Source organism: Theropithecus gelada, chromosome 17 (assembly GCF_003255815.1).
Source record: "Theropithecus gelada isolate Dixy chromosome 17, Tgel_1.0, whole genome shotgun sequence".
NCBI lineage: Eukaryota > Metazoa > Chordata > Mammalia > Primates > Cercopithecidae > Theropithecus > Theropithecus gelada.
In genome coordinates, this window is record NC_037685.1 from 18,288,372 (window position 1) to 18,360,460 (window position 72,089).

Here is a 72,089-nt window from a genome sequence, read left to right on the forward strand (position 1 = left end):
CAGGAATGGCTAATTTATGGTGAGCAGAGTAGTTCTTTTTCAATGTAATGACATAAGATCACCAGAATTTACAGGAAGAAAAGAATGGGAGAAAGGGTAGGTGTTATAGAAGTAAGGGTGTCAATGATGACAGGAAAGGAACCAAAAGAGCAAAGTAAAGAATGCTGCAGGTAGCTGAACTCCAATCCCTCATGAGACTTAAGGCCAACAGGCATGGCCCACATGGGGTGTAATGGTTAGGACTGTCTCAGAGACCAGCCAAGTAAAACATCAAGACCCAAAAGTAGATCTTTCTATTTCAGTGAAATGGGTCTCTTTATCAGGCAAGCATCACACTGATTAATCTGTACGCTCAAATCATGCCCTCTAAGTAGGTTTTTGAGGAACATTCAGTGTCCCTAAGGTCAATAAAGAGTCTGTCCCTTTAAAGCTACTACTTTTTGATATTTAGAGTAAAAACAGATTTACTAAAACTTGGCTAAAGTCAAGAAGACCTGGGAAATTATTGCTCTTATTACAGCTGCTGCTAGCATTTGATAGTCACTGCTAGCACTAGAAGCAGACCCATCTTTCCCTTCACTTTGTAGACTCAGCCTGAACTCTTGATACTATGCACCTGTAAGTTATTTCAAAAAGTATTATCTAGTACTTCTCTTGGGTCTAGCAACTCTGCTGGGAATACATAGAATGGACAAGGAAGAGTCCTCACCCTAGTGGAGAATTTAGACACATAAAAAAGCAACATTGATACATCTTATGACTCTCATGCCATGGGGCTATGAACTGGATGGTTAAGGGTATCAAGAAGGAGACCCCAACCCTGTGAGGCTGCTGGAGGCTTCCAAGAGGATTGGCTAGGTTTGACAGGTGAAAAATGGTAGAAAAGTCTTTAAGACAGAGCTAATAGCAGTCATAGGAGCAGAGCACATGGCCCATCCAGAGGACTTTAGGCAGGTCAGAATGGTTGGACCACAAGGCATGAGAGGGGGTCAGTAAGAAAGTAGGAGAGAGAGATAGAGACAAGACCACGAGCCACTTCAAGAAGGCTGAATGATATCTTTAAGTCCAACATAAACCAGGAAAAAGTTTTAGGGAAAGGAGTGATGTGCCCCTCAAAACTTGTTATTTCAACAAGAAGTTGGATCTGAATATTTTGATAAAAACACATTGATAAAATCAATTATCTGACTAATTTTCGGAATTCACTGAGCCCACCCTGGCAAAGATATTTCAAATTCTTTGTCTTTCATCCCATCTCAGATCCACTGAACCTCATTCTTTACTTTTTTAAAGCAGTGTGCTTTTTAAAGACATTAGCATATTAGTCAAGCCCTGGCTTGGAAAGTTGAGCAGCATTCCTTCTGTATTGGCTGACCTCAGAGTGCTGGGTCTTCAACCTGAGGCTTTTCAGCACCCTCTTCTGTGCAGATTAAAATCATGCAATCCACACCCTATTCTGTCTCATTAATTAATTGTGAAACTCACTATCAGAAGGCTTTGGATATTGTGGGACTTGTCTGATTGATAGTGATGGGCAACATGCTGATTTTAGCAACAGTCAGTAAATTCACAGGGTGAGTCTTCACCTCTCCCCTTTTTAATTCAAGGAACTATAAAATAAAAATTGCACTGTACACTTGCTAAAAATAGCAAGGGAGACTTTATTCAATCAAGACTACTGCAATGGGGAGAGAGGCTGAACTCAACTTCACTGAAACAAAAGGCAGGAGTACTTTAACCCTGAGGTAAGCTGATGGAAAAGTACCACAAGACATTAGGGGGAGGGTAGTCAATGTGATTAGGCCATCTGTATTTGCTAATTGTCCTTTGTAGAAGTTAGGCTCCTATCCTCCCCGCAGAGACCACAAGAGGGGTGCTATCACCTTCAATGGTTACATTTCAGAGAGATAGATCCCAGCTCAGGGAGAAACACATTGCTAGGTTGTAAGAGATTTACATCTCATAAAGGCAGAGAGAGAATTTACAATTGCAAATTTTCTAAAGTAAAATACTCTAAGAAAAGGGAGGTCAGGGCCCGAGCGTTGCCTGGCTAAAGTTGAGTCAAGCTGAGGGGGACCTTTTGGTTATCTTGGTCAAAATGCACTTCTTATCTTATGAGCAGTGTTATGCTTGAGGCAGTATATTCAGAAGGGATTATTGCATTTCTTAGGTGAGTAAAAACATTCAGCCTCTCAGACTCCAGAGTTATAACACTGCATGAGCTATGCTATACTTGCCAAGTCCTGTATTGCCCCAAGTGCTTTTTGCTTAAAAGGTATCTAACTCCTATGCTAGTTTCACCTATGATATCTCTGGGAGCGGGAAAAGCAGAGAAGCAAAGGTGATATTGACTGATGCGTATATTGACAGATTATCACTCTTTAAAAGGAGAGTGGCCATTTACTTTTGTGTCAGCAAACACAAGTCATCTTGCCTTGTGTTTAATAACAAAGCTTACTAAACCATGTATGCAAAATGTCTTCAAATCACCTAAAATCAGCTCATTCCACTTCCTCTTTTCATGTTTATTCATTACCCCCTTTATTTAGTAAACATTTATGTGCCAGGTCTTGTGGTAGGCAACAGATGAAGCATGTACTATCTTCCAAAACAGACATAAACTGGACACTCTACCTGCAGAAACCAGAAACTTACAGTCCCCATAGCTAGCATGATATTACTATGATAATAATAAATATTTACTAAGTATTTCTAACAAGTCCTGTGCAAGTACTTTCCATCATTTATATAATCTACTGTTCATAATTGCCTGATGAGTTCAGTACTTTTATTATCAGATCACTGCTTTACAGATGAGAAATCTGAGTCTTAGAGTAATTAAATGAATTACCCTAGGTTAAGTGGCTATGAACAGTAGAATAGGAACTTGAAACCAGGTCTGTGTGACCTTAAGCCCTTGCTCCTAATCATTTTATTATGTTCCCTGCTGAAGGCTACAGAGAGCATCGCACACCTCCTTCATTTATTTGGTGTAAATTCAGCATGTATGTATTATGCACCATAGAATTTAGAATCTGTATTGTTAGTGGAAATCCCCTTGTTGAGAGATAGAAAAGGCAAGAGACGACCTCTAAGAAAGAATGACAGTAGCAGTGCATGAAGCTGATACTAAAAACTCACAGTGCTCCCAGAGTACCAGCAGGGAACATGATTTGGTGGAACAAACATCTACCAAGCATCCATTCTGCCAGGCTTGTGGTGCTACATACCAGGGTGAGAGAGAGTCGTGCATCAGGTAAGTTCTCTGTCCTGGAGAAGGCCACATTCTCTAGCACCACATGTCCCCAACCTCAGACCATATTCACAATTTTTGCTATATCCACACATCACATGCACTATTATTTGTTTAATATTTATCTTCAGACAGACCCACTTCATAACATCACAGTGAATGGAGGAAAAGACACAGAAGTAATTATTGGCAATAACTAGAATAAATATAACATCATCACAAGGTCGATATTCATCTGTGCACTACCTAAGTTCATCTCCAGTGCCACTCTGGGAAGGAATGCTTGCCTTCAATTTTCTCTTGGTTTCCTCTTTCCCATCTAACTGTAGACATCATTGCACAGCTTCCAGGCCCAGCTCTCACTCTGGGAGAATGTTCTAGAACTTTGTTACTCTCCTTCATTTCTACTCTACCTGCCACCCAATGTACACATCAATGAGTGTTCAAATTCCATTTCCTCATGGCCTTCATGGGTGGCTCACTGAGTAGTCTGATAAAATAACTCTCCTTGGAAAGTGCTCATAGAGTAATAGCTATCAATAATAGGAAATGTGCAATGAACCAGGCGTTGGACCATAGATCACTATCTTATTTAATCTTCACAACAGTCTAGTGAGGAAAATACTATTATTATCCCCTTTTTACAGGTGAAGAGACTGAGGCTGGCATTGTGACTATGTAAAAGGAGCTTACCTAATTTGCTTAGGATGCCACAGCTAGTCATTTACAGACGTGTCCACCTTTCAAATCTACATGTTCTTAAACCGAAAATTGGTCAACTTTTCTGTACCACAATGAATGGAAGGCCTACATTCGAACCTATGCTGTATCTCGCAGAAGATATAAAATAACTCACTCCTCATCTCACTACCCCACCCACCACTACTACCCTTCTCTGAAGTTCATCTGCCACACATTGCCATAGTTGTCCTTTTTTTTTTTTTTTTTTTTTTTTTTAGTTGGAGTCTTGCTGCTCAGTTGCCCAGGCTGGAGTGCAGTGGCACCATTTTGACTCATTGCAAGCTCTGCCTCCCCAGTTCACGCCATTCTCCTGCCTCAGCCTCCCGAGTAGCTGGGACTACAGGCACCCGCCACCATGCCTGGCTAATTTTTTTATATTTTTAGTAGAGATGGGGTTTCACCGTGTTAGCTAGGATGGTCTCGATCTCCTGACCTCATGATCTGCCAGTATTGGCCTCCCAAAGTGCTGGGATTACAGGCATGAGCCACCGTGCCAGCCCATAGTTGTCCTTCTAAAAGATAAACATAACCCCCTCCCTCCCTCTCTCTTAATCTCACCCCGTCTTTGTCTCTCTCTCTCTCTCTCTCTCTTTCCCTCATGCAAGCACACACACTCAAAGACCTCCAATGGCTGGCTTCCCATTGCCTACAGGATACAGTACAAAGTTCAAACGTCTTACAGCCTTCAAAGCTCTTCACAATCTGGTCACAACCTGACTTCCCAGCACCCTCTCTCTCTCAACTCACAGCCATGTTAGATCTCACCCATTTCCCAACAAGTCATACTTCCCCATGGTTCTGCCATATCCCAACAGGTCATACTTCCCCATGGCTCTGGAAAAAGGCAGCGGTGAATGCTGCAGGGCCACAATAAGAGCACTGGCTGGGGAGTATATAGCCCTATGTTCGAATTCCAACACTGGGCAGGTTAGTTAACCTCTGGGGGCCTTCTCTGTGTTCTGACACATAAGGCACTGACAATGCTCCTCCCTTGTAAGAATTGAACTGGATGATGGGTCTAAAGCACTTCACACGGGGCCTGACCCTTCGCACAACAATTGGCATCCAGCAAGGATTCAAATACATATTGTCATTGCTCCCTCAAAAATTAACTGGAATTGTTTTTTTCTTCCCATCTGGATATAAGTTTATCCATTCTTCAAGCTCAGAAAGTGTCTTCTCTCTGAAGCCTTCTCCAATCTCTTTGGGCAATATTAATCCTCCTTCCTCTCTATTTCCCTACCACTCAGCACTGGCCTCAACTATAATACTTAAAGTTGGATTTTAATTATCTGTCACTTTTTTTCTTGCTACCATTAGACCATGATCTCTTCTACAGCCTTTATATCTATCAAGTGCAATACTCAGCACATGGTAAGCTGACAAATGTTTGTTGAATAACCTAACCTGTTCCTCCACTCTCACAGACATTATTTGCATTTCGATAATGTTACAGAATTAGACTGGAACTTTAGGCATTGAAGCTGGAGCAATGGGGTGTGTATAGAAGGTGAGCTCTTCCTTAGAAATCCCCAAATGCTTACGTCCATTCCCTATGTATAAAGCCATTTTTGTTCCAGAATCATTGTCTGCAAAGTATATTGGTCTTCCCGTAGAAACATGAGAGGATTTTTGTGACAGGAAAAGATAATGCTTACAAAACCTTTTCATTGTAAACGTTGATTATTTATGAACTCTTACAGGAAAGGGACCCTCTCGATGCTGGCACGTGGGAGAAGCCATCCCCCCCTCCAATTTATAATAAATGAATGTTGAAGTAAATCTCTTCATTAACTAGATGGAGAAAGGAATTTATGCTCCAAAGTAATCACTCATCTCTTCAGCACAAAAACCCCAAAGATTCCACTTCCTGAACATTCTCTCTAATGGGACAGACCTTTGCTGACCGGCTGGGCACAGGCACGACTTCAGCAGGTAAACTCCATGGAACTCGAAGCCCAAAGCAAACACACAGCAATACTTCCTGGAAGCCAGTGGGTGGCCTTGGCTGGTGAAAGCTCGTCCTTCAAGCAACTGAGGCAGGAGTCCATTAAAGGTGTTAATTTTACATGATGTGGCACGGCAAGTTTATGAATAAATAACAAATGAACATTCCCCACGGTTCCTCTCCTCTGAGTTTCTGTGTACCTGCTGCAGGCCTGGCAACAGCAGGAGCCACTCAGATGCCAGATCCGGAATTGCCCTTCAAAAAGTGAAGAAGGAGGCCTTTCTGTCACCAGGACTTGATAAGTTTTGACGCTTTGGTTGCTGGATCCAGCCACCTTTGAAAGCTAGCTACTAATTCATCCTCTATGGTTGGATGTGCTCAATTCAAGATTATTATCATAAGCTACAAGAACAAAACACAGATGTTAGAGTTTCAGAAAAATGTACTGTTGGGGACCATTAGTAAAAAATACTGTTTAAAATATATAACATATGTAACTATTAAATACATAAAAATCCTATGTACCATGAGGCAAAACATGATGAAAGTTGTTGAATATTTTAAATACCTATATTGCTACATAAAATGGTTCTATGCAGTAGAATTTCCTATTGCAGGAGATTTATGAAATTTTGTCAAAGTGGTAGATCATGCTGAAGTCAGGGGAAATACTAGCACACTTTAGGTTGCTTCCTATTTTTAATTAAGTTTGAAACTGCATCTTTGCACTTATGAGTGTGCATATAAATATATGTAAGTGCAGATGTGATGAACAATAATGCTGATCTATGCAGACATTCAAATTCACTCACAAAATGGCCCCCTCCCACTGCAGAGAATATTACTTAATTGAGGCAGAGAATATTACTTAATTGAGGCTAGGTCTGTGTAATCATAATGAACTAGACATAGAGCGGCAAAACTCGACCAGCATGGTTCACCCTCATTTATTTTAACAGCCTAAGAGGAAAGAATTGAGCAAGTTCTTTTGTGTCCTGACCTGGATTTCCAACATGGAGATTAATCATGACAACCAACTGTTATGGTGCTTGTCATGTTGACCCATGTCAACAAAGGTGGAGACCGACTGAGCTTGGGTAGGTTGGCTGAAGTCCATCTAATTCTTATTCCGAGGGACTAAGACAGGGAAATGGGCTCAAAGGTACGCTTGAGGACAAACTGGGGCCCAAGTTACTCAAGAGTCCAAAATACTAAGCAAGTGTTAACAAAGGTGGACAACCAAGGGCAAATGATAAGGTCAGGTACACAGTAATGAAAGTCTAAATAAAGGAAAGTGGAGCAAAAAGAAGCAAAAAGAATGCAAGCAGTGGGCTCTCTAAACACAATTTGAGTTCTTTTTCTCCAAAACCTGCTCCCTGTCCACCCGGATCAACTTCTTCTTCGAATTTCCACAGCACCTGGAATTCATATCATATCACCTAGCATGTAATCATGTACACGTATATGTTTGTTTTATCCTAACTCAATTTAATTGTTTAGAGATCAGTAACTATATCTCACATATCTGTGTTTTCTCCAGGGTCTAGCACAGCTTTATGTACATTAACTTTTCAGTAATTGCTCATTGGTTGAGCTAAAAGTGATTTTTGGCCTCAAGCAAGGATTGATAACAAGCTCCATCCATTTTTCCTCCATCATGTCGAGTCTACATATCTGTTCCAATGTTCCTACAAAGCATATAAACATATACTCTAAAATACATGAGGGTACGTTTCTATTTATTCTATACTTTTTTCTGTAACTTTTTAATACAACCATACATGCAGAACCAACTAATTTTTCTGATAACTACATAAAATTCTATGGTGTGGCTCCATCACAATTTAAGTATAGGCATACCTCATTTGGTTGCATTTTGCTTTATTGTGCTTTATTGTACAGATAATGTATTTTTTAAAATAAATTAAATATTTGTGGCAACCTTGTGTCAAGCAAGTTTATCAGTGCTATTTTGCCAACAGCTCGTGCTCACATTGTGTCTCTGTGTCATATTTTGGTAATCCTCACACTCTCAAACTTTTTCATTATGATCTTATTTGTTATAGTGATTTGTGATTGGTGATCCTTGATGTTATTATTGTACTAATTTTTAGGTGCCATGAATTGTGCCCATACAAGACAGCAAACCTAATTGATAAACGTTGTGTGTGATCTGACTGCTCCACCTACCGGCCATCCCCCCTTCTCTCTCCCTCTCTTCAGGCTTTCCTATTCCCTGAGACACCACAATATTAAATTAGGACAATTAATAACCCTTCAATGGCCTCTAGGTGTTCAAGTGAAAGAAAAAGTTGCACATCTGTCACTTGAAATCAAAGCTAGAACTGACTCTGCTTAGCAAGGGAGGTGTGCTTGGGTAAGACAGGCTGAAAACTAGGCCTCAAGTCAAACAGCCACGTTGTGAATGCAAAGAAAAAGATTAAAAGTGCTACTCCAGTGAATACACAAATGATAAGAAAGTGGGCCAGAAGCGGTGGCTCACGCCTGTAATCCCAGCATTTTGGGAGGCCGAGGCAGGCAGATCACCTGAGGTCAGGAGTTCGAGAGCAGCCTGGCCAACATGGTGAAGCCCTGCCTCTACTAAAAATACAAAAATTAGCCAGGCATGGAGGCATGCACCTGTAGTTCCAGCTACTCAGGAGGCTGAGGGAGGAGAATTGCTTGAACCTGGGAGGCAGAGGTTGCAGTGAGCTGAGATCATGCCACTGCACTCCAGCCTGGGTGACAGAGCAAGACTCTGTCTCAAAAGAAAAAAAAAAAAAGTGAAACAACCGTATTGCTTATGTAGAGAAAGTTACAGTGGTCTGGATAGATCAAACCAGTTACAACATTCCCTTAAACCAGAGGCTAATTCAGAGGAAGGCCCTAAGTTTTTTCAGTTCTCTGAAGACTGAGAGAGATGAGGAAGCTGCAGAAGACAAGTTGAAGGCTAGGAGAAGTTGGTTCATGACGTTTAAGTAAAGAAGCCATCTCCGTAACAAAAAATTGCAAAGTGAACCAGCACGTGCTGATGTAAAAGCTGCAGCAAGTTATCCAGAAAATCTGGCTAAGATCATTGATGACGGTAGCTACGCTAAATAACAGCTATTTAATGTAGACAAAACAGCCTTCTATTGGAAGGAGATGCCATCTAGGACTTTTCATAGCTAGAGAGGAGAAGTCAACACTCGCTTCAAAGCTTCAAAGGGCAAACTGACTCGTGTTAGGGGCTAATGCAGCTGATGGCTTTAAGTTGAAGCCAATGCTTATTTGCCATTCCAGAAATCCAAGGGCCCTTAAGAATTATGCTAAATCTATTCTGCCTATGCTATATAAATGGAACAACACAACCTGGATGACAGTGTTTTAGTTTACAGCAGAGATAACTGAATCACTTAAGCCCATTGTTGACACTTACTGATCAGAAAAAAAAATAATACTCTTTCTAAATATTACTGCTCACTGACAAGGCACCTGGTCACCTGAGAGCCCTGATGGAGATGTAAAGGAAATAAACATTGTTTCATTCCTGCTAATAGAACATCTATTCCCATAGATCAAGGAGTCATTTTTACTTTCAAGTCTCATTATTTAAGAACTGTATTTCAGGCTGGGCGCGGTGGCTCAAGCCTATAATCCCAGCACTTTGGGAGGCCGAGACGGGCGGATCATGAGGTCTAGAGATCCAGACCATCCTGGCTAACACGGTGAAACCCCGTCTCTACTAAAAAATACAAAAAACTAGCCAGGCGAGGTGGTGGGCACCTGTAGTCCCAGCTACTTGGGAGGCTGAGGCAGAAGAATGGCGTAAACCCGGGAGGCGGAGCTTGCAGTGAGCTGAGATCCGGCCACTGCACTCCAGCCTGGGCGACAGAACGAGACTCCGTCTCAAAAAACAAAAAACAAACTAACAAACAAAAGAACTATTTCATAAGACCGTAGCTGCCATAGACAGTGATTTTGCTAATGGATCTGGGCAAAGTAAATTGAAAACCTTCTGGAAAAAATTCAGCCTACCAGATGCCAATAAGAACATTCATGATTCATAAGAGGAGGTCAAAATATCAACATTAGCAAGAGTTAGTACTTGATTCCAAACTTCTTGGGTGAGTCTGAGGAGTTCAAGACTTCAGTGGTGGAAATAACTGCAGATGTAGTAGAAATAACAAGATAGCTAGAATTAGAGGTAGAGCCTGAAGATGTGACTGAGTTGCTGTGATTTCCTGACAAAATTCAAATGCATGAGAGTTGGTTCTTATGAATGATCAAAGAAAGTGGTTTCTTGAGATATAATCTACTTCTGGTGAAGATGCTGTGAAGTGTTGAAACAACAACAAAAGGATGGATAGTATTATAATAACTTAGTTGCTAAAGCAGCAGCAAGGTTTGAGAGAATTGACTCCAATTTTCAAAGAAGGTCTGCGGTAAGTAAAATGCTATCAAACATCGTACACTACAGATAAATCTTTTGTGAAAGGAAGAGTCCATCTTTGTTACAAACTTCATTGTTGTCTTATTTTAAGTAATTACCACAGCCACCCCAACCTTCAGCAACCACCACCCTGATCAGTCAGCAGTTATCAACATTGAGGCAAGATCCTCCAGTAGTAATCAGATTATGACTCACTAAGGACTCAGATGATTGTTAGGATTTTTTTTTAAAGCAATAAAGCACTTTATTTTATTTTATTGTTTTTTATTTTTTGAGTCTTGCTTTACTGCCCAGGCTGGAGTATAGTGGCGTGATCTTGGCTCACTGCAGCCTCCACCTCCCGGGTTCAAGTGATTGTCCTGCTTAAGCCTCCCGAGTAACTGGAATTACAGGCATGCACCCCCACACCCGGCTAATTTTTTGTATTTTTAGTAGGGACAGGGTTTTGCCATGTTGGCCAGGCTGGTCTTGAACTCCTGACCTCAGGCGATCTACCCATCTCGGCCTCCCAAAGTGCTGGGATTACAGGCGTGAGCCAGCATGCCCGGCCAATAAAATATTTTAAAATTAGAATATGTAAATTTTTAGACATAATGCTATTGTACACTTGATAGACTACAGTAGAGTGTAAACATAACTTTTACAAACTCTGGGAAACAAACAAAAAAAAAACTTGTGTGACTTGCTTTATTGTGATATTCACTTTATTGTGGTGGTCTGATATGCCTGTTGTCATTTCTCTATTGATAGGTATTTTTCTTGATACCATTTACTACAATGTGATAACCAATATTACAACAGATACACTTATCTATGTCCTTTCATAGTCATAGTTTAATTTATTTTAGATTCCCACAGTAGGACTCCATAGTTAAAGGTAATTTTGCAAAATTTAATTATTAAAGATACCTCTAGTTTACTTTCCCAAAATATTTGGTAGGTCATCCTCCTACTATTAATATATTTGTATTTCTGTTGCTCTACACTCTTGACCATAATGGACATCACCAATCCTTTTAATATTTACCAACAGAAAAGGTTTAGAATTAGGATTAGGATTCTAATTCTAAGAGGATTCTAATTCTAATTAGGATTCCAATTCTAAGCAAAAAATGGTATCTCACAGTTGTTTTGTTTTGCATTTCTCTGCCTGCTAATGAAATTAAATCAATCCATTGTGTATTTGCATATCTTCTTTAGGAATTGCCTTTCATTTTGCCATTTTTTATGTTTAATGTTTAGGAGTTCTTTGTATATTAGGAATATTTTTCATTCATAAATGATACATATATTGTTCTACCAGATAAATCTGGTATTTCATATTTTCTAAATTCCTTTTGGCCAATTACTGCCTCTTAGAACCTGCCTCCCAATCCCTTTTTGCTAGCAACCCAGGCATAGCATATAATAATGTATCCATTGAGATTTAATACCTTTATTTAACGACTTCAACCAACATCAATCAATTATATTTGGCCATATGGCTAGACTAACCATGCAACTAATCATTGTAGAGTAGAACATTTGATATCCTAAAATGACTACTGGATTAAGTGAGACAATTTCTTTTTAGTCCAAACTTAGCTCTCAGGTTAAATACTTATATCCTACTGGTGGGAATGTAAATTATTACAACCACTATGGAAAACAGTATGGAAGTTTCTCAAAGAACTAAAAATAGATCTATCATTTGATCCAGCGATCCCACTACTTTGGGATCCTACCCAAAGGAAAAGAAGTCATTATGTCAAATAGACACCTGCATGCTCATGTTCATCACAGCACAATTTGCAATTGCAAAGGCCTAAGTGCCCATCAATTGATGAGTGGATAAAGAAAATGTGATATATATATACACACACACATACACCATGGACTACTACTCAGCCATAAAACGGAACGAAATAATGTCTTTTGCAGCAACTTGCATGTAACTGGAGGACATTACCTTAAGTGAAGCAACTCAGGCATAGAAAACCAAAAACCGTATGTTCTCACTTATAAGTGGGAGCTAAGCTATGGGTATGCAATGGCATACAGAGTGGTATAATGGACACTGGAGACTAAGAAGCAGGGAGAATGGAATGGAAGCCAGGGCTGAAAACTTACCTGTTGGATACAATGTACACTATTTTGGTGACTGGTACACTAAATGTCCAGACTTAACCACTATACAATTCATCTATGTAAACAAAAATCACTTGTACTGCTAAAACTATTGAAACAAAAAAATATATACATAACAATAACAAACACATAAAAACTTAGCTCCTAGGTCAATGCCCATTCTTACCTCCAGCTTCACCCCTGCTTAGTCCAACAAAATGAGGACTTCCCAGAATGCATTTGAGCCCCAAGATAACGTGTGAAACTATAGCTGTAAAGAGTATTTGAGAAAAAATATGGAGGAAAGAAACTATAGAGACGCTTTTGGCATGGCACGTGTGAACACACACACATGCAGTCACACACACACACACACACCCCAATGCAGAGCAGTGTGTTAATTCTAGCACAGATCTGTCCACTATGTTATGCAGACCCTGACTTTGTTGATTCAGCAAAGGCAGAAGATTTAAAAGCACACAAAGGAAAAGCCTAGAGAAATATATAAAGCTAGCAAACATTTGCACTGTAAACATCAAGAGGAAACTGAATTTGTGTGATGGGAAAGAAAGGTTTAAGATCTTCATTCTAGCAAAATTCACAGTGATTTCTGGGATTTGAGAAACTGTTTAGATTGAGGTAGGATTTGGAGAGTTTGTTTGAATGAGGGAAGAAAGTAAACTAAAAAAACTTACAATGCAGGTGTAGGGTTTATTTCATCATGGGAGTTTGAAAAGAAACAATTGGAATATAGATAATCCAGGGTGCTCTGAAGAAAGATTTTAGATTTGAATTGGGGCAGATAAGACTTATCCATCCCATCAGAGAGAATTAAGGTCTGGGTCACCACCGTGTGGGTTCAGTTAGTTTCATCCACAGCCTATGGAGTCACTTGCATCCCTGCCATCAATCCCCTCTCCGAACGGGTCTATAGAAACCCCATGAGTTCTGCCATAGAAAAACATTACTTCAGTGAAGTACGTTTATTAACTAGATGCCATTGACTAAGCAATGTATTCTAAATGGAAGACTCCTTTTAGTTGATAAGTTATATATATAGGAAAAGATCAAATTCTAAAATGCCATAGCACTGAATATAGCAAAAAAAAATTTTTTTTAATGTTTAAACAAAGGGAGAAAATGCTCATGATATGTGTAGTGAAAATAGCAAAATTTAAAAAACTGTATATAGACTGACTTTATTTCAGTAAAGGACACACATATATTTTGTATACAGAAATGGAGAAAAAAACTGAAAAGAAAATACCACAAAATGTCACCAGTGGTTAACTCAATAGGACTGTCAGTGACTTTTACTTTCTTCTTTACAGTTCCCTGCATTTTATAAATAAGTTTAAGATGAACATGTGTTATTTTTTAAATTAGCAAAAGCTATTTTAAATAAATATCTTTTTATGATATATTTTAACTGTTTTTTTGACTAGTATGATTCTCAGTCATGTTTTCTCCTTATTTTCTCTCAGTTCATTAATCTGAAGTCATTCCCATTCCCATAGCTCTCATTCCTACACGATCTTGACTGCCTCTGGAGGGGAGTGGAAAAATGGCATTTCTATCATTCTTTGCTCTCAACATTTCTGTACTATCTAACCTATAGCAAAAACAAATGAAATAGAAATAAAAAATTATAAAAACTGCTTTCAGATACAAATTGTACTACCCTTTATTTGTTTTTACCATGAGGAAGTTTTAGAAGACAATTTCTAAGCAATAACTTTAACAAACTTGGTTTGATTTGTTTGTGTTTTGAGAGAAAGCAAGCTACAAACTCAAGCATATTTCTTTTCCTTTTGTTTTTTTTCTTTTTCTTTTTTTTCTTTATGGAGTCTCACTCTGTCACCAGGCTGGAGTGCAGTGGTACGATCTCGGCTGACTACAACCTCTGCCTCCCGGGTTCAAGCGATTCCCCTGCCTTGGCCTCCTGAGTAGCTGGGGCTACAGGCATGTACCACCAGGCCTGGCTAATTTTTTTGTATTTTAGTAGAGATGGGGTTTCACCATGTTGACCAGGATGGTCTCCATCTCCTGACCTCGTGATCCGCCTGCTTTGGCCTCCCAAAGTGCTGGGATTACAGGCGTGAGCTATCACGCCAAGCCAAGCATATTTCAAAATCCCTGTGCATGTTTTAACATGGCATTAAGTTTAAAAAGTGAGCAAAGGCTTTAAATAGAAATACGTGAAGGTATTTTATCACATGGAAAATTCATGCAGGGTTGATAGTCTCTGTGCAATTTTGTGACCCTTGATTAGTTACTATTATTATTTAAATTATGCATGACATGGTGAAATTTGTCTCTTTATAAAACTGAGGTGCACTTAGTGGTGTTTCTGCCTTGTCACACTTGCAACTTGACACAGGACAAATGGACAGATTATTGACTATAGCTTCAACCACATAAATATTGAACTTTTGTATATATCATTATGATGAAAATTCACTGATAGGGTTTGTCAAACCACCAGGAAAAGGAGGTGAGATAAAATTATGGTTCTTTTCTCATCTACAACAAAAATATGGGTCTTACTCCCAGATATTTTGCTTATGTGGGGAAATTTTCAGACAAAGAACAAATCCGATCTTATTGGCTCTTCCTCAAAGGATCATCAGAGAGTGTGTGTCGGAACTACTGGAACAGCTAGTACGTGGTAGAACCTAAATGTGAACTGGGCATTCTGACTCCAGAGCTCTCACACTTCATCCCTACACTATAAGGATGAACAAACCCACAATAACCTGTGACACGCTTTCTACCACTATTTGCATATACCAGGATTTTGCTTTAACCATGAGGACAACTTTCTAATAGTGAAATTTCTAACACCAGTGAAAGTGCTGATAGGTTCCTCAAATTAAATCAAAGTACTCATTGCTTGTCTCACAATTAAGAAACATTAGCCCTGGTCACTGAATAATGAATATAATTCATTTTGTTTTTACGTCCCATTGACTAGAAAATACACATTTCTCAGCTTTTTGTGGAAGTGTAAATCATATTCAAAAATGCATAAATCCTAAGTGTTTGACTTGATAAAGTATCATAAAGTGAACTTTCCCATGTGATCACTATCCAGGGCAAGAAAGAACATTGCCAGCCCCCAGAATCCCCCCTTAAGCAACCACCTAATCCCTTCTCTCTTCCCTGGAAAGGTAACCACTATCTTTACTTCTAACACCATAGATTCGTTTTGTCTGCTTTTTAACTTTATTTAAGTGAAAACATAATGGGGATTATCTTGAGTCTGGCTTCTTCTACCCAGCATTATTATGTTTGTGAAATTGATCCCTGTTGCTACAGGCAGCTGTAACTCATTTATTCTTAGGTTATTGTTAATAGTATTTCCGTGAAGAAATATGTAACAATTAACTTTTTGTTTACCCAGTCTGCAAATAATAGATATTTGAGTTAGATATCAACATTGTATTTTAAAGTTTTTTTTTGTCAAGGTACAAATACAGAATGGACATAACATGTGAGGAATAACCACCAAATGAAATATAATCTCCACCCATTTATCTCTCACAGACAAATGAGAATAAAGGCACATGAAGTCCTTACACACCGAGTTGGAACGTAGGCAGATTCTGACGGAAGGAGGCTAAGATTTGGCATGAGGGGAATATGGGGGTTGTCAGGTGAAGGATTGACAGTGGGAGGGATAGCGGCAGGTCCCCATGAGGGTACTAGGGTGGTTCAAGAGCTGTAGTCACAGGTAGATTTGTAGCTATGGTGAAGGTGGGGAAAATTAAGTTCAATGAAACAGATGGAAAAAAGTCTTCAGTGAAGTACTCATGATAGATAGTATTGTGAAAAGACAGCAAAGTCCTCATGATAGTATTATAATAAGGCAGTGCCATGGTTCTGGGTGATGGGCAGTTTAGTATAAGACCCACACCAGAAACTTCAGGTGTGGGGCAGTGACTTCCAACTCCAGTACCATGGGAAAGTTGATCTAGGGAAAGTGAGAAAGGATTTCATAGCCCTTGTCCTAGAGGCTACAGGTTCAGTGCAACTCTCCAAAGGTCATCTGGAACTCTAGGCAAGGAATATAAAGCAACATGGTAGGAGGTAAAGAATAATGGGATCTGCAGATTAAATGGTTGCCAAGACTTCCCTCCCAGCTGTCAGCATTCATTTTGATTGGTTATTGCTCAGCTGTGCAACCTGTTAATACGTTGCTTATCAGTTTTTTGGCTTCCAGCAGGTGAGAAGGGTAAGTGGAATCAATATTTTTTGTAAATTTATCCAAAATTGTACTGCTGAAATCTCAAGTTGGAGAAAACTATAAATAGACTCTTGCTTTTCTTTGCCTTTGATCTTTACCTTTTGTGTGAATTGGATTTTAATGAGAAGTAGAGAAAAATAAAATTTAATAGGGAGTCAGGGCATCTGGGTTCTGGTTTTTGTTCTGTCCGAGGTAACTAACTGCTTTTGCACAAATCAGTCTTGAGTTTCCTAAACAAAATGACAGTTGAAACAAATGATCTCTGACTTGATAAGTCTACAACCAGTCCCTGACGTTTCCTGCCATCTCCTGCCTCCAAGACAAGCGTTGAGAATAAGCGTGTATGTGTGTTTGTGTGTGCAAACGTGTGTGTGCACACACGTTGCCCATACTTTATATATGTGAAGTAAAATCTGCTTGGAAATATGGGAAAAGTTGAAAACAGTTAAATAAGCACTTTTAGATGATAATCTGGGTCTCTCGGGATGGTAAAAGAATTTCCTTCATTTTCTGCAATTGCTAAAAGTACAAATAGGAATTCACTTAAAATTCACTTTTTGTCAATTACATATATCCCTTTACCTTCTAACACCTGGGACTCTAAAGTGTATGTGACAACTGTAATTAGAGCAACAGAGGGAAGGACAAAGCTTTTCTGAATTATATCATTTCACAGAAGAGGCATTCCTTGTGACCTACAAGAGCTGCAGGATAAGCACTAATCATGACTCTGCCTCAACCCTGTGAAAACTGACTCATGAATAAATTGGACCATTTATTCATTTCTAATTATAGAAATGAGGCATATCTTTCTTAGAACAAGCCTTGGAAAGTATAGAATTAAACTTTGATCTAGAGAAACAAGGTCACAAAATACACTATTGCCTTACACATAGTTTGTGCTCCCTAATTACTTACTAATTAGTTACTTTATAGCAGTGGATCTTTTGGCCTGATTAATCCTGATATTGCTTTAAACCTCTACTCTGTCTATGTAGCTGTTCGAATGAAAGATCTCCCACAAATTAAATAGCAATACTTCAAAAAGGCAGTGTTGGCCTATATCTCAAAATCAAACTATACATGAAAAATACAAGATAGAACCTTGAAATTCAGATCTACTAAGAAGGCATGTTTGCTTTTTAACTGACATAAAACACCTCTCCTCAACCACCTTTCCCTCGTAGAAATAGGTAACATTTTAAAAATCCTTTTTTTAGCCGCAAGTTGCTCATATGTGTTTGTTTAAGGCCACTTGACTTCATAGTCCATTCAAAATGCAGTTCAAAGACACTCACCTGAATCCATTTCTTCTAAACAATGAGCCTAGTTTGACTGTGGAAAGAGAAATATTGAAGAATCTTCTAGAGAGGCTTTGAACACTGCCCAGGGAAAGGGCACCTTCAGGGAATGGTTAAGTACTTTGAAAACCCTAAGGAGCTTTGTAGCTAAGGATGACCTTCTAACCTCTCAACAGCTTTTTGCAAACAAAATCTTTCAAGCTTCATCTAAAAGACGGGTGAGCAACAATTTGAAGAATGAGGTTTTCCTTTGTGTCGGATTATAGAGCTCAGCAGTTCTAACCTTTTTGTTCTATTATATTTCTGATCTAAATAAGGAATTATTTATTACCAGAAAATGGTGGTATTCAGATCACAAGTCTCCGCTGAGCATTGACTTTGATCCTCAACCATATGTAGAGATTTAGGGAGGAGAAGGCTGCTTATTTGGAAAGAATCCTAAGATCCACTCTGAGAAGTTTTCTGTCCAGGCAAAATGCACTCAGGGATCTGGGCGTTGACACTGAACCTGTCTTACAACTTCTTGATCTTAATTTGATTTTGTAATGTACATTTCCCCAGTAGACTGATGTTTCATTTTTCATGTAGATGAAATTTCTTCTCCATGCCAAGAAAAAAATGGATTTACTAAAATTTTAATTCAATGCAAGTTTCTGACAAAATCATCAAGGGATTTGTTTATATTCCTTCCTTTAATATGTCCTGGTGATAGTCTAGAGAGAATTTTATACAAGAGAAGACAGTCTCGTAGGAATGGACATGTTATACACTATTTCACTCTTCTCCCACATGGAATTGGGGGGCTATTGTTAAAACTAAGCCCTAAAAGATATTTAAATATTAAAACATCTGGAAAATTTTTGCTTTTAAAAGCAACATTTAATACTCTTTGAATGCTGTTTTGAGAGCAGAGTTTTCCTTGTGTTCTGGGAAAATCAACCTAATAGCCCTTTCAGTTTTTAAATATAAAGACCCTCTTCTGAAGTAGAACTATTTGAGGCTAGCAGTTACAAAGAGCTAAACTGCTCTGGGTGTTATATATAAAGTTGCCTCTGGTGTAGACAACATTGGATCTCTGCAAGTTATACTTTCTTCAGAGAAATGTTATTTTTCTCATTATGGACTGAGTCTTCTCTGTGCCTGTTCTGGGAGTCTGGGAGGGATGGAGGTAGCAATGGAAGGAAGGAGAAATAGGGAAAGAAAGGGAGCAAGGAAGAGAGACAGACAGACAGACAGACAGACAGACAGGGACAGAGAGAAACAGAAGAAAACAGAGAGACAGAGGTAAACAGAGACAGATAGAGGGAGACCAGAGAGTTAGAGAGAGAGAGACAGACAGAGATAGAGGTAGAGGGAGAATAAGAAGGAATCAGTAGCTGACAGGAAATCTGTATCTGTGGGCCCAAGGTTGAAGGAAGAATTGTTTTCAGAGGAGACTGTGAGACATGGAGAAATATCTTGGCTATCTATACCGGGAAATGGAGACTCAAAATCATTATAATTTCAATACCAAAAGAAATATAACCTCATTTAGATATAGTTTTTATTCTGAAGAGTTGATGAAACTGAGACATACACTGTTACATGTCAAAGGAAAAAATATTCTCATTGTTACAGAGTTTTTACCAAATTAACATTTGACCTGTGTTAGAAAAAAAGATATGGTAGTTTTGCATTTATGTGTTGCAAGTTACATTTAGTCTGATATTTTAATTGATTAGATTGAGCAGACTTTAAAGTTGTAAAATATCTTTAAAAAATTGCTTGAGTTGAGGTTCTCATTACCTAATGTTTATCCTTTAATCTGTGGCTTATTTATTTAAAGGATATAATCATCTATAGTTTTCCAGGCGGCTCAGTAAATATGTATTGATTCCTGCAATGTGGCAAGAAATATGCTAGGTAAGTCCTGCCTTTTAGGAGCTCACAATTTCTTTGGCAGGCAGAAATGTGTACAAATAATTGCAAGACAGTGAGAAAAACATCATAACTGAGATAATCATATATGGTCAGGAAGTCCTGAGGAGAGCAGTACTACATCACCCTGGAGTCCTTGGGAGCTGTGAAGGTTAGGGTGGGGGGCAGTGAAAGGTCAGCGAAGACCTTCCAGAGGTAGGAATGGAGGAGTAGCCTTACAAGGGCCAAGAAGGGGGAGCAAGACATTCTAAGACAGAAAATCATGATTGACACAGATGGTCATAAGTATGCAAGGTGTATGTGCAAACTTAGCTCTATTTGAGCACACCATTTTGTGGAGAGCCAGTAGCCAAATAGGTAGGGGGACTAAGTGGGGGCCAACATGTCTGTAAACTTGGAAATAAGAACCAAAGTCCCGGCAGAGCCAAATAGATGTCACCAAACCCAAAGCTAAATCTATAATAGTCCATTTGTTTCTTACATAAAAAAGTCTATGACATTTTGTTACTCATTTTCTAAATTCATGGTAGTGTAAAGCAACAAATAAGTTGCTATATACAGGAACCCTTATAGCAATGAAGAGACAACTCCTTATTCCCTTCTATTTATTGCTTGGGTGGTGATTACATGGGAGAATTAACTTTATGATGATTTATTAAATGATACGCCTATGATTTGTGCTTTTTTCTATATGTGTGTTACATTCCAATAAAAAGTTGGAAAATGTGTTTTCTAATAAGTAGGAAATAAAATAAATTCTATTAAGTATTCAATGATCAGGGCTAATATCTTTCTAGTATGAAACAGATAATGAGCACCTTGATTTGATGTGAGGACACCATCAACCTTTCCATTGGTGCCAGAAATTTTGTCATTAGAAATTTAGCCCTTGCAGTTAAAGCAAGTTCCTGTTATATGCAAACATTGGTATCACAGATTATTGTGGGACTGTTCATCTTTAGGGATGAAGTGTGAGAACTCTGGAGTCAGAATGCCCAGCTCCCATTCAGGTTCTACCACTTACTAGCTGTTCCAGTTACTTTTGCTATGTAACAGAATACTCCAAAACTCAATGATTTTGTTTGTTTGTTTTTGTTTTCTTGCAGATTCTGTGAGTTAGGAATTTGTGGAAGTGTTCATCTCATTGATACTTTTGCCCTTTGTAGCACTGATTAAGGTCATTTGGTGATTCTCAGCTGGTGGGTGAGCTGATATGGAAGGTCCAAGACAGCTTCATTCATGGTCACATGTTTGGCACTGGAGATGAAATGACTCAAAGGCTAGGATTGCCAGTCAGAGCATCTACATGTGACATCCCCATGTGATTCGACTTCGTCACAATGATGTAGCCATCTCAGGGTAATTAGAGTTCTCACTTTGCAGCTCAGAGCTTCAAGCGCAAGTGTTTCAGTGACCAAGGCAGAAGCTACTGTGCCTTTTATCTTCCAGGTGCAGAAGTCCACATCACATCAGCCAGATTCCTTTAGGTGGAGTCATCATAAACTCACCTAGATTCAAAAGAAGGAAAGGACACAGACCCAAACCCTTAATGGGTAGAGTGGCAAGGTCACATTATGGAAGAACATGCAGGATGAGAGATGGTGCTGTGGTCATCTGTAAAAATTACCATCTGCCACACTAGCTGTGTGACCTTGGGCAAATCTTTTAAACTAAGATTCAGTTATTTCATTTGAAAAATGATGGTGATAATAATAGTCAACTCATGGGATAGCTTTAAGGATTGATGAGATAGTACATATCAGGTGCTTAGTGCAGTGCCAGAGTCATAGTAAGAGATCAGAAACACTTCCTATTTACCTTCCTATTAAGGTGACAGGAGCTGAGGAAAGTGGGAGAGGATAGAGAGATGTCTCTAGAATAAATGTCAGAGATAAAGTCTGGATAAAAGGACCCAGAAGGAAGAAACAGGCAAGTCACACAATAAGGGAGGCTTTCCAAGATGACAAAGTGGCTCTGAGAACAATGACAGGCAAGGAATAAAAGCAAACTTTCTCAGCTTCCCAATTTTCCCTAGGATTGGCCTTGGTACTTTGTCAAGCAATCGGTGGGGGATGACTTGTTTATAAAAGTCACTTTCATTAGAAACATCAGATTGTCTTCATTCACAGGGTTTACCAAGTAAAAATAAAAGGAGGACCCCTGTTATGACACATTCTGACACTGACCACAAAGAGTAATCTTTCATAAGTCTCTAAACAAATGAACACCAACCTTTCTGGGCTATAACAGCACCCTGGGATTTGCCACCAAAATGGAAGGATGTAACAAACTTTAAGTAAAATAAATGGATCTCTTCCAAACAATTCCCAGATGAGCCAGGTAAAGGGGATCTGTACTCCAGGATGTTTTATTAAAACTTAATGGAAAGAGCCGAAACCCCTTTGCCACTTGGCAGTTGTGAAAGAAACCTTTTTAGCAAATGACAAAAACAGGAAGTTATGTAAATTAACACTTGGCATGGTACTAAAGCAAGATTTTCAACCAAAAAAAAAAAAAAAAACTGGTTTATCAAACATCCATTGACTAAATTTTGTGCCCCTTTTTTTTTTTAAATTGCAAGAATACAGAAATAAGTGGATAGCAAATGTTATTACAGATTCTGTACACAGACTTAATGCCACCCTTTCAGCTTGTCAGTCAAGAAAACTTATTGAACACTTACTGGATACTAAATCTGAGTCCTGTGGAAAGCACAGCATCTCTACAGTGTCAATAAACACACAAATTGAAGAATGGCAAAAATCGCGGTAATTGTGACTCAATATTGGAGGAGTTGATTATAATCTTGGATTTTGACCTTTCAATGAACAGAAAAAAAAAAAAACTACAAATATTTACTCATTTCCTACCATGAGCACAAGCCTTGCTATGCATTAGGAGGTATACAAAGTTGAATAAGATCAAACTGCTATTGTCATAAATGTCAAAGTCTTACAGAGGAGACAGAGGTATATATCTGTAACTTTATTATGAAGCTAATAAAAATGAAATGTTATAATGTAGATAAAACATCATTCTTGCCAACATGGGTGTAGTTAACATAGAAAGTTTACTAGATAAAATAGGATTTGAATGGGAGCCTTAAAAAAATAGGTACTGCTGTGAAGGAATATTTAAGGTATAGGAATATTTAAGTATACTAAGAAAATGGAGCAAGTTTCCAGAAGCAGAATACAGAGAATATTCTAGGAGGAATGAGCTGAATGCACTACGAGTTCCTTGAAGGTAGGGATTGCTTTTGCTTATTTTCAACACTTCTGGTTCATGGCAAAAGCTCAATAAATGTTTAATAAATAAATATTGGACAATGTTCACTTGGCATTAGGCAATGGATACACAATTAAAACACCACATAGAGGCAACAAATAAAAGAAATATTTCAATGACCAGGCCAAAATTTCAGATATTATTTTATGTGATGATGTGATAGATTGATACTATAGGACAACTTAACCATATGGTACAAAATGAATGAGAACAAGAGGGAAGTTAGTGGAAGAGATGAACTTCTCTTCTGTTTATATCCCACCAACTTGGTCTATTCTCACAGTGGGTATTCAGGAAGGGAGTTTACCTAATTCATTAAAATAAAAGAACGGTGTAACGTACAAAGGTAAATTATCATAATTTAATTTTCAGCTATGTTGTTAGACTTTCTCCACTATATTTTCAAACATCTCTGGACTCAATCTAATTTATTTTTAAAAATAGCTGATTGTGATTATGTCTTAAGTCTTGAAGACAGATGGGGACAAAACTTACTAGAAAAAACATCAATGTATTTGGCTATATACAAAATGAGAAAACTTTGATGCAAGTAAACAAAGGCTAAATAAGAATGCAAACAACATACAGTAAAAGATGTTTGTAGTAAATAACAGCAATAAAACCTATAATACATTTATTATACGAAGAAATCATTCAACTTGTTAAGAAAAATACTAAGAGGCTGGCAGCAGTGGCTCACGCCTATAATCCCAGCACTTTGGGAGGCTGAGGGGGGCAGATCATGAGGTCAGGAGACCGAGACCATCCTGTCTAACACGGTGAAACCCCGTCTCTACTAAAAAAAAAAAAAAAAAAATCAGCTGGGTGTGGTGGTGGGTGCCTGTGGTCCCAGCTACTCGGGAGGCTGAGGCAGGAGAATGGTGTGAACCCAGGAGGCAGAGCTTGCAGTGAGCCGAGATCATGCCACTGCACTCTAGCCTAGGCGACAGAGCAAGACTCCAGCTCAAAAAAAAAAAAAGAAAAAGAAAAAAGAAAAATACTAAGAAATCATTAGATAAATACCCAAAAGTCTTAGATAACTAAGAGATGATTCACAGAAAACAAATTATAAATAAAAAAGAGAAGTGTTAAACCAGGGTAGTAAGAAAAAAAAAAATACATGTTAAAACAGTAAAATGCCATTTTCTACAGTGTTAAACTAACAAAAACTATGCTTTAATGTCAATAGCCAATTCTGCCAAGAGTGCAATAAAATTATTATATTTATACATTGTTATTAGAGTACTGATGCAACTCTTAGAAATCTACTTAACGAAATGTACCAAGAGTCATAAAAATGGTAAATCCCACTCATGGAACTTTATCTACAAAACAAAACCAAAAAAAATCCAGGCTGGGCATAAAGGCTCATGACTGTAATCCCAGCACTTTGGGAGGCTGAGGCAGGAGGATCACTTGAGCCCAGGAGTTTGAGACCAGCATGGGCAACATAACAAGACCCCATCTCTATCAAAACTAAAACAATAAATTAGTTGGGCATGGTAGTGTGTGCCTGTGATCCCAGCTACTTGGGAGGCTGAGGTGGGAGATTTTCTTGAGCTTGGGAGGTTGAGGCTGCAGTGAACTATGATCACACCACTGTCCTCCAGCCTGGGTGACAGGGCAAGACCCTGTCTCAAAAAAATTTTTTTAATACAAAAGAAAGAAAATGTATAGATTTGAAATTAATTTCAGTATAATTATAACAGTGAATACCTGAAAAAGGCAAAGTAGATTTAACAAGCAGTTACCGGGTGACCTTCTATATTGCCCTGCATGATAGCAGTAAAGGAAGCCAAGAATACATAGCTACTGCCATCAGGCAGCACTTATTATTCTTGTTCAAAACTAAGCATCATATAAACCTTATGGTAATCACAAAGAAAAAAGCCACAATGGATACATGAACAAGAAAGAGAAAGAAACAAAAGCTTAGCACTGTAGCAAAACACCAAACACAAAATGTACATAACAAAGAAAGAAAGGAATAAAAAGATTTACAAAACAACTACAAAACAATCAACAAAATGTTAGGAGTAAATTCTTACCTACAAATAACCTTAAATGGAAATGGATTAAACTCTGCAACCAAAGCACATAAAGATTAAACTCTGCAACCAAACGGAATGAATAAAGAAAAAAAATAATAATATCCAACTATGTACTGCCTACAAGAGATCTAGCTTAGCTTTAAGGACACACATAGGCTATAAGTGAAGGGATGGAAGAAGATAATCCAAGCAAATAGCAACGAAAAGAGCAAGAGTAGTTATATCAGGTAAAATAGACTTTAAGTCAAAAATTGGCAAAAGAGACAAAGAAGGACATTATTTAATGATAAAGGGGTCAACTTATCAACAGGACATAACAATTGTAAATATATATGCATCCAACATCAGAACAACTAAATATAAAAAGGAAACATTAATGAACACAAGGGGAGAGATAGCAAATATAATTGTAGCATGAAACTTCCCCACTTTTTTTTTTTTTTTTTATTAGTATACTTTAAGTTCTAGGGTACATGTGCATAACGTGCAGGTTTGTTACATATGTATACTTGTGCCATGTTGGTGTGCTGCACCATCAACTCGTCAGCACCCATCAACTTGTCATTTACATCAGGTATAACTCCCAATGCAATCCCTCCCCCCTCCCCCCCTCTCCCCTCCCCATGATAGGCCCCGGTGTGTGATGTTCCCCTTCCTGAGTCCAAGTGATCTCATTGTTCAGTTCCCACCTATGAGTGAGAACATGCGGTGTTTGGTTTTCTGTTCTTGTGATAGTTTGCTAAGAATGATGGTTTCCAGCTGCATCCATGTCCCTACAAAGGACACAAACTCATCCTTTTTTATGGCTGCATAGTATTCCATGGTGTATATGTGCCACATTTTCTTAATCCAATCTGTCACTGATGGACATTTGGGTTGGTTCCAAGTCTTTGCTATTGTGAATAGTGCCGCAATAAACATACGTGTGCATGTGTCTTTATAGCAGCATAATTTATAATCCTTTGGGTATATACCCAGTAATGGGATGGCTGGGTCATATGGTACATCTAGTTCTAGATCCTTGAGGAATCGCCATACTGTTTTCCATAATGGTTGAACTAGTTTACAATCCCACCAACAGTGTAAAAGTGTTCCTATTTCTCCACATCCTCTCCAGCACCTGTTGTTTCCTGACTTTTGAATGATCGCCATTCTAACTGGTGTGAGATGGTATCTCATTGTGGTTTTGATTTGCATTTCTCTGATGGCCAGTGATGATGAGCATTTTTTCATGTGTCTGTTGGCTGTATGAATGTCTTCTTTTGAGAAATGTCTATTCATATCCTTTGCCCACTTTTTGATGGGGTTGTTTTTTTCTTGTAAATTTGTTTGAGTTCTTTGTAGGTTCTGGATATTAGCCCTTTGTCAGATGAGTAGATTGCAAAAATTTTCTCCCATTCTGTAGGTTGCCTGTTCACTCTGAAGGTAGTTTCTTTTGCTGTGCAGAAGCTCTTTAGTTTAGCCATAAGTAGAAAACTGAAACTGGATCCTTTCCTTACTCCTTATACGAAAATTAATTCAAGATGGATTAGAGACTTAAATGTTAAACCTAATACCATAAAAATCCTAGAGGAAAACCTAGGCAGTACCATTCAGGACATAGGCATGGGCAAAGACTTCATGTCTAAAACACCAAAAGCAACGGCAGCAAAAGCCGAAACTTCCCCACTTTCAAAAATGGATAGATCAACCAGACAGAAAGTTAACAACAAAATATTTACATTAACTGCATTTTACACTAAATGAACCTAATGGACATATATAGAACTTGCCATCCGATAGCAGTAGGATATACATTCTTCTCTGCCTCACATGGAACATTCCCTAGGATATACCATATGTTAGATCATAAGACTAGTCTTAAAAAATTCAAAAAGATTCAAATCACATCTGGTATTGTTTCTGATCACAATGATATAAAACTAGAAATCAATAACCACAGGAGGAATCTTAGAAAATTTACAAATATGTGGAAATTAAATATGCTCCTGAACAACCAATTTGTCAAGGAATAAATCAAAAGGGAAATTTAAAAATATCTTGAGACACATAACAATGGAATCACAACTTAGCAAAACCTATGGGATGTAGCAAAAGCATTTCTAAAAAGGAAGTTTATAGCAATAAATGCCTACATTAAAAAAGAAGAATGTTTCCAAGTAAATATCCTAAAATTATGCCTCAAGGACATTTTCAAATAATAAAAAGAACAAACTAAATTCAGAGTAGCAGAAGGAATAAAATAATAAAAGTCAGAACAAAAATAAATCAAATAAAGAACAAAAAAATAGAAAACATAATAAAAGCAAGATTATTTTTTAAAACATAAACAAAATTGACAAACCTCCAGCTAGACTAAATAAAACATAATGAAGACTCAAATAAAATCAGAAGTAAAAGTAGAGATATTACAATAGAGATATCTCAGAAATTAAAAAGATCATAAAGGACCGTTATAAACAATTATATAGCAAAAAAAAAAATGAATAATCTAAAAGAAATGAATAAATTGTTAGAAAAATATAACCTACAAAGATTGAATCAGGAAGAAATAGAAAGCTTGAACAGACCATTTAAAAAATAAAGGCACTGAAGTAGTAATTGATAACCTACCAAAGAAGAAAAGCCCAATATTAGATGGCTTCATAGCTGAATTCTACCAAACATTTAAAAAGAAGTATCACCAATACTTTATAAACTTTTACTTAAAAAATAGAGCTAAAGGGAACATATATAAACATGTTTTACAAGGCCAAGATCACCTTGATAACACCTAAGCCAGACTAAGACACTGCAAGAAGAGAAAACTACAGACCAGCATGTCTGATGAAAATTGTTGCAAAAATCCTCAATGAAATACTATGAAACCAAATTTAATAATACATCAAAAATAATATATATCATGACCAACTGGGATTTATCCCAGGTGTGCAAGTCTGATTTAACATATGTAGATCAATCAATGTGATATGTCACATTAAGAGAATAACATAAAATTCACAGGATCATCTCAACTGACACAGAAAAAGCATTGGACAAAGTTCAATCTCCTTTTTTGATTAAAAAAAAAAACTTTCAACAGTTTACATATAGAAGGAAAATTTCCCAACATAATGAAGTTCATTTTTGAAATACAGCTTAAATCCAAACAAACGGGAAACAACTGAAAGCTTTTCCACTAAGACCCACTACAAGGTAGGGATGCCCACTCTTACCACATTTATTCAACATAGTACTGAAAGTACCAGCCAGAGGAATTAGGCAAGAAAAAAATATAAAAGACATCCATGTAGGAAATGAAAAAAGCAAAATTGTCTTTGATGCTGATGATATCATCTTATATACAGAAAATTCTAAAAACTCCATCCCCCAAAAAAGTTAAGATTGATAGATAAATTCAATAAAGTTGTAGGTTATAAAAACAACATACAAAAATCAGTAACATTTCTATACACCAAAAATGAGCAATCCAAAAAAATAAATTAAGAAAACAATCCTATTTACAATAGCATCAAAAAATAAAATAAAATAAAACACTAGGAGTAAAGTTAACCAAGGAGTTGAAAGATCTGTACGCTGAAAGCTATAAAACATTAATGAAAAACAATCCCATTTACAATAGCATCAAAAAAAAAAAAAAAGATAAAATAAAGTACTAGGAGTAAAGTTAACCAAGGAGTTGAAAGATCTGTACACTGAAAGCTATAAAACATTAATGAAAAAAAATTGAAAAACATAAAAAAAGATATTCCATGTTTATGGACTGAAATAATTAATATTGTTAAGATGTTCATATTACCTAACACAATCTAAAAATTCAATACAATTTGAATCAAAATTCCAATGGCATTTTTCACAGAAATAGAAAAAGAAAATCCTAAAAGTAATATGGAACCAGAAGAGATCCTTAATACCGAAAATAATCCTGAACAAAAAGAACAAAGCTGGGAAGCATCACACTACCTGGATTTAAAATAGATTATAAATCTATTGTAATCAAAACAGCATAATACTGGCATAAGAACACACATATCTCAACCAACAAAACAGTAGAGAAAGCAGGAAACTAAACATAACTATTTACAGTCCACTGATTTTTTGAAAAACTATGCCAAGAGTACAAAATGGGGAAAGACAGTCTCTTCAATAAATAATGTTTGGAAAACTGGACATCTACACGCAAAAGAATAAAACCAGACCCTTAACTAATACGATATAAAAACTCAACTCAAAATGGATAAAAGACTTAAGTGTAAGACTTAAGACTACAGCTGCTAAAAGAAAACTTAGGGGAAAATCTCCCCCAACATTTGTCTCAGTAATGACTTCCCAAATAGGATTCCAAAAGCACAGGCAACAAAAGCAAAATAGCCATATCTAATTATATCAAACTGAAAAGCTTCTGCATCACAAAGAAAACAATAAAGTGAAGAGATAGCTCACAAAAGGAGAGAAAATATTTCCAAACCATATATCTGGCATATCCAAAATAAATAAAGAACTCAAACAACTCAACAGGAAGAAAACAACGTAATTTAAAAATGGGCAAAGAATCTGAACAGACATTTCTCAAAAGAAGAAATACAAATGGACAACAGATATATGAAAAAATGCTCAACATCTCTAACCACCAGGGAAATGTAAATTAAAACCACAATGAGATGTCACCTCACACCTGTTAGAATGGCTGTTACAAAAAAATGAATAATAACAAATGTTGATAAGAATGCGGAAAAAAGGGAACCCTTGTACACTGTTGGTGGAAATGTAAATTAGTATAACCATTATGAAAAACAGTATGAAAGTTCCTCAGAAAACAAATAGAACTACCGGGTGATACAGCAATTCCACCTCTTGGTATATATCCAAAGAAATTAAAATTAGTATGTAAAAGAGATAGCTGCACTCTTGTGTTCATTTCAGCATTATTCACAGTAGCAGAGCTATGGAAGCATTCTAAGTGTTCAGAAACAAATGAATGGCTAAAAAATATTTTACATATGTGTATATAGTGTTTGGGATACTATATATGTATATATAGTGTTTGGGATACTACACAGTCTTAAAAAAAAAAGAAAAGGAAATTCTGTCACTCACAACAACATGGATGAATACAGCAAACATTATGCTAAGTAAAATAAGCCAGGTACAGAAAGACAAATATTGTATTAGCCACTTATGTGTGGAATCTAAAACAGTTGCCCTCATAGAAACAGAGAATAGAAGGTGGTTACCAGAGGTTTGTGGAAGGAGGCAAAAGGAAAGGCAAAGGGATGATCTTGATCAAAGGGGACAAAGCTTCAGTTACACTAGAAGAATAAATTTTGGGGAACTATTGCACTGCATGTTGACCACAGTTAATAATAATGTATTACATATTTCAAAATAAAAGACTAGATTTTTAATATTCTCACCACAAAAACGATAAGTTGGTGAGATGATGGATATGTTAATTTGTTTGATTGAATGTTTCTATAATGTATATGTAGATCAAAACATCACATTGTACCCCACAAATATACACAATTATTATTTGTCAATTTAAAAATTAAATTAAAAAATTGTAAACCATGATCCTTTACCATTAAAAACTCTAATGCATTTTTCACAGAAATAGAAAATAATCCTAAACTTTATATGGAATCACAAAAAACCTGGAATAGCTGAAGTCAATACTGAGAAAGATAAAATTGAAGGCATCACATTTCCTGATTTAAAATTATACTACAAAGCTATAATAATCAGAACAGTTTGATGCTGGCATAAAAATGGAAACATGGATGAATGGAACAGAATAGAGAGCCCCAATATAAGTCCAAACATATACAGTCAACTAATTTTTGACAAGAGCACCAGTAGGACACAATGGAGAATAGACACTTTCATAACCATGGTGTTGGGAGAAAAATTCTTTTTCCGCATGCAAAATAATAAAATTGGTCCCTTATCATACCTTATAAACAAAAATCAACTCAAAATGGGTAAAAGACTTAAATGTAAGACCTGAAACCACAAAATTCCTAGTAGGGAACAGAGAGAAAACTCCTTAACATTGGCCTTGACAATAATTTTTTTGGCTATTACAACAAAAGCTCAGGCGACAAAAGAAAAAAATAAATGAATGGGACTACACCAAACTAAAACACTTCTGCATAACAAAGGAAACAATCAGCAAAATGAAAAGGCAACCTATGAACTGGAAAAAATATTTGCAAACCACATATCTAATGAGGGGTTTGCAAATATTATGAAGAACACTTACAACTCAATCGCAGAAAAACAAATAACCCGATTAAAAAACAGACAAGGAGGATCAGGCAGGACTAGATTTCAGCTCCCACTCAGATGGAGAGAGCAGCGTGTGGAGTCTCACATCATGAACTTTTGCTCCAGAACTGCTGCAGGAATAATTCAGGAAAGCCGAGAACCCACAGACAAGTTTGCTCCTGCAGGACCTGGGAGACATGCCAAATACTGTGAGTGCCCAAACTGTGGAAGTGGGAAAGGGGGATTGTCTGCCCCCACACACACACCCTCACTTGGGAACTTAAAGGTCTAGATCATGGGAGAGGATTCTGAACTTACCTGGAGCTGAGTCAATTTAGAGAGCTGAGTGAGATACAGGAGTAGAGGAAGCAGTGGGAAAAGTCCTGTGGGATCTCTGGGTTCCCAGGGAAACCATTTCTGACTTGTCTTATAGGGCTACCTGGAGGGGGCTGTCAGTGGAACTGGGAAGAGGACACAGAGAGAAGAAAACTTCCAGCTGAGCTTTGTAACAATTCCAACTGAATGAGAAGTCTCCTGGCCAGAACTCGGGGGAAGCTGTAAATCTTGTGTGCAGACTCCACAGGTGGGGAAGCACAAAAGCCCCACTTGCTTTTGCAGCTGGGAGGCTGGTTGTCTGGGGCAAGTTCTCAGTCTTGCTCACCCACTGCCTGGAAACAGACTCAGTCCTATTGTAGGGGGCATGGTGAGAGTGATAACTGCCTTCTGGGTTTTGTGGAAGCTGGGTGAGGCCTGTAACTGCCAACTTTCCCCCACTTCCCTGACACCTGCATGACACAGCAGAGGCAGCCATAATCCTCCTAGGAACGTAACTCCATTGACCTTGGAACCACACCTGCATCCACCAGAGCAGCCACAGGAAGACCCACCCAAGGCAAGATTGAGCTCAGATATGCCTAGCCCTGCCCCCATCTGACGGTCCTTCCCTACCATCCCTGGTAGCTGAAGACAAAGGACATACCCTCTTGGGAGTTCTAGGGCACAGTCCACCACCTGATTCTACCCGTACTACCACAGCTGATGCTCTGTTGAAAGTGCCACCTTCTGGCAGGTGGCCAACTGGCACAAAAATAGTGCATTAAACAACCAAAACTAAGGACCCTCACAGAGTCCATTTCACCCTCCTGCCACCTCCATTGGAGCAGGCGCTGGTATCCACGGCTAAGAGATCCACAGACAGTTTGCCTCACAGGACTGTGTGCAGACAACCCCCAGTACAGCCTGGAGCCTGGTAGACCTGATAGGTGGCTAGATTCTGAAAACAGATAACAATCACTATAGCTCATGTCTCAGGAAGCCACATCCCTAGGAAAAGGGAAAGAGTACCATATCAAGGGAACAGCCCATGGGACAAAAGGATCTGAAAAACAGCCTTGAGCCCTAAACCTTCCCTCTGACAGAGCCTACCCAAATGAAAACGAACCAGAAAACCAACTCTGGTAATGTGAAAAAACAAGGTTCTTTAACATTCAAAAAAAAAAAAAAAAAAAAAAAAAAAAAAATCACACTAACTCACCAGAAATTGATCCAAGCCAGGAAGAAATCCCTGGTTTACCCAAAAAAGATTTCAGAAGGTCAGTTATTAAACTAATCAAGAAGGCACCAAAGAAAGGAAATTTAAGGAAATAAAAAATGATACAAGAAATGAGGAGTGAAATCTTCAGTGAAATAGATAACATAAGTAAAAAACAATCAAAACTTCAGGAAACAATGGATGCACTTGTAGAAATACAAAATGCTCTGGAAAGTCTCACCAATAGAATAAAACAAACAGAAGAAAGAATTTCGGAGCCTGAAGACAAGATTTTTGAATTAACCCAATCCTACAAAGACAAAGAAAAAAGAATAAGAAAATATAAACAAAGCCTCCGAGAAGTCTGGGATTGCGTTAAACTACCAAACCTAAGAGCAATCAGTGTTTCTGAGGAAGAAGAAAGTCTAAAAGTTTGGAAGATATATTTGGGGAATAATTGACGAAAACTTCCCCGGCCTGGCTAGAAAACTAGACATCCAAATACAAGAAGCTCAAAGAACACCTGGGAAATTCATTGCAAAAAGATTGTCACTTAGGCACATTGTCATCATGTTATCTAAAGTTAAGACAAAGGAAAGAATCTTAAGAGCTATGAGGCAAATGCACCAGGTAACCTATAAAGGAAGACCTATCAGATTAACAGCAGATTTCCCAGCAGAAACTTTATAAGCTAGAAGGAATTGCGGCTCTATCTTCAGCCTCCTCAAATAAAACCATTATCAGGCAAGAATTTTGTATCCAGTGAAACTAAGCTTCATAAATGAAGGAAAGATACAGTCTTTTACGGACAAACATATACTGAGAGAGTTCACTACTACCAAGTCAGCACTGCAAGAACTGCTAAAAGGAGTTCTAAATCCTAGAAACACATCAAAACAGAATCTCTTTAAAGAATAAATCATGCAGGACCTATAAAACAAAAATACAAATTAAATAAAAAAGATATGCGGGCAACAAATAGCATGATGAATGGAATAGTACCTCACATCTTAATACTAATGTTGAATGTAAATGGTATAAATCTTCCACTTAAAAGATACAGAATCACAGAATGGATAGGAATTCACCAACCAACTATCTGCTGCCTTCAAAAGACTCGCCTAACACATAAGGACTCACATAAACTTAAGGCAAGATGGGAAAAGACATTCCATGCAAATGAACACCAAAAGCAAGCAAGAATAGCTATTCTTATATTAGACAAAACAAACTTTAAAGCAACAGCAATTAAAAGAGGCAAAGAGGGACATTATATAATGATAAAAGTCCTTGTCCAACAGGAAAATATCACAATAACACTGGAACTCTCAAATTTATAAAACAATTACTAATAGACCTAATCAATGAGATAGACAGCACCAAAATAATAGTGGGGGACTTCAATACTCCCCTGACAGTACTAGACAGGTCATCAAGACAGAAAGTCAACAAAGAAACAATGGATTTAAACTACACCCTAGAACAAACAGACTTAACAGATATTTACAGAACATTCTACCCAACAACCACAGAATATACATTCTATTCATCAGTGCATGGAACTTTCTCCAAGAATAGGCCATATGATAGGCCACAAATAAGCCTCAATATATTTAAGAAAATTGAAATTATATCAAGCACTCTCTTAGACCACAGCAGAATAAAACTGGAAATCAACTCCAAAAGAACCTTCAAAACCAACATATACATGGAAATTAAATAACCTGCTCCTGAATGATCATTGGGTCAATAATGAAATCAAGATGAAAATTTAAAAATTCTTTGAACTGAATGACGATAGTGACACAACCTATCAAAACTTCTGAGATACAGCAAAGGTGATGCTAAAAGGAAAGTTCATAGCCCCAAATGCCTACATCAAAAAGACTGAAATAGCACAAACAGACAACCTAAGGTCACACCTGAAGAAACTAGAGAAACAAGAATAAACCAAACCCAAATCCAGCATAAGAAAGTAATAACCAAGATTAGAGCAGGATAAATGAAATTGAAACAAAAAAATACAAAAGATAAAGGAAACAAAAAGCTGGTTCTTTGAAAAGATACATAAAATTGATAGACCATTAGCAAGATCAACCAAGAAAAGAAGAGAGAAAATCCAGACAAGCTCAATTAGAAATAAAATGGGAGATATTACAATAGATATCACAAAAATACAAAAGATTTTTCAAGGCTACTATGAACACCTTTACATACATAAACTAGAAAACCTAGAGATTACCAAACTCCTGAAAAGATACAACCCTGCTAGCTTAAATCAGGAAGAATTAGATACCACGAATAGACCAATAACAAGCAGTGAGATTGAAATGGTAATTTAAAAATTACCAATAAAAAAAAGTCCAAGACCAGACGGATTCACAGATGAATTCTACCAGATATTCAAAGAAGAATTGGTACCAACCCTACTCACACTATTCTACAAGATACAAAAAGAGGAAATCCTCCCTAAATTATCCACAGAAGCCAGTATCACCCTCCAGGAAAGTACATAACCAAAATAAATAAATAAATAAATAACCAACAAATATCCCTAATGAATATAGATGAAAAAATTCTTAACAAAATACTAGCCAACCAAATCCAATAACATATCCAAAATGTAATCCACCATGATCAAGTGGGTTTCATACCAGGGATGCAGGGATGGTTTAACATATGCAAGTCAATAAATGTGATACACCACATAAACAGAATTAAAAACAAAAAGTACATGATCATCTCAATAGACACAGAAAAAGCATTCAACAAAATTCAGTATCCCTTTATGATTACAACTCCCAGCAAAATCAGCATACGACGGACATATCTCAATGTAATAAAAGCCATCTATGACTAACCCACAGCCAACATTATATTGAACGTGGAAAAGTTGAAAGCCTTCCTACTCAGAACTAGAACAAGACAAGCATGCCCACTCTCACCACTTCTCTTCTACATAGTACTGGAAGTCCTAACCAGAGCAATAAGACAAGAGAAAGAAATAAAGGGCATCCAAATCAGTGAAAAGGAAGTCAAACTGTTGCTGTTTGCTGATGATATAATTGTATACCTAGTAAGCCCCAAAGAGTCCTCCAAAAAACTCCTAGAATTGATAAAATAATTCAGCTAAATTTTTGGATATGTATACAAATCAGTAGCTCTGCTATGCACCAACAGCGACCAAGCTGAGAATCAAATCAAGAACTCAACCCAATAGTTTTACAATATTTACAAAAAATGAAATAAAATACTTATGAATATACCTAACCAAGGAGGTGAAATACCTCTGCAAGGAAAACTCAAAACACTTTTGAAAGAAACCATAGATGACACAAACAAATGGAAACACATCCGATGCTCATGGATGGGTAGAAACAATATTGTGAACATGACCGAACTACCAAAAGCAATGTATAAATTCAACACAATTCTCATCAAAATATCATCATCATTCATCACAGAACTAGAAAAAAAAATCCTAAAATTCATATGGAACCAAAAAAGAGCCCACATAGCCAAAGCAAGACTAAGCAAAAAGAACAAATCTGGAGGCATCACATTACCTGATTTCAAACTACACTATAAGGCGATAGTCACCAAAACAGCATAGAACTGCTATAAAAATAGGCACATAGACCAATGGAACAGTATAGAAAACGCAGAAATAAACCCAAATACTTACAGCCAACTGGTCTTTGACAAAGCAAACAAAAACATAAAGTGGGGAAAGGACACCCTATTAAACAAATGGTGCTGGGATAATTGGAAAGCCACATGTAGGAGAATGAAATTGGATCCTCATCTCTCACCTTATACAAAAATCAACTCAAGATTGATCAAAGACTTAAATCTAAGACCTAGAACTATAAAAATTATAGAAGATGGCCGGGCACAGTGGCTCACGTCTGTAATCCCAGAACTTTGGGAGGCCGAGGCAGGTGGATCACTTGAGGTCAGGAGTTCCAGATCAGCCTGACCAACATGGTGAAACCCGTCTGTACTAAAAATACAAAAATTAGCCCCGCATGGTGGCTTGAGCCTGTAATCTCAGCTACTTGGGAGGCTGAGGCACGAGAATTGCTTGAGCATGAGAGGAGGAGGTTGCAGTGAGACAAGATCACATGACTGCACTCCAGCCTGGGCAACAGAGCAAAACTCCATCTCAAAAAAAAAAAAAAAAATTCTAAAAGACAACATTCAAAAAACCTTTCTGGGCATTGGCTTAGGCAAGGATTTCATAACCAAGAACCCAAAAGCAAATAAAATAAAAACGAAGACAAAGAGCTGGGACTTAATTAAACTAAAGAGCTTTTGCACAGCAAAGGGAACAGTCAGCAAAGTAAACAGACAACCCACAGAATGGGAGGAAATCTTCACAATCTTTACATCTGACAAATGACTAACATCCAGAATCTATAACTAACTCAAACAAATTAGCAAGAAAAAAACAAACAATCCCATTAAAAGTGGGCTAAGAACATGAATAGACAAGTCTCAAAAAAAGATATACAAATGGCTAACAAACATTTGAAAAAATGTTCAACATCACTAATGATTAGGGAAACACAATCACAACCACAATGCAATACTACCTTACTCCTACTAGAATGGCCATAATCAAAAAAAATAAAAATAAATAGATGTTGGCATGAATGTCATGAACAGGGAACACTTTTACACTGCTGGTGGGAATGTAAACCAGTACATCCACTATGGAAAACAGTGTGGGATTCCTTAAAGAACTAAAAGTGAAACTACCATTTGATCCAGCAATGCCACTACTGGGTATCTACCCAGAGTAAAATAAGTCATTATGCATAAAAGATACTTGCACATGCATGTTTATAGCATCACAATTCACAATTGCAAAAATGTGGAACCAAATGCCCACAAATCAATGAGTGGATAAAGAAACTGTGGTGTATGTATGTGTGTGTATGTATACATACATATAAAATGCAATACTACTCAGCCACAAAAAGGAATGTATTAATGGCATTCACAGCAACCTGGATGAGATTGGAGACTATTATTCTAAGTGAAGTAACTCAGGAATGGAAAACCAAACATCATATGTTCTCACTCATAAGTGGGAGCTAAACTATGAGGATGCAAAGGCATAAGAATGACACAATGGACTTTGGTGACTCAGGGGGAAAGGGTAGGAAGGGGGTAAGGGATAAAAGACTACAAATTGAATACAGTGTATACTGCTCAGGTGATGGGTGCACCCAAATCTCACAAATCACCACTAAAGAACTTACTCATGTAACGAAACACCACCTGTTTCCCAATAACCAATGGAAATATAAAAAAAATTAAAAGAAAAATAGAAAAAAAAAATAGCCAAAGGACCTGAATGGGCATTTCTATAAAGAACACATAAAAGTAGCCGATAGGTATATGAAAAGGTGTTCAACATCACTAATCACTAAGAGAACTGAAAGTTAAAATCACAGTGAGATATCACCTCACACCCATTAGGATAGCTATTATCAAAAAGACAAGAGATAAATGTCCGCAAGGGTGTGGAGAAAACGGGACCTTAGCACACTGTTGTTGGGAATGTAGATTGGTGCTGCCATTATAGTAAACAGTATAGAGGTTCCTAAAGAAATTTTAAATAGAATTACTATATGATCCAGCAATCCCTCTTCCAGGTATACATCCAAAGGAGATGAAATCACTCCCTTGTAAAGACAGCTGCACCGCCATGTTTACTTCAGCATTATTCACAATAGCCAAGATGTGAAAACAAACTAAGAGTCTGTCACCTTTTAAAAGAATAAGATCCTGCCATTTGCCACAACACGGATGAACCTGTAAGACATTATGCTAAGTGAAATAAGCCAAGCAAGAAACAAAAGTATTGCATGATCTCACTTATCAGTGGAAACAAACAAATAAACAAAAAGGTCAAATGTATAAAGGTAGAAAATAAAACGGTGGTAATCAGGGCTAGGAAGTTGGGGAGCAGAGATGTGATGTAAATCAAAGTATATGAAGTAGCAGATATGTAGGATGAACAAGTCTAACCATCTAACACACAACATGAAGACTATAGTTATTAATAATAAAATAAAATTGTATTGGATTAATAATTTTTGTTAAATAAGTAGATTTTAGCTGCTCTTGTCAAAAAAACTGTATGAGATGAGAAGTATGTTATTTTGTTTCATTATAGTGAACATTTTACTACCTATATGTATCCAATAGTATCGTGTTATAAACCTCAAATATGCATAATAAAATGTATTATTTTAAAAACTAATTTTAAAGCATGTTTTAAAAACACAAAAGTTGTTTGTAACCCAGAGGGTACATGCTTGAGGGAATGGATATCCCATTCTCCCTGATGTGATTATTAGACATTGCATGCCTGTATCAAAATATCTCATGTACCTCATAAATATATACACGTACTATGTACCCACAACATTAAATAATTTTTTTAAATGTAAAGGAAAAGATTAAAAATACAAAAATTAGGGAGTCATTCAAAACCAATAAAGGGAGGCTCCGAGCCCGCGATGAGCTTCACACTCCCCTAACCTCTAACACCAAGAGTGCACGTAGGAAGCCCCTCAGAATTTCTTGCAGCGCTTTCAAAATATATGCATGTCTAAGTCTCACCCTCAGGAGATTCTGACTCAGATTCTACCAATTTCAGTTGGTTTTGGTTCACTTAATTACACTTAAAACTGTAAGGAAAATACACCTGGATACAGATATATTTAGACATTGCTAACCGGATCATTAAGCTTGTCAAATGCTCTATAAAAGAATAGTAATCCAAAATCATGAAGAATTAAATTGCAAAAACCTGGCCTGTATGCACAGGATGCTGGTAATTCTAAAGTGATGCTTTGTTTGCATGAATGTTGAAAGGCTTTAAGTTACTGAGAAAGTATCATCATAAATACGAGCGGCAAATTTTGTACTAGCCATGATAAGAATGAGTGACTAAAAGCTAAATGGACTTTTACGGTTATTCTTAGGTTTTACTACTTTTCAAAACTTAGTGTCTATTATTAAAGTCATTCATAAAAATAAATAATTAATCTAAAATTTGATAATATCCTTTCCTTCTCTCTCTTTCTCTCTTCTTTTTTGCCCATTACAATTGTCTCAAAAAGGAAATTACATTTTGTATATATTATGTATCCTCTGAACTATTTCATTTTCCATATTATAATTCTCAAGTTGCTTCTGACATGTGTGATAGTAACAAATCCTAATTGGTTTCGTAATAGGAGCAGACAGCCTATATAGTGTTAAGCTACTTCTACACCACCTATTTTCTGTATGCAAATCAGACAGAAACAAATGTTTGGCCCCAGCTGGGCAAAATGTCCCATTTAAAATTCTTTTCCTCTTCTTTGTTCTTTGATGTTCTGCAAATGAGCTTTAGAACTCCACTCTTCACACAATTCAATTTTACAGACCCATTATCTGAGATATAATGTGGAGGTTAAATATATCAGGGCAGCCATTATGTGAAAATAATTAACAGTAATGAATAATGCACTAATTCCACTGATGAGAGATGGTTATATGTGTAATGAAGTGTTGGGGCAGCCCTGACAAATGAAATTAAAATATTTAAACACTGTTTTATGATATTACTTTGCTCATATAATTTCCTTTACCTACAATGAGCCACTTGGATTATCGTCATTATCTTGACAGCTCTGAAGGATGAAATAGTGTGGGTTAATGTGACAGCGATTAGTCAGAGGAAAAATCCATCACCCAGGGCAGAACAGGCTGAAGCAGAAAAGGCCTCTACACTGTCCTGTTTCCAACTCCAGAAGAATGATACTATCAACATCACTTCAATATTAAATGGATAGAATTATCTTGTCATTCAGTAACAGCCTCTGAAGAACTACCTATTTGTACCTGCAAAAGAAAGGTCAGCCTTTCTTAATCACCCCATAAAAATGTGTTGATGGATTCTTTATATCAATAATAGTGACAGGAACAGTGACAGAAAAGAGACGTGACAATTTAAAAGCAAGAAGTTTTTCCCTCAAGTCTTTGCAGCCCTTTCTCCCCACAATTTCTGTTCAAATTGAATCTCAGGGTCCACTCTATTGAGAAGGACACTGTTGGCTGCTTACCGTCTTTACTCTGAAATTACTACATCAGACTCCTAATTTGTAAGCAGATTCAACTTTTACTGAACTTTATTCCAGGAATATTATTTGGAACAATCATTCCTAAACCTATGTATAACTGCCTTTCCAGATGCAGCAAGTTTGAATTTTAAAAAACCTGGGAATGTGATAATCTATCTGTTCTTCATTAAAACTGATATGAAGTTCACGTTAAAGAATACAGCGGGAGAGGAAGTTATTGGCAACATGAGTGAGAACCACTGCATCACCAATGTCCATTCATATTGTTATAGTTTTAGCTTATAAACTGACAACAAGGCTATTATTTCCAAAAATCTTTTAACTATATAAAATGTTTTTTTAAACCCTTAAAAATTATAGTTTTTACTTTTTTGCGGCTTCAAAACAATTATGAATACATGGAGAAATTGCAGCCATTAGAACAGATTTCTAGAGAATTTTGATCCAGTGTTCTTTCTGCTTTTGATTACACGATGACTTTCTTTGATTCTGCTCACACGGGAGAAAAAAAGAAAAACCAACAAGTTCATTTAAACAATATGACTCAAGTTCTATCCACTTTTCCTTAACTAGTTTCAATATGTTGGAAAACTTCCTACTCAAAAATGCATGATCATTTAGAATGTGAATAGTAGCATGTTTCATTTGCTAGTATCTAAAGTGGAGTTCAAAGGTTGATCTCCTTTATGTCAAACCAAGTCCATTTTCTGAATAACAAGAGCAGCAGCTTTGCTGTCAAACCTTTCCTGACATGTCCCTGCTAACACCGGGACACAACAGCACAGCAAGGAAAAAGTCATATATTCACAACACTTTTCCAAATGTAAAATACATCGCTCAGTATCTCCTTTACTGTATAAACATAGTACAACACCACCAGAATAAACAAATACCAATAAGTCTCATTTAGGGACTGAAATACAATTATCATCTGGGCAGACAATCAAAATTTTTGGAGAACCAAACGCACAACATAAAAAAGCCTTGTTAACCCTGATACTGAGGGAATAAGATGATACCTTGTAAAAGCTAAGATTAACTACGCAACATCAGCATATTTATAATTTAACCTGCAGTTAAATCAAAATAGCAAGGCACTTTATGTAAGAGGTGGTGTTGTAGCTACTTGATAGATTTATGTATATATCAAATCTAATTTGCAACATCATTTTTGATTGTAATTCATTACCAACTCCTATTTCTACCTCAGCTATCCTTAAGGAAAAGCCAAAAAGGGAGAGAAATGTACATGACTCAAAAACAATCTATGTTTGCAAACTTGAAAAGTGTATGACATCACATTTAATGTCTCTCTACCCCAATAATAATATTTCCCAATAGGAAACAATTATTCAAAATAACGTATATTTCTTTCCTGCACTTCTTGCATTTGGTTTGAAAAAAAATACAATTTACTTCAATTATCTGACAATGAAGTGCCTGGGCAATAAATCTAACATTAAAAAATCATTTCCAGCAAATTACTCCAATAAAATCAATGAAGGTCAGGCTCAGCTGTAGCAACAAATAAATGACATGCTATTGACAGACTAGATGGACTTAATTGTCATTTATGAAGGTTAAGGGGATAAAACAATCTAATAGAAAGCAGATGTTTACTAAACAAAACAAAACAAAAATGGAAGCAGGTGAAATAGATCGAGAAAGGTGAGTTAGGTATGAATAGCCTCAATATTCTTCCGGCCAAGTCCCAGAGCAAAAATACAAGTTATTCTAATTCTCAGCAGCATGTGTGTTTGACTAGTTCAATATTTATCTGCTTCAGGCTGCTTTGTGTTCTTTTATATATTGAAGTCATGAAACAGATTTTCTGCTAATACAAAATGAAGAATTGATAAAATTGAGCAATGGTAGCCAGGTTAAAAGCAGTTTGACCCATTTCAAATTTCCAGTAGCTGCATCTGTAAAAACAGCAAACCCTAAGAGAAGAAATTTTCCATCTCTCTAATATGGAAATAACTAGCTAATTGTGGCAATATTCTATCAGGTACGAATCTAGATTCTAAATGTTAATATCAAGTTTAAAATGCACATTTTAATGTAAGCACTAAGAAGTAAATCTAGAAGGATCTTCCTGGCTGATCATTTTCCTCTCGTAATACATTTTAGCAAGGTTTACAATGACATGGGTCAAGCTGCTTTGTCTATACAGATTTCTGAGTACACTTTGAAACTTGCTTTCCCTGGGAATATCTAGCCAGGGTCTTTCCTCTTTCCTCAGAATGAGCTCTGAGCTGTTGCTTTAATCAAAAAGAAAAGAATAGAAAAGGAAAGGAAAAGAAAAGAGAAAAGAAAAGAAAGAAGGAAGGGGAAGGAAGGAAGGGAGGGAAAGAGGGAGGGAGGAAGGAAGAGAATCATCTTGAAAAGTTCCAGCTATCCTGGAAACCATACCTTCAAAGAATCTTTAAAAGTAAAAACAAAAAGGATCATAGATCATTGAATCCCACCACTTCAACTTACAGAAGAGGGAACAGAAGCAGAGAAAGAGAATCTTCTCCTTGGGGTCTTCAGATGTGTCTAGGTCAGAACTGACCCCAGGTCACTAACTCCCAGGTCAAGGACCTTACCAAACTGTAGATCTCTTGACCTAAAGTGTTAAAAAGGCAGAGGAAGTATTGTATGCTTCCTACAGACCACTGTTTTGTCAAAATAAATAATCTACTGTTCTCAAGTGAGCCTACAATTACACGTTGAATTGATTAAAGGAGCAAGGACCAAATTATTCAAATGAAGAACTTTTCCTCTTCCCCCCAGAGCATATGAGCAACTCCAAAAGCATCTGGTCCTACTTCTCACATAGATAGTCCAGACACTCCCAAGTCTTCAGAAAAAATAAAGAAAAAGAAAGGAGGGAGAGAGAGAGAAGAGAGAAAAGAAAAGAAGTCTTTAAATTTGACCTAGTAGCCTCAAATTCTTTGAAGAAAATAAATAAGCAAATAAAAACCTTTCTACAACAAAATAAAATAAATGTGAATTCTACTTGTGTTTGGTAGTATCTAAAAATTATTTTTGTCCTAGAAAAAGATTTGATTAGGGCATTTCTTAGAGAAAAATAAAATTTTTGAATGCATCAAAAAAACAAAAACAGAAAAAATGACACAGTAACATAATTGGGACAATATGAACTCAGTATTTCATTTTTTTCTTTTAATGACTGTCCTCAATGTTGGTAAACTAAAATCACTAAGCATTCTCTCAATCGTTAATAAAAAGAATACTTGCTCAAAAGTCAAGCGTTAGTTCCCAATTCTCATTCTTTATTATTAGACTTTATTTTGAGTACTATTTCATTTATGAATACAAGGTTAAAACAAAACCACCAAAAACCGTTTTATGCATTAAAGGCATAATTGATAAGAGTCAGCGGGGACTAACTATTCAATATTAGAGTTGGGGACTGCTCAGGCAAATTTCTGGTGAAGCTAACAGCTTATCAAGAGAACTTCACCCATGAATATGCCTAAGGAGTGTTTTCCTGGAGAAAACCAAAGTGAGAAAGGGAATTTGTTTTTAAATTGAGAGTTATATTATAAATGTTTAATACTAATACCCCAAAAGTAATACATCTTCCTCAAATGTGGAAGACGTAAGTTCTGGAAGCTAAGGCTTAAGGGAATTGAGGATAATTTCTGACTCTCGGTAGCCCTGTTAGTTCCATCCAAGTTGAAAGAAACTTTTTTCCTGTTTTTTTGTTTTTGTTTTTGTTTTTTTCCATGTGGACGTTATAAAGATGTGTAAGTCCAGGTTTAGCACCCTCAGCATATAGGTGCTAAAGAAATACAGAAATCCTTGAACAAGATCCAAGAATAATCACAAATGGTTTAAGCTTCTCCCACTTTATTCCACCAACTGGCAATCCACTCGCAGGCACACCCACCATGAGAGTCAGGTGTCTGAATTGAGACTATCTGCCATTCAACCATAACGTCAATACAAAAGATTTTCAAAACTTTCACCTGAGCACTGATTTCTCTCCCAAGATCCCATTACCTTTTTGATTTCTACCACGATGACTTCAAAATCAACCTATTGGAGACAGAAATCATCACCTTCCACAGAACAAATGTCTTCCAGAAAATTTCCTATTTCTCCTAATGGCACGATCATCCTCACTTCAACTTCTCCAGCCTTTTCTCTTCCCCCAAGCAATCACCTACCAACTCCTATTAAATGTCACACGAGCACTAGCCCATTTCCTATCATTTTAATTTTTATCACACCAATGTGGTTCAGCCCACGTTACTTCGTAAAAACATAATATACCAAGATAGGCCTCCAATCTTTTCTCCTTCCACACAGTCTATCCTGCACATGCCTCCAAGATTTGAACTTGACTATAGATTACAAACTTTATTCCAGACCCTCATGTTTGACTCTCATTTTTCCCAACTGACCAAAAGTGTTTTCCTCCCAGTTTTCTCCACAGGACCCCTTTTCCCTCATCATACACCTTTTCCCTCACCACATCCTTGCTTAGTGCTTTGCCCTGAATAATGGAGACTCCTGCACTGTGCACCCCCACAAGTGCTGAACTGCCCCCTCTCCATCACTGCCCATCCAAATCTTACCCATTTCTCAAGTCCAGCTGAATGGACTCCCCTCCTGCAGCTTTTTCCTCTCTCTTCCCAGAAATGATTATCTTTGCATTCATGTAACATTGACATAATGTCTACCATGTGAATGATACCACTTTTGGTGCCAAGTGAAGATGGAAAGGAAAGAGTTGGAAAAGCCTCTTAAAGTTACAGAGGTATACAAGTTAGGTTCTTAAATATCTTTCTGGTATTAGGTAGGAAGTGAGAAGCACCATAAGCGCTCTGAGAGTCACGGAGGCTTAAGGGAGGCAGAAAGCTCTAAAGCCACTAAGGTGGAGGCGACATTTGCATTTGAAAATGAGGGATAGGCAAGGAGCTTTTTGCTGGAAAGCCTGTGCTGCGGCATCCCCTGGCCTGGGTTCTGCTGCTGAGCATCATCATCTGTGTGAGCACACAGCTTAATCACCTAAATAGGGCCCTGGATGTATTCAACACTTCCATTGTGACTCCAATGTATTATGCAATCTTTACAACATCGGTTTGAACTTGTTCAGCTATCCTTTCTAAGGAGTGGCAAGTTATGCCTGTTGATGATGCTATTGGTACTTTGAGTGGCTTCTTCACAATCATTGTGGGGATGTTCTTGTTGCATGCCTTTAAAGACATTGGCTTTAGTCTAGTAAGTCTGCCTGTGTCCTTTTGAAAAGACGAGAAAGCAATGAAGGCAATCTCTCTAATATGTATGAAATTCTTAAGAAGCTTAACCTGTGGAATCAAAAAACAAACCAGTGAAAATATCTCCCAAGGAAATGGAAATCTGACAGCTTTTTAAGAAACAGGTAATTAAAAGAAGAATCTGTGGGGAAAAAAGAACATGAGGGATAGGAAGCTTTTGGACAGGTGGAGATGGAGAGAAAAGTCATTTTCTGTATAGAAAATTGGACACAAGAGCGCTCTAGTGAATAGCAAAGTATATCAAAGGGAAATGGCTTTCCTATAAATTCTCTAATATTAGTTTTAATGGCAAAAACAGTAATTAATTTTGTTCCAACCTAATATTTTCCTTTACTTGTGGAGTGTACCATAGTTATGGCCATAATAAAAATGACATATGGGCATATTATATTTTACATAATGTCCTTACTCTGCAAAAGTATTTTTATCCCCACTTTATAGATGAGAAGGCAAAATGACTTAGCTAAGACAATACACTCTACCAAGTTATAGAGGTGGCATTTGAACCTGAGCCTGTCTGATTCAAAACTGCTGTACTCTTTTCATCATGCCATGGATCGCCCATTATTGGTCACACAAAGATGAATAAAATACAGTCCTCATATTAAAAAAAGTCTTTGTTCCAGTGGAGGACCAATGCTTAGTACTTATTATTTGCAGCCTAATATGCTAACAATGCAACTAGGACAGCCTTATTTCCATCATCTTAATTTAAGTTCTGATCCTATCTGCTTGCTAGAGGTCTGATTCTTCATCCTACCCTCAGAGACAGCTTTCTAAAACACAAATCAAAATATATCTCTTCCCTGTACAAATGCCTTCAGGGACTCTCCACCTGCAACAGAAAGCCCAAACCTCACAGCCTCATCTACAAGTTGATTGACATTTTAGGAGCCTGGGGTAAGCTTCCTTTTTCCAGTGTCACCTCCTCCACAGGCAACCAACATCTCAGCCAGAATAAGCAACTTCTAACTCCCCTTTTGTGTCTCCACTATTGTTCCATCTTCCTTTATGCCCCTTCTCTGTCTTGTCCCCCTTAAAACTCATCATCACTCACAGTAAAGTTTAACTATCATTTCCTCTTAGAAGTGTCTCTGCCCCTGCTCATATGTTAATCAGCAAATATGACTCTGAAGCATAATTATTTGTGAATTTTTATCTCCACACTGGACCATAGAATCCTTTGGATGTACAGCCACAACCAAATTTCAGACTCATAATTGGACCTCAAAAAATGTTTGTTAAATGAATTAGCAGTAAAAATAAATGGTACATTAACCAATGGATAGTAACACTGAGTAGGGAGAAGTTTAATTGCATAAATAAAATAGTGCTGTTATATGCCATTGCGTAGTAGCAGGGAATGCTACTGTTATATGTGTAACATATAACATACATCTCCATACACCTTTTCCCTTACCATGTCCTTGCTCAGTGCTTTGCCCTGAATAATGGAGACTCCTGCACTGTGCACCCCCACAAGTGCTGAATTGCCCATTCTCCATCACTGCCCATCCAAATGTTACCCATTTCTCAAGGCCGGCTGAATGGATTTCCCTCAGCTGTTATATGCAATTGCATAGTAGCAGGCAACTAGAAATGTAGCATAGGCAAATACAATAGGACTTAAAATAAGTCTTAACACTTCTGTTAAAATTTAATATGTCATTCCCCAGTAAATCACCTGCAATACAGATAATTCTCTAAACTATAGCCTTTTCACTTAGTACTATGTGAGAATGATAAGATGATGGAACATACACTACATAGTCACGATTCCATTCATCTTACTACAAAGTAAAACCACATCCTTTAATGATAATAACAATTCACCTACAATGTATATACACGGAACATGAAGCACATATGGTGGGCTCTGATGACAGTTTCCTATTCATTCTCACAAGGAATAGTTGATGACCCTTAGTGTTAGTTCTGTATAGATGCTCTTCTGTGGGTACTAAACTGCTTCTTGCACTTCACACTGACTTACACTGGGATATCTACTTTTGGCCTCTTCATTTCTAACTATAGAAATTCCCTAGTCTTTGCTAATGCATTTGTTCAAATCAATGTCATTAAGTACTTAGCCTATATCAATCAAATACCAAGAAAGGATTTCTTCTCTTCAATAAGTTTTGATTTTCTCCAATGTGCTTTGCAAAATGCTGGCATCTGCCTTACTAGGTCTAAAGAACAGCCCTATGGTGCCAGAGCTATCTGGTCATCTGTCTAAACCCATGTTCATTGACTGAGCGTGCAGTGCAGCCTGCATCCTCCTAGTTACCAGCAGCATTCTTTTTTACAGCAATAGGAAAAAAATTAGCACTTTTTTTGATGGAAAGAGTAATTTCCTGCTTAGAATCTGAGCTGAAATCCTTGGCATTGGACCTCTGATGAGGGGTCCTTGGTAAAAGCAGTAGCTAGTAGATAGCTTTTTTCTTTTCTTTTTTTTTTTTGAAAAGAAGTCTCGATCTGTCACCCAGGCTGGAGTGCAATGGCACGATCTCAGCTCACTGCAACCTCACCTCCTGGGTTCAGGTGATTCTCCTGCCTCCTGCCTCAGCCTCCCGGGTAGTTGGGATTACAGGCACCTACCACCATGCCCTGTTAATTTTTGTATTTTTAGTAGAGACGGGGTTTTGCCATGTTGGTCAGGCTGGTCTTCAACTCCTGACCTCACATGGTCTGCCCACCTCAGCCTCCCAAAGTGCTGATGTTACAGAGGTGAGCCACTGTGCCCAGCCAGATAGCTTTTATCATGAAGCCATTTCATGCCTAATATTGGTAGGTGATCCAATCACAACTTAAAAAGAAAGATCTAATGATCAACTTTATGAACCATCAAATATAAGCACACCTGCAAAACTGTACTATTTTCATACCTGATTGTTGAATGGTACAGGGTGGAACAACTTTGAGGTAAACACTGCCTTCAAATTTCAGGCTTCTTTTAATATGAAAGATGCAGAAAATGTGACTAAATTTTTCAAGGATGATGTTGTAACCTGTGGCTTAAGGAATACTTTTGGATTGATGGAGAAACAGTTTTCGTTAAGGTGAGTGTAATTATGATAACTTGCCGGGAGAGGGGAAGACCGAGTCACTACTTGATAACTGTCATATATAACCTACAGGGGATTTTCATTGAACGTGTGGCATGGGGTGACACAACTAAGCCAAGACATAATGCTGAGTGTCATTCCAGCCATGGATTTTTAAAAATATTACCATTTATATAGGCATAGAGAACACATTAGCAATAAGTACAGTGTCATTATACAAAGATCATTCCAGTTCCCACTGTTTTCAGATCTAGTCTTCTTCCACAAACCTCACCTGCTGGGTGGCACATTAAGCCAACTGCAAAAGATGGCTGTCAGACAAACACAATTGCTCATCTATCTAATCAGGTTTCTTCAAGAGAGGGATTTGGTCCACATAGATTTAAATGAGCAGGCTTACTGCCTCAAAGGCAAACTGGTATTGACTGCATTCTCCCTACACCTCAATTTCCAATTGATTGGAAATTGTGTCTCTGGAGTAGGGTGTATTTTAACAATTAGTTTTACTTAAAATATTTAAAAATAGTAGGGGAAAAAAAGAATCACACATCCTCTAAAGTAAAAATAGATAAATAAATAGTAGAGGATATCCAGAATAAATTCACCTTCAACTGAGATTTTAAAAACAAAAATTTAGCCAGGCGTGGTGGCTCACACCTGTAATCCTAGCACTTTGGGAGGCCGAGGAGGGTGGATCACCTGAGGTCAGTAGTTCGAGACTAGACTGGCCAACATGGTGAAACCCCATCTTTCCCAAAAATACAAAAAATTAGCTGGGTGTAATGGTGGGCGCCTGTAATCCCAGCTACTCAGGAGGTTGAGGCAGGAGAATCGCTTGAACCCAGGAGGCAGCGGTTGCAGGGAGCCAAGATCGCACCACTGCACTCCAGCCTGAGCAACAAGAGCCAAACTCCATCTCAATAAATAAATAATAAAAAAGATAAAAAATAGATAGAAAATAAAAATTTAGTTTATTCTTATCCAAATTATTTAATTCCAGGTCCTCAATGCATTCTGGAAGTTCTTGATATGATTATGATATTTGATAAAAAGACTATGATACGATGATGGCATCTTTCACTCTACCCAGTGCCAGGTGAATAGGGGAGTCAAAACTGCTCATCAAATGTTTTCCACTGCCTACACCAATTCACAAACAAGTAAGAAGGTGAACTTAAATGAAAAGAATCATGATGCATTCAAAAGGCCAGACAGAGCGCACATAAACTTCTTCAGCAATGAAATTAAGATTTCCCACATACAGTTTGTTTTAGGATGCACTTAGCTGCAAATATCAGAAAGCCCAACTGATAGAAGCTAAAATAAAGGAAAGCATTTGATTACCTCACATAACAAGAAGTCTGGAGGTGAGTGGTTCCAGAACTGGCTCAAGAGCTCAATGAAGTCAGGAAGCTGGGCCCGCATCCATGCTATGGGGCTTGCACTTGCAGGAAAAGGAGAGCTGCTTCACCTCCAAGAATCTCACACTCAGAGAGCAGTGATCTGAGCGGGACAAAAGCCTGGAATTATTATATTGCTACACAAACAAAATTGGAATTCTGTTAGCAAGAAAGAAGAGGGAATGGCTGTTATAAAGTAGGACTCACAGGGGCTAGGGATACTCTGCACTCTAAGTGTTCTCACAAACCTACATTTGAAATCAATAAATTCCTCATGTCTGACACTACAACCCCCAATCCATGTGGCTCTTTTAAAAACCTCAATAGAATTTTCCCATCCATCAACCTCTGTGTATTTCCAGGAATTTATCCATCCACATACCTCTGTGTATTTCCAGGAATTTATCCATTTCCTTTAGATTTTCTAGCTTGTGTGCATAGAGATGTTCATAGTAGTCTCCGAGAATCATTTGTATTTCCATGGGGTTCACTGTGATGTCACCATTGTTATTTCTGATTGTGCTTATTTGGATCCTCTCTCTTTTTCTTTGTTAATCTAGCTAGCGGTTTATCTATCTTGTTTATCCTTTAAAATAACAAACTTTTCATTTCATTTATTTTTTTGTATTTTTTTTTTGAGGTCTCAGTTTCATTTAGTTCTGCTCTGATTTTAGTTATTTCTTTTCTTATGCTAGCTTTGGCTTTAGCTTGTTCTTATTTTTCTAGTTCCTCTACATGTGAGATTAAGTTGTCGATTTAGACCTTTCTATCTCCTTCTGCCTAAAGAAAAGATAAACTTTCCATGTAAAGTTTTTCCACATCAAAAATAGTAATGCAAGGAACTAGTAGCAAGTTCAAAATAAATGACAGGATGGCTTGATCACAGGGGAGGCTGTAAACTGATAGTTCACTGAAGGAATGACATTGCTTTTCTAAGATTGTAGAGTTAGTTGGAAGCAAAACTGGTAGCAGAACCAAAATAGCTAGAATTACTGCTCTATACTCACCTCTCTGTTCAATCATCAGTTCACACATCTCTACTCACACTCCATCATCAATTCAAACATTAACAATTAAATGTTAATATTTTCACCGTTTAAAAACTGGTAAATATCCAGATAGATAGATAGATGGATACATGATGAATAGATGATAGATAGATAGATAGATAGATAGATAGATAGATAGATAGATAGACAGACAGACAGATATCTCCCCACTGGTAATTCTACATTCATTTTTTCCTGGAGTTGTAAACTGTCAGGCAACATTTGTTTACTGCAGATATTTTCAACAAGAAAAATATTAAAAACTTATAATGTTATGTTTTAATGGTCAGAAAATTACTTTTAAAAATTATAGCTGTATTTTTGACATCTGAAAACATATGAAGGCCTGAGTTTCCAGGACATCCTGAACCAAAATAGATTTGTATTTAAAAGTGCAAGTCAAGATTCCAGGAAAAAAAAGGTAATCAAGTAGAAATACTCAATAAGATGACAGTATTGCTAAAAGGAACTAAAACAACAAATTGATATTACTTTGAACATGCCGTAGAAAAGGCCAGTAATTGATTCTATTCTAACCAATAATATGTCAGAGATATTTCACTTTTAAAATTCTTACTTTGGGAGTTAAGAAAACAAAGCCCTCTAAAAAAACAAATCTCGTCTTTATGTTAGTTTTTTGTTTTTGTTTTTTTTGTTTTTTTTTTTTATCATTATTACTCAGAGCTCAAAACTCATTCCTCTGAGGCAGTTTTAGGATTATAAAAGTTAAGCTATGGCATGGATTAAAATTATGGATTTTTATTTCAAAGAGAATTGAATTTGAATGCCGATTCTACCATTTACTTGTTAATACCAGTTACTAAGTATTCTGAGACACTTAAAAAAAATAAAAAACATGAAAAATGGCAATGAATAAAATAGTTAATTTGTTGGAATGTTAAAGAATTTAATTTGAAAGTATATATAAATCACTTGGCACATGGTAGGCACTCAGAAAAGAGTAGCCATTCATCATAATAAGAGAAGATAGTGCAAATTTGTAGAAGGAGAGTTTCACAACTTCCTGCAATTGCAAACAGATGTCTGTAAGAGCAGGGACCCCTTAAACAGAAAATGCACTGTGGGTGAAACAGACTTCAGTATATTTTCAACTCTTCCCACATGAGGTAGATTGGATTATCATTCAGAAATTTTCTCCTCCTCTACCTTACTTTCAGAGGAGGGTCATATTTCCCATTTCATTGGCATTGGACCTGACCATGTGACTTGTTTCAGCCAATGGGATGTCAGCAAACATGAGGCAAACAGAGTCTCTTAACAGTCCAGCAATTAGCTTGCTCTCCTAGCCTCTGCCATTGACCTTAAAAGAAATGTATGGACTAGCCAATTCGTCACTGAAGCTCCAAGAAAGACACTTAATGCTCATACACGCTGCCTTCAGTGAGCCCAGCCAAGATTTTTTTTAATCCTCAACACACAGATACACAAGTGTGCCCAGCTGAACATAGTCTAGATTAGCAAAATCACACTAATATAAAAATAAATATCACTTTATACTACTGAGTTGTGGGGACAGTTTCTTAAGCAGCAATTCTCTGGCAATAACTCGTGTATGTACCACATTTTTGCTATTGTACTTGGAGAATTGCTGTGGGTATATTCATCCATTCATGCAATGGTATTTATTTAAGACAGATTTCTCGAAGTTACCATGTGCTAGAACTGTACCACCTATGCAATTAGAGTGGTAAACAAATGGGCACAACCTGAGTCTAGGCATGTATTTAGCATCACTGGCTTCAGCTGGAAAACAGATTCTTCCAATGGTTCCTGTCAGCAAATACTACTGAGGATTTCAGATAGCAATTTTAAAATGAGAAAACAAATATAAAATTATAACATATTTATTTCTTCCTTCTTCTTGCGTAGAATGTAACATAACAGCAAATTTCTCCCAATTAGTTCCTTTGTACCCCTTGAAAACGGTAAATATTTTTCGCCTCTCAAGTGAACTTGAGGAGGATAGTTGTTCTCAGGGAAGAAAAGCAAACAATTTTAGCAAATATTCAAAGCAAGGTGAATTGATTTCTTTAATGGAATCAGAACTAGACTTTTTTATGAATATGTTTAATAACTTATTCTTGTATATTCTTAATATGTTTAATAAGCTTATTACATATATATAATATTTTAATATTTTCCATAAACGTTTTTCCTTTAAATAATAGTTTAGCCTCAATGCTAACCTTACATCAGATCGGGTTAGTAGGCACACCCTCCAGTTACAACTTATAGATGCGATAAAATTCCAGACGCTAGATTAATGATATTAAAAATTATGTTTAAATATGTAGCCAAGGTGAAAAGGAAGGTAAGACCTCTAGAAGCAGGAGTGAAGAGGGAACTTAAAGCCAGGGTAGCGGTTTCATTCAAAATGCTGGATGCATTTTTAAGCCAAGTATGATCATAAGAATTGTAGGATTGCAGTTTTAATGACAATGCAAAGACAAGAAATGTTATCGTGGGAGAAGAAGTGGGATGAAGATCATTTAATAAAGCCAATGTCCTTAAAAGCTCACCTAGTCACTGAAAAGAAATTTTTTAAAATTCTAACTATTGGCTTGTAGATGTAGTTAAGACTGCTATACGTCCCTGTTTCTGGTGAATTCTCGATTTTTTTTTTTTAAGGGAGCCAGGCACAGTGGCTCATGCCTGTGATCCCAGGACTTTGGAAGACCAAGGAGGGTGGATCATGAGGTCAAGAGATCGAGACCATCCTGGCCAACATGGTGAAACCCTGTCTCTACTAAAAATACAAAAAATTACCTGGATGTGGTGGAAGGTGCCTGTAGTCCCAGCCACTCGGGAGGCTGAGGCAGGAGAATCACTTGAACCTGGGAGGCAGAGGTTGCAGTGAGCTGAGATTGTGCTACTGCACTCCAGTCTGGTGACAGAGTGAGACTCCGTCTCAAAAAAAAAAAAAAAGAATCTTTTTCTCCACAACCTCACCAGCATCTGTTATTTTTTGACTTTCTAATAATAGCCATTCTGACTGGTGTTAGATGGTATCTCATTGTGGTTTTGATTTGCATTTCTCTAATGATCATTTATGTTGAGTTTTTATTTTCTCATGTATGCCTTTGTTTGAAAAGTGTCGGTTCATGTCCTTAGCCCACTTTTTTTGTGCAGTTGTTTGGTTTTTTTCTTGTCATTTTAAGATCTTTATAGATGCTGAATATTAGACCTTTGTTGGATGCATAATTTGCAAAAATTTTCTCTCATTCTTTAGGTTGTCTGTTTTCTCTGTTGATAGTTTCTTTTTCTGTGCAGAAGTTCTTTAGTTTAATTACCAATGAAGTTATGATAAGAAAAACAAAAACAGTAAACTGTATTTGGAGACAAATTGCATATGTGTGTGTTTGTCTTATAACCCTCTCACTTAATTTCTGCTAACCATAGGACATAATTTATATTGATACTTATCATTCATTTTTCACCAGGTCTGGAATGAGAATGTATTGTGCATAACTGTGCAATGCCATTATCCTAAACCAATAAATAAGTTTCATTATGCTAGTACAGTTTGTTCTTATAGCTTACATTAATAAAAGGGTAAAGAACAAGAAAAAAAGGAATCAGAAGCAAATGATCAGATATTTTTTTCTTAATATAGTTGAATAAAATATTATGCACAAACTTTCTTTTCTCTTTTAAAGAATAGTTCAGTCTCAGTGTTGACATCATGGCAGATTGTGAAAAAAAATATGCATAAAAATGAAAATTCCAACCTTATACTTTGCACGGTTATGGAAGGCTAAATGCTATCCCTGTGGTGTTGGAATCCCAAACTGAGAAATTAAAATCTCTAATATCTTGGCAAAAATTGTGCGGTTGCAACGTAGGAAAATATATTCAACCCAAGGCACATGAAACTTTCCAAGAAAACAAGAAGAGAAAAAATTATCTGCCAAACACAATAAAACACAAGGAAACAGGGAGGGTCAGCAGATAGAACAAATGAGAAATGGCACTATAAAAAAATAATTTGAAGAAAAAAATTAAAAATATGCTTAATATAATAAGCATGTAACAAAGAGAAACCATGATGAAATATGACTAATTAAGTAGAATTTCTAGAAGAAAATCTTGCAAGCTGGAAAGAGGGAGGAGGAAATTACCCATTAAAAAGGCCAGAAAAGAAATTATACTGATAGAAGCCAAAAGACATTGAAATAACAACTTCAAATAGTTGGTAAAAATAACTGTCAAATTAAAATTCTATAGCCAGCAAAGCTATAATTTTTAAAGAAACAAAAATAAAGATACTTTAACAACAAAGGTGGAAAAGATTTGAACAACACTAGACGTATATGGAACCTCATATCTCACAATCAGTGGACAGCTATGTTCTGGAGCATGTATGAAGTATCAGCAAATAAAAAAGAATCGATTTTCTTGATGACATATGATGTATAGCATCTTTTCACATGCTTATTTACCATCTATACCTTTTCTTTGATGGGGAGTCTGTAAAGGTCTCTCATCATTTTTTCAGTCAATTGTTTGTTATGTTGAATTTTAAGAGTTATTTTGATATTTTATATAACAGTCCTTCATCAGATATGTCTTTTGAAAACATTTTCTTCTAGTCTGGGGCTTATCTTTTTCTTATCTTTGCAGTGTCTTTTGTAGAAGAGAAACTTTCCATTATAGTGACTCTTTTTCTCTCATGGATTATGCCTTTGGTGTTGTATCTAAAAACTCCTTGCAAACCCAAGGCCATTGAGATTTTCTCCTATGTTATTTTCTAGGAGTTTTATAGTTTTGTGTTTTACAGTTAGGTCTGTGATCCAGTTTGAGTTAATTTTCATGAAGAGTGTGAGGTCTGTGTCTAGGTACATTTTAATTTTGGTATGTAGATGTCAAGAGTATCTTTGCTTCACTGTATTGCCTTTGGTCTTTTGTCAAAGATTAATTGACTATATCTGTGTAAGTCTATTTCTGGACTTTTTATTCTGTTCCATTTATCTATTCATCTATTCTTTCTTCAATACTACACTGTCTTGGCTGCTATTGCTTTATAGTTAAGTCTTCAAATCAGGTAATGTCAGTCCTCCAACTCTGTTCTTCTCTTTCAATATTGTGTTGGCTATTCTGGGAGTTTTTCCCCTTCGTATAAACTTTAAAATCAGCGAAATAGGTCATCAGGGAAATGCACATTGAGGCAACAATAAGATAAAGCTACACATGTATTAAAATGGCCAATACCCAGAACACTGGCAACACCAAATGCTGATGAGGATGTGGAGCAACAGGAATTCTCATTCACTGCTGGGCAGAACATAAAATGATACAGCTACTTTGGAAATTGGGTTAGTAGTTTCATACAAAGTTAAGCATACTCACACCACACAATCTAGCAATCTTACTCTATGGTATTTCCCAAAAGGAATTGGAAACTGACATTCACACAAATATCTGTACACAGATGTTTATAGCAGCTTTCTTCATAACTGCCAAAACTTGGAAGCAACTAAATTATCTTTCAGTAGGTAAATAGATTAACTGTGACACATCCAGACACTGGAATTCATTTAGTGCTAAAAAGAAATGAACTATCAAGTCACAAAAATATATGAAGGAAACTTAAGTGCATATTGCTAAGTGAAGCCAGTCTGAAAAGGCTATCTACCACATGATTCCAACTCCATGGCACTCTAGAAAAGACAAAACTGTGGAGTCAGTATAAAGATTAATGGTTTCCAGAGGTTAGAGGGGAAGGGGGAATAGGTAGGCAGAGCACAGAGGATTTTTAGGGCAGTGAAACTGCTCTGTATGATACTACAATGGTGAACACATGTTACTATCATTTATCCAAATGCATAGAATGCACAACATTTAGAGTGAAACTTAATGTAAACTATGGTCTTTGGATGATAATTATGTGTCAGTGTGGTTCATCGATTGTAACAAATGAACGACTCCAGTAGAGTTGTTGTTAACAGGAGAGGCTATGCATGTTGGGGGACAGGGATATATGGGATATTTCTCTACTTTCCATTACATTTTGCTGTGAACCTGAAACTGTTTTTAAAAAAAATAGTCTACTACATTTATGCAGCCAATAAACATGAAAAAAAAGCTCATCATCACTGGTCATTAGAGAAATGCAAATGGAAACCACAATGAGATACCATCTTATACCAGTTAGAATGGCAATTACTAAAAATGTCAGGAAACAACAGAGGCTGGAGAGGCTGTGGAGAAATAGGAACACTTTTACACTGTTCGTGGGAGTGTACATTAGTTCAACCATTGTGGAAGACAGTGTGACGATTCCTCAAGGATCTACAGTCAGAAATATCATTTGACCCAGTAATCCCATTACTGGGTATTTACCCAAAGGATTATATATCATTCTGCTATAAAGACATATGCACATATATGTTTACTGTAGCACTATTTACAATAGCATAGACTGGATAAAGAAAATGTGGCACATATATACCATGGAATACTATGCATCCATAAAAAAGGATGAGTTCGTGTCCTTTGCAAGGACATGGATGAAGCTAGAAACCATCATTCTCAGCACACTAACACCGGAATAGAAAATCAAACACCACATGTTCTCACTCTCAAGTGGGAGTTGAATGATGAGAACGCATGGACACAGGGAGGGGAACATCACACACAGGGGCCTGTGGCGGGGTGGTGGTCAAGGGCCGGGAGAGCATTAAGACAAATACCCAATGCATGTGGGACTTAAAACCTAGATGATGGATTGATAGGTGCAGCAATCCACCATGGCACATGTATAACTATGCAACAAACCTGCACATTCTGCACATGTATCCCAGAGCTTAAAGTAAAAATTATTTTAAAAGTCTGTTAAAAAAGGAATCCATGTCACTTGGATGATATTCTCTAACAACAATATAAATAGCAATATCAATAGTAAAATATTGCTTAAATAAACAATCATTTGAAGAGTGAAAAATATGCTAAATAATTTACTGGTTACAAAAATAATAGAAATTGGAAAATACTGAGAAGTGAATATGACAAGTAAGTATACTTGGATTCAACAGATGGTAGAGACCACCTAGGGAACACAGTAGAGGTGCTTCTAAGTGGAAGAATCCTTTATAAATTTATGTTTCAGGATTTAGAAGTTAATTTTCATGATGGATCATTATTTTACAACAAATTGTCCAACCAGAGAATTTTTTTAAAAAAATCAATAGATACAGCAAATGCCCAGAGATAGGAGAAGTCTGGCAAAAACTTATCAAGTATTTGCAGCCAAATCTATCTCAGTTTTTAAATAAAGAATGCTTCTAAATGAATGTAGGTTCTTACAGGGAAATGTAGTTACCTATATCCTCTGCCCCCATTTCAGTTCTGTTAAATAAATACGTAAGGGCTAAGATGTGTAAACACCAAAATAGGTAATAGGGACACACAGATGAATCAGACACAGTGCCTGTCTTCGAGGAGATTTTAGACTACTGAGAGAGATACACCTAAAAATGTATGGATTGAATCAAGTGTGAGAAGTGCAAAGCTTTGCCCTATGTGTTATGGGACCACAGAGGATGGACACTTAGTTCAGCATGGGGTTCAAGAATGGCTCTTGAAAGAAAAGGCTATGCAGGTTTCCTAAAGCATCAAATCACTTTTCCTATACATGACCTAAACCTCACAATTCAAGCAAAATGTACTAAAAATGTTTAATGTCTCTGAATTTTTTCTGAAGTAGCTAGAACAAGTTCACAAGTAATTTATCAACTTCTCAAGTGCATTGCTCAAGACAATTCCAAAAAGGGGAAAGAAAAAAAAATAGTTACTTGTATTGGGAGTCATCAGCAGAAATAAGGACTTCACTGGGGCATCTCCTGCAAGGCCCTTCCTAAAACTTTGCAGAGTTTTTGGAAACAGCCGTTTAGGGTAAGCACCAATATATAGCAGCACAATATTACATTTTTTAAGTTTCAGTCTTAAAATTAGCATTCCAAAAACCAGACTGGAGAGAGGACAAGGACGCAGGTAAGCATTATGATGCCTGTTTGCTGCTTGCCCTCTGGGTGTAAGCACAACAGTAGGTACTTACACGGGGCAGACAGATTGATCAGAAGATCATGGTCCAACCTCGCAAGGTTGACTGTCACGAGGCCTAAAGAAAGTGACTGCCGCATTTGAAATATTTTATTTAACCATGTGTAAGTTTAAAAGCAAAACTGATTAAATTCGCTCAAGTAAAATTTCCATGTCTGGTCTCATCCGTATCTGCCCATAAATGAGACTTACTAAATCTCCCCCGGCTCTAAAACCAGAATGAAAATTTACAAATAAAGAAAGCACCAGATAACACATTGTTTAACAGATCTCAGTCACTTTGCTGTCATGAGGTCCTCCTAGGTCACTTTCAGTTCTAAAAATGTATGTGGCACCTTAGAAAAAAATACAACCTAACCCAGCAATATTTTCAGAGGCCAAGCCTTGCTCAACTGGACCGTCTGGTATGATGAGTGTTTTAACAGCTGCCACTCTGCAAAGGGTTTCTCCATTACCCACTCCTGCCAGAGTTGCTGGCTTGCTCTAGTTTATTTCCTCTCCAGTTTTTCTTCTTTGAAGATTTGTGTTTGTGCAACTGTGGTGCCCAGTTAATTGTATTTATTTTAGGTATTTTCTACTTTGTATGGGTTGAACTGGCTTGAGAGATATCATGCTGCTTTTGGCAGGGGGTGGGTAGTTACAAAATTTTCAAGATAGGTCATCACATTTTGAAATATGTGTAAGTATGTGTGTGCATGTGCATGTGTTTTAGTGTTGCAAATAAGTCCCTCAGAGTATGTTTTGTTTGTTTTCTAGAACACAAAGAACTTCTGAAGTTTGGTTAATTTCCATGCCAAGAGTTCTGTGGAGTCAAGAAGCAGCACGCCCACTGTGAAACCAACGGAACTCTCTTCAGGGATGCTCAGTGAAAGATAAAATTTAAAAATATACAGAACACAGAAACTCACCAGCACCTGCAAAACCAGACTCGGGATTTGCCACTTGTTTCTTGGAATTTAGGCTGCCCTGGGCTATGGGGGCTTTCTGCTTCTTTGCCTAAACATTCTTCTACTATTAATGAAAATCAGACCTAATTTTGCTTAGCTTCCCTTTGTTTTCAAGCATGGTCGTTGTGATGGTTGATACTGAGTGTCAGCTTGATTGGACTGAAGGATACAAAGTGTTGATCCTGAGTGTGTCTGTGAGGGTGTTGCCAAAGGAGATTAACATTTGAGTCAGGGGACTGGGGAAGGGAGTCCCACCCTTAACCTGGCTGGGCACAATCTAATCAGCTGCCAGCATGGCTAGAATATAAGTAGGCAGAAAAATGTGAAAAGAGAGACAGGCCTAGCCTCCCAGCCTGCGTCTTTCTCCCGTGCTGGATGCTTCCTTCCCTTGAACATCAGACCCCAAGTTCTTCAGTTTTGGAACTTGGACTGGCTCTCCTTGCTCCTCACTGCAGATGGCCTATTGTGGGACCTTGTGAGTGTGAGTTAATACTTAATAAACTTATATATATACACACACACACATATATGTGTATATATATGTATATATATAAACTCATATATATGAGTTTATTAAATATCATAAGTATTACGTTATTAAGTATTATTATATATATATACACACACACATATATATAGAGTTCTGTCCCTCTAGAGAACCCTGACTAATACAGCCATCATTGTTACTTTAAACACAGGTAAGCTCTCCCACTGGTTAGGGAAAAGACAGAAGCATCCATTTTTTCTGGAGGCAACATGATGCTAAGTTCAATTTCTATAGTTAGCATAAAGAAATGGGAAAATTGAAAGCAAAAAGTCATATTTAAGTATCTCTGCAATGGGAATTCAGTATTAAAAGAGATGTCTGTATTACAGCAAACACATTTCCGTAAGGGTTTTTGTTCTATGACCTATGTCAGCTCCACGCTGTTTCTTCTTCTCGAAGGAGAATTATCCAATCCGACGCCATTTAAGTAGATGTCATAAAGTCGGAATCTCTATCTATCTATCTATCGAAAGAAAACTTGCTAAAATGCTGTCTTCATTTTAGCTGAGCTAATGGCTTCCCATCTAGCTCATTTTAAAGTAAAGGAGGGGGCTTCATTAATTTGAACTCTATAATTACAGGTCTAGAATAACAAATAAATTACTTCTAAAAATTAAATTTTAGCAGCCAGGTCACTTAGCAAAAAACTATCATAATAGAATTTAATTGAAAATGCTAAATAACGTGAAGATATATGATTCTTATGGTAAAGAATATGTCAAAGTAGGAAGGTCATCATCACTCCATTTGAAGTAATGTAGAACTTTCTTGTGTAGGTAGAGAAAAAAGCAGTGAGAGAATGGGAAGGATTGCAGGATAATGAAAGGACAGGAGTAGGAAAGTGCACAGGAAGGAGCAGTGTTGATTTTTTGGGGACCTCATGGTGGGGTGAGGGCTTGGTGGTGATGTTCATACAGTTAGTTAGAAACAGACATAAAAGATGCATAGATTTGTAGAGGCTCAACATGCAAGAGTCTATACAGTGATCCCACTGGAGCTTTGGAGTTAAAAAGCCAAAAGTTTGATCCCAGACTCAGTCATTTTCCAGCTACGAAACTGGGGCAGTTACTTAACTTCCCAGGGCCTACATTTTCTCATGTGAACCACATGAGATGTACATTTCTTCCTTGAAGTTATGTCATGAGGATGAAATAACAACTGGCAAATGGATTAGCACAGGACCTGGCACATAGTAGGAAGTCATTACATACTTTCTTCCTTTCTGCTAACTGCACCACTCCCCACCATCGTCACTTGAACCAAATTCAAGAGTTTGGAAATTTTGTCATCTGTAATAACAAACTCCATTCACCATGGCTACATTCTTAGAGCAAGCTATGTGGTGTCTAACAAAGCCACCCAGCCATCACCTTCATCACCTATTTAATAAAACTATTGTGAATCAATTCCATGCTAAGAATTATGTAAGTGAGCTATAACGCCTCTAATCAGTGTTACTGATTATACAAGCTTTCTGGAAAGTGGAAGAATTGTGAAAACACAGAGACGAAGTCAGTTCAGTTCAATGGCAGAACAACTGTGACATCTAAAGGCAGACAGCCGGCTGAAACACAGTGTTGGAAACATGCACAAAGCTATTATGCACATGGCAAATGGCATTGCTATGCACTAAAAGAGATTAAATATTCTTTTCTGCTCTTTCTTTTATTGCTCTTTCCAATTTAATGCAGAACCCTTTTGCAATAAAACCAGAGTCTTTCTGAAAAGTAAATGTGTCCTTTCATTAATCACAACTTTCCACTTGTTTTTCTCAATTTTTGCCATCAAGAAGTCTGCAGTACCACAAACCTTTGACTAGTGTACTACCTTGATTAAGGCACAAAACGTTAAAAGCAAATTACCATGAAAGTATGAAACAATTTGCACTTAATGTTTCAGTCATATCTGTAAAAAATATGACTTAAATATAGTTTTATTAATAATACATATTTTAATTAAACGGCTGGAGGTGCATCTAGCAGGAAAAAATTGAATCTTCTCTGGATTTCACATACCGGTATGATTCATGGGCAGTAAATATGCAAAGCTTTATGCCCATAAGGCAATCAAACTCCAAAGCTGATATGCATGTTTTTATCTAAAAGAATGAAATCTTGTAAGGACTAGAAATAAAAATAATAACAACAGACTGGTGTACCATTCTAATGAATTGGCTTTAGCCAACACTATCTTTCTTATATAATAAAATCACCCTTTCAGCTACAATTCCATCCACTCCAACATTTTATGGAAGTAATAACTTACTTCCATTATTCTCATTACACAAGAAAATCATGTATATGTACTTATACATATTGAGAAACTTCACACATATTAATAATAAAATCCTGGGATATGAGTGACCACCTTTGCAAAGCAGGAAATGCTTTCCCTTGCAGACAGTTTAGGTGTTGCTTAATCCCTAAAGGATCTCACTTTACTCCTGCTCCTTCCCTGGCATTTGCCTAGTGTATTAGTTTGCTAGAGTTGCCGTAACAAAGTACCAAAGATTGGGTGGCTTCAACAACAGCAATTTTGTTTTCTCACAATTCTGGAGGCAAGAAGTCTGAGATCAAGCCATCAGGAAAACTGTTTTTTTTTTGAGGCTTCTCCCCTTGACTTACAGTTAGCCACCTTCTCCCTTGTCTTCACATGGGTCTCCCTCTGCATATGAATGTCTGTGTCCCAACATCCTCTTTCTATGAACATATCAGTCATATCGGATTAAAGCCTTACCTTAACGACCTTGTTTCACCTTGTTTTAACTTAATTATCTACTGAAAGACCCTGTCTCCAAATACAGGCACATTCTGAGGAACTGGGGGTTAGGACTTCACCATATGAATTTTGGTGGAACAGAAATCAGCCAATAACACCTGGAGATTATTTTTCAGTTACATACAGTTATATTATCTGCCTCTATATCACTTGGCATGGTATTTTGTCAACAAGAGAAGCCTGTTAAATTTTTAAGACTATGTAGACTGAATTCAAAAGCTAAGATTTTCATTTATATTTTATCTTTAGTTTGAATTTCTCTGAAAAAATTGTATTATATTTGTGATCATCACTTTAAAATACCTGAACAATTAAAAATGAAAAGTTAACTACTATTTAGCTAATAGTGAGAGGACATAGCCTTTGTAACTATGCCAGACTCCACTGTGACTCAGGAGCCATATGTATCAGGTACCACTGAAGCCATGCTAGTGAGGACACCTCACAGAGACAAAGCAGACTTGGCATTGACTTTCCCAAGGTGACCAGGTGATCTGAACAGTACCTTTAAAACTCTATAGTTAAAAGTTGGCAAATGGGATCTAGTCAACTAAAGAGCTTCTGCACAGTGAAAGAAACTATCATCAGAGTGAACAGGCAACCTACAGAATGGGAGAAAATGTTTGCAACTTACCCATCTAACAAACATCCAGAATCCACAAGGAAGTTAAACAAATTTACAAGAAAAAAACAAACAAACAATCCCATCAAAAAGTGGGCAGAGGATATGAACAGACACTTCTCAAAAGAAGACATTTATGTGGCCAACAAACATATGAAAAAAAGCTCATCATCACCGGTCATTAGAGAAATGCAAATCAAAACTACAATGAGATACCATCTCATGCCAGTTAGAATGGCGATTACTACAAAGTCAGAGAACAACAGATGCTGGTGAAGCTATGGAAACATAGGAACGCTTTTACACTGTTGGTGGGAGTATAAATTAGTTCAACCATTGTGGAAGACAGTGTGGTAACTCCTCAAGGATCTAGAACCAGAAATACATTTGACCCAGCAATCCCATCACTGGGTGTACACCCAAAGGATTATAAATCATTCTACTCTGAAGACACATGCACACATATGTTTATTGCAGCACTATTTACAATAGCAAAGACTTGGAACCAACCCAAATGCCCATCAATGATAGTATAAAGAAAATATGGCACATATACACCATGGAATACTATGCAACCATAAAAGAGAATGAGTTCATGTCCTTTGCAGGGACATGGATGAAGTAGAAGCTATCATTCTTAAAACACACACAGGAACAGAAAACCAAACACCACATGTTCTCACTCTTAAGTGGGAGCTGAACTACAAGAACACATAGGGAAGGAAAGATCACACACCGGGGCCTGTTGGGTGGTGGGAGACAAGGGGAGGGAGAGCATTAGAACAAATATTTAATGCATGCAGGGCTTAAAACCTAGATGATGGGTTAATAGGTGCAGCAAACCACCATGGCCCATGTATATCTATGTAACAAACCTGCATGTTCTGCACCTGTATCACAGAACTTAAAGTAAAATATAATAAAAATTAAATTACACTTAAAAAGCTATGATTAGATGCATAGACATTTATAATTGTTTTGTCTTCCTAAGGAATTGTCTTTTTAATCCTTATAAAATATGTCTCTTTATCTCTAATACTGAGTCTTGAAATCATCTTAACCTAAAATTTTAAAAAGTCACTCCAACCTTGATATGTTTATAATTTTTAGGCCATATATTGTTCCATCTATTTACATAACATTTACATAATTAAGATACTCATCACCTCAAGTATGTATTTATGTCCTCATATTTAGCGTGCATTTCTTACAGGGAGTACGTCCCAGATTCTTGCTTTTTTATCCACTATATCAATCTCTGCCTTTTAATTTTAGTGTTTCAGCCATTAACATTTAATATAATTATTGATATGGTTGGATTTAGGTCTACCATTTTTAATTTGTTTTCTGTTGTTCCCTCTGTGTTTTGTTTGTTTCTTTCATGCCTTCTCTTTGGTTACTTGAATATTTTTAGTATTCAATTTTAATTTATCTGTTACTTTCTTAGCTATCTCTTATTATATTTAGGGGTTTCTCTAGGGATTATAATGTATGTATCTTATCTTTCACAGTCTTCATAGAGTTAATACTGTACTACTTCCTGTAAAATAGAATAGTCTTGAAATCAAATAGTCCCCCTCTGGCTGAAGTCTATGTTATAGTTGCTACATGAATTACATCTACATATATTGAAAACCTTACCCAACAATGTTATACTGTTTGCTTCAATCGATCATATGTATTTTAAAGTACTGAAAAAGGAAAATGGTAGTATTTTATAATTATCCAACTATATACCATCATGTTGTTCTTTTCACATTCCTAAAGACAAGTTTACCCCTAGCACCATTTTCCCCTTCATTTTAAAAGCATCCTTTAGCATTTCTTATAAAGCAGGTATGCTAGAAACAAATTTGCTTGTCTCCTTCATCCAAAAATATCTTTAAAGTTCCGAAAGATATCTCACAAGACTTAGAATTTTGTTAATAAATTAACAGCCCTTTTCTTTTTAGCACTTTAAAGATGTCTCATTGTCTCCTGGCCTCCATAGATTCCGATGAGATATCCACAGTAATTCAAATCATTGTGCACCTATATGCAAGCTGTTTCATGTAACTGCTTTTAGGATATCTTATTTATTTTTGATTTTCAGTGATACAATTATAATGTGTCAAAGCCCGATTTTTAAAAATACATCTTATTTCCTCTTCACTGAGCTTTGTTTTGTACATTTTTACTGTTCGCCAAATTGGGCTTGGCTATTATTTCTTCAAATATGTTTATTGTTTCAATCTTTCTCCTCTCCCCTGGAACTCAATTTTCACATGTTAGACCTTGTTATATTGTCCCACAGGTGCCTGAATTTCTGTGTTTTTTTGTTGTTTGTTTGTTTCAATCTGCTTTGTTCATTGTTCTCTTCAATTTGAATAATTTCTTTTTTAAAAAAATAATAGTCATGCATACTTATGAGGTAAATATATTTTTATGTAAATATTTCATTTTTCATTATTAAATCAGAGTAATTAAATACTCATCACCTCAAGTATGTATCATTTCTTTGTGTTAGGAATATCTCAATTCTTCTCTATGAATATATATATATACACATATAGATATATATACACAATAAATTATTGTTGGCTACAGTGCTCTGTTGTGCTATCAAATACTGGATCTTATTCCTTCTATCTAACTGTATTTTTGCACCCATTAATCAGCCCCTCTTTAATCCTTCCCATCTCTAGTAATCACTTTAATCCTCCCTCGTCACTACCTTTCCTAGTTTCTAGTAACCATAATTCTACTCCCTATCACAATGAGTTAAATTTTTTTAGCTCCTACATAGAAATAAGATTATGAAATATTTGTCTTTCTGCCCCTGGCTTGTTTCAATTAACATAATGTCCTCTAGTTCCACCCATGTTGCTGTGAATGACAGGATTTCATTCTTTTTATGGCTGAATAGTATTCCATTGTGTATATATATCACATTTTCCTTATCCACTCATCTATTGTTGGACACCTAGGCATATTCCATATCTTTGCTATTGTGAATGGTGTTGCAGTAAACATGGGAGTGTAGATGTGTCTTTGCTATACTGATTTCCTTTCCTTTGGGTAAATGCCTAGTAGTGGGGTTGCTAGATCATATCGTAGTTCTATTTTTAGGTTTTTTTTGTTTTTGTTTTTTGGTTTTTGGTTTTTTTTTTTTGAGGAACCTTTATGCTGTTCTTCATGGTAGCTATACTGATTTACATTTCCAACAACAGTGTACCAGACTGAATAATTTCTATTGATCAGTCTTCAAGTTCACTGACTCTTTCTTCTGTCATCTCCATTCTGCTATTGAACCCACTCAGTGAAATATTTATTTCAGATATTTAACTTTCAATTCTAAAATTTCCATTTGGTTGTCCTTTATAATTTTTCTCTGCTGAAATGTATGTTTTTCCTTACCTCATAGATCATAGACATTATAGCTTCTTTAATATCTTTGTCTATTAATTCAACATGTGAGTCATCTAGGGTTTGGCCTCTGTTCTTCCTTCTTTCCCTTGAAAATTAGTTCTTTTTCTCCTATGTTTGTTTGATTTGAGTAATTTTAGATTGATGAATGTGATGTTCTGTAGACTCTGAGTCCTACTGTAATTATTTGAGAAGGGTTGATGTTTTTGTTTTAGCACACATTCAAGCCATTTAGGTTCATCGTCTGAGAGCAGCGGTTAAAATCTCAGGTTAGGTCTCCCAAGCTGTGCTACCTCATTTGCGACTGAGCCATACATGTATAGCTTAGGGGTTAGTCTGATACTTTTGTGGATTCACTCAGAGAAATAGGGGTCTTTTTCTCTAGGCTCTCCTTTCCAAAATTCTTCTCATACTCTCTGGCCCACAGATGCTTCTTTCCCTAGTTCTCCTAGACAGAGAAGCAAGATTTTTCCAAAGTTTCAGCTACCTCTGCCAAGTAACTCCACACTGAGATTCACTCTCAGGGCAAAGCTAGGAGAGAAAAAAGAAAACGAGGGCTCACTGTCCCTTCCCCATATGAGTTGCCTCTTCACAATCTGCCTACCTTTGTTTACTTTAATATCTGAGCCTTTGATAGATATTTTTTGTATTTTATCCAGAGTTTTTAGTTGTACTCAGCGAGTGGGATAGGCTGCATGGGTTTACATCAACATAGTGAAACAAAAATTCCCTAACCTACCTAGAATTTCCCTTTGGGACACAGCAAGGGAGACAAGCTGTGGGGAATCTTCCTGTCTAGCTAACCTCACTCCTCCTGGGTCATGCAAGAACCCTAGAAATTACCTACAATTAGGTATGGGTATGGATTAAGGAGGCCCAATAGCCTGACATTTGCCTAAAGTGTGAGCCCATCCACCCAGTTTTTAGGTCAGGATCAGAAGTAGCTGATTCCAAGGACAGGTGTGGTGGCTCATGCCTGTAATCTCAGTTAATTGGAAAGTCAAGATGGGAAGATCGCTTAAGCCCAGGAGTTTGCAACAAAGCCCAGGTGTTTGAGATCAACATGACAAAGAAAGAAAAAGAAAAGAAAGAAAAGAAAAAGAGAGAGAGAAAGAAAGAAAGAAAGAAAGAAAGAAAGAAAGAAAGAAAGAAAGAAAGAAAGAAAGAAAGAAAGAAAGAAAGAAAGAAAGGGAGAGAGAGAAAGGTGGGAAGGAAGGAAGAGAGAGAGAGGAAGGAAGGAAGGAAGGAAGGAAGGAAGGAAGGAAGGAAGGAAGGAAGGAAGGAAGGAAGGAAGGAAGGAAGGAAGGAAGGAAGGAAGGAAAAAAATTAAATTAAAAATTAACCAAGTGTGCTGGTGCATACCTTTAGTCCTAGCTACTCGGAAGGCTGAGGTGAGAGGATTGGTTGAGCCCAGGAATTCAAGACTATGGTAAGCCTTGATTGCACAACTGCACTCCAGCCTAGGCAACTGAGCAAGACTCTATCTCAAAAAGAACAAAAAACAAAAACAAAATCAAGAAAAAAGAAGTAGCTGATTCCAGTTTCTTCTCTTAATGGCCCAGATATATGCATTCAAGTAACTTTTTTTGATATTATGGATTTAAACTTACTACTCCTATACCCAAACTAATTTCAAACAAAGCCATCAAACAAAAATAAGATTAAATAAATAACACCCCGAGGATAACACTCATCTCACTCAACCCTAAAGAGAAAGCCTCATATTGCCCTAAAACCAGGTTCGAAAGTTTGGGATTCATTTCTGTAAATCCATTATTACTCCAAGGAAGTAATTATAATTTCAACAAGGTTGTAGACTGAGTACTGGCAGTGCCTGAAAATGCATTTATTCACTTAACAAATATGTACTGAGCACCTAAATACATTAGGCAATGTTCCAGGCAACAAAATTATTTTAAGATAGAAAAGCCAATTGGTAGACTCTGAAATTTGTTGCCACACCTGAATGAGCAACTGTTCTCTCCTTTTTCATGCCGTTACACTACTATTTTTGCAATTTGCCTTTTTATTTATTGCAATATATTTTTCTGATTTGACTAATGCACATTATATGAGGCTGTGGTACAGTTAAGACTGTTCTCAAAGAGCATAGAAAATCACTGATTTGATGTAATACTGACGGCTTGGTGCACATATGACACTTCATTGAATGCTGCCAATGTGTGACAGTCATAATAATCAAAAATACAGTTAGCATATACAGAAGTCTTAAAGGAAATGATAGAGCTAAGTTATCATCCTTCCTACCAAGAGAGGTATAGGGTGCTCTCAATCTGACTCATCAGCCTGCTATCCCCACCCACAGGACTGAACGGGCTTTCAAAATCTGCAAAACATTATCATACATAAACACTATTGAGGAAGAAGGGTAGAGACTCCCCAGTTCACTGGAGCATGAAGTCAAGGTTTGACCATGTGCAGGAAGCTGAAGGCCAGTTTGGATGTTCAGCAATTTACAACTACAGTACCCACCCTCCTTTTGGGTGACTTTGTTTTTTCTCCATTATTTCCAAGGTCTTCACTTTCTATTCATAACTTTATCAAAGTTCTTGGTTCAAGTTTCATCATTTGTTCAGTAAACTTTTTTTTGGCAGAGCAGTTTGTGCAATGCCTGGTACTAAACATGGGAATCAATAAGAGAGAGAGACATGAAGATCCCAATGCTCAAGGAGATTTACTCCTGGGTCACAAACAGTCCTGATGAGACCCTGGGTCTTTTAGAGCTGTGTCCTCTTCCTAAAGGCCTGATGCTCCCTTTCACCTTTATTTGCCACCCTCACACCGCTCCAGAGGGAGGCTATTATGGGGACCCATTTGCTTGTCTGATTCACAGTCCCCCATCCTCCCTGTCAGTCTTCCTCTGCCTCAGGAAGCCAAGACTGCTGCTGAGTCCTGCTAAAGTTTCTTTTTGTCACCATGTTCATTAAAAAGAAATTAAGTCCAAGTCTTAATTCCTGCTCCCTCAAAGCCTAGAGCATAACAAAGAGCTTATTCTACAGAAATTAAAAGCACAGAAGTTACGAAAGTACTAAGTTCAGGTTTTTCATGTTTCCCAGATCAATGGAAGGAAGAGGCTCTCCCTGTGGAAATTAATTCCATTTTAATTCTATTTATATTAATAGTCTATTTTTCTCAGGGAAGAAAGATAACACTTCTAGAAGGAACATCTCTAAAAACTATCTCCCTTTCTCTCTCCCTGACCCCAACTGAATGCACTGAGTTAATCTCTGTTGATGAAATGTTAAACTCCTCCAGATTACTCTAACTTCACTAGGTAGGCCACAAACCCCTGTACTGATTCTTATAACACCATATCCTCTCCTATTTACCACTTACCATAGCTGATATTTAATTTGTATTTGCATGATTCTTACATTAATGTCCATTTTCCCTCCTAGATTCTAAGTCTCATGAGACAAGAGAGACTGCATTTTTTTCCTTCCTTTTTTCCTCTCTTCTTTTTCTTTTCTTTTTTTCTAACCATCACATCTCTAATGCCAAGCACACAGGTGGTACATTGTGGGTGCTCATTAATTAACCCAACAATAATCTATATATGAATTAACTAATTATGTCTATGTCTCTACCTTGAGGCCCTAATGGATACATTTGAATGAGAGTCACTGTTGTGACCGATTGATCAAACTTGAGCCACGAGGA

At 37.0% G+C, this 72,089-nt stretch overlaps 1 pseudogene; it reads left to right on the forward strand.

Moving 5' to 3' along the window:
- Positions 1-3,168: 3,168 nt before the first annotated feature.
- On the forward strand, positions 3,169-46,613 carry LOC112611141 (annotated as a pseudogene).
- The last annotated feature ends 25,476 nt before the right edge of the window (positions 46,614-72,089 follow it).